This window comes from Hyperoodon ampullatus (assembly GCF_949752795.1).
Source record: "Hyperoodon ampullatus genome assembly, chromosome: 19".
Lineage (NCBI taxonomy): Eukaryota > Metazoa > Chordata > Mammalia > Artiodactyla > Ziphiidae > Hyperoodon > Hyperoodon ampullatus.
In genome coordinates this window covers 33,202,602-33,274,690 of record NC_136932.1, presented here as the reverse complement: position 1 = coordinate 33,274,690, position 72,089 = coordinate 33,202,602, and the positions used below count along the sequence as shown (strand labels likewise).

The following is a 72,089-nucleotide window of genomic DNA, read 5'->3' as shown; positions in this document are numbered from 1 at the left end:
GAAAGTGAACGGAAGGACGGTGGCAGTTGAGTCAGAGGATAAACTGGGGGGAGCCAAGCCAGGAGGAAAGAGGCCATGGGGGTGAGTCATCACTGCAGGACTAAGTGCCATCCATTTGCATAACGCTGTGCTGCTTTCCAAAGCACGTGACCCACCAGGCCTCGATCCCCACCGATCCCCACCCTCAAACCTCGCTACCCACTGCCGTCCCACAAACCGCCACTTTACTTCCTCCTCGAGATGCATGTCATCCCAGGGACGGCTGACTTGCCGAGCGGCCTGCCTCCTATCCAGGTGGCCTTGGCTGTTAAGCTTCGCTCACGGGTGGGAGCCTATACAGGGCCCCGCGTGGTCCTTGCCCAGGGCTCCAGCTTCTTCCCATCCAGTCCAGCTGGGAGCTTTGAAATCGGGCCCAGGGCTCAGGCTAACTTTGCCCGTGACCCACGCAGGATGCTTGCCAGAGGGGAAAGCTACACAGGGGCTTTCAGCTCCCTCTGGCCAGGAGCTCAGGCAGATAAGGAAGACCACGGGGGAGGCTCTTTCAACTCACAATCACGAGGGCATTTCAACTCCAGCAGAACCTCTGGCTGATGACTAGTGAATAGAAGAAGTTCAAGGCGCTCTGGCTGCACCTGACACCATCACTCAATTAACTGCCCTCCTAACCAAGAGGCTTCCTGATGGGCACAGGAACTAGTTTTCCAGAGTCTAATTTATATGTGTGGTTTGATACCACAAGTCTTATTCTCACTAGTCTTTAGACTTGAACAGGGAATATAATACAGCCATTGAGGTTCTGAGGTTACTGAAAAGATTCAGCTGTTCCAGGCTTCCTCTATTCCCTGGTTGGAAAACTCTAGTAACAAGAGGGTCAGGTTAGGCTGTGTTTCCCAAAGACTTGTTGCTGATTAAACAGAAAAACAGAGGGAGTGGCTTCCATGGTCAAGTATATTAACCTCCCTCCTCGGACACTGCAATGTACAACGACGTACTCAAGGCTCTGAGAAGTCTTACCATGAAAAAAATAGTCGGGTAACTTTTAAATGGTGTTTTCCAAATTGACTTATTGGAGAACCTTTTTTGTTGGCGTTGTTAAGAGCAGGGCACCTGGTCACGCGGGGTTTGGCCACAGACAATGACAGTGGAAAGGAGAAAGGCATTTTAACTTTCCGATCACAAGCTGTGCTGATGGAAATGTACAGGGAAGGAGGGTATGCCTGGGGGGAGGGGGCTCACGATCTTTGGCTTTAAAAGGCATTCTCCATATAAAAATAATCAGAGGTCCCCTCTCCTTTTTAATCCTAAAATATAAAAAGGAAGCCAAGCATCATGGAAATTAAGAGCCCCCAGCCCACCAGTCATAGTAAAGCACCCACTCTTCTCTCCCCCCCATGCCTAGTGAGGTTCTACTCAATTTCCAAGGCCCAGCTCAAAGGTTCCCCTCCCCACACCCGCTGTCACAACTATATCCTGAACAGAAAGAGGCTCCAGGACACATGGGATGCGATGGGTGCCTACTCAAGGTCCCACCTCCACACTCACCCTATTAGGCCACCAGGGCACCTGCCCCAGGTAACCAGCTTGTAAGAGGCAGACCCAGTGCAGAAAAGCAGGGACTCCTGGTACCCATCCCCTGGGGTGCTGAGAAGTTGAAAAGCACGTTTGAAATCTAACAAATGACAGAATCCTGCTGCGCTTCTTTAAGTTTGGCATCCACAGAACACAGGGAGGAAGGAGGAAGAATGGGACGGCAAAGGGAGAGAGTTCCCCCTTCTCTGCTCATCCACCTGCCAAGCCAAACCACGAGCCATCTGCAGAGAAGCAGCAAGAGGCCGATGCTTGCCATCCAGAGGCAACACGTTAGCCAGCTGGGACAGCCGAGGACTGTCACCAGCACCAGAAAAGCCACTGCAAGAAGAAGGCATCACAGAGAAAGGAAGACCCTGGGGAGATAAAACTGCAGCCTCCAAATATTTGAAGAGTCAGTCTGGGGACACAATGGGGGTTTAAACTCCTTGAGGACAAGCTTGCAACCTGTAAAACCCAGGTCCAGCCCCCTAGGCATGAATGAAGACAACGAGAAATGACTGGAAATGCAGGGGACAGTCGTGGCCTCGGCTATGTAATTTGTTAATGACAGCATCCCAGGGCATTTCCCCCGCATCACCGGCCCCTCCTCCCCAACCTCTCTGCCAGCTCCTTCCTGTACCCATTAGCTGCCGGAGTGTCACAAGACCCACTCTGGACCCCTCTGCCCCTCTGCCTCTCCTCTCATCAACTCCCCGGCACCAGGACGTCAAATACCCTCCGCAGACACGGATGACTCCAGATCTGAATTTCCAGCCCAGACCTCTGCCCTGAGCCACAGATTCCCAAATCCAAGTGCTTTGCTGACATTCTACATTCTCAGTGTAACGGCCAGAATGAGCTTTCAAAACACCAATCAAGTCACGCCCCTCTTCTGCTCCAAACCCTTCAGTGTGGCTGGGCTGTCCTTCTCAGCATCATGGCCCGAGCCGTCGGCCCGTCCTCTCCTGCCTGTAGCACACTCAGACACGCCAGCCTGGCACTGGTGGACACACCAAACTCTTCCCGCCTCAGGGTCCTGGCCCTTTCCATCACCTCCTGGAATTCTCTTCCTGCTGTTCTTCATACAGCTGGTCTCTCCCATCTTTTAAGCCTCCATCCACGGGACTCTGGCAGGAAGAGGCCTGCCCTGATCAGCTGCTTCCTCCCCAGTGGTGACTTGCTGTTCCATCGCTCTCTCTGTCTCCTGCAGAGCGCTGCCCACTGCCCACAATGACTCATTCATTGTCTATCCTCCATCTCCCCTGCTTAACTGTGAGCTCGATCCACCAGGGCAGGGACTGGTCTTTCTTGTTGAGCTCTGTCTGCCCAGCACCTAGGATGCACTCCATATATTTGAAGAATGGATGAATGGACCACGCTGGCAGCTCTTTGAAAATGAAAGCGGTTCTCTTGAAAGGTAGTGAGCTCCCCATCACTGGTAGGATGTGCACATGGTGGGCACATTGCAGAGAGTCTGAAGCTAGTGGGATGGGAAGGGGGATGAATCTGATGACCTCCCAGGTCCCCGCCAACGTCAGAATCTACGTGTGTGCTGATGACCACATACTCAGAAGGCTTCGTGCCAGACTTCCTCTTCTCAGGCACCAAAGACCAACATCCACACCCTCAGGCCACCCCACGGCCAATCCCTGCTCCTGAACCACAAGGGATGCTTTCTCGACTCTGGTAAAATCCTGGAAATGCAATTTAAATTTTTTAAAAAGCAAAGCCTGAGCTTCAAGGGCCATATGGTACAGACACAGGTCTGAACAAGCCTTCTGAATTAACTCATGGATGCTGGCATCTGATGAGAGACTCCAAGGGTTGAAACACCATCATTATGACACCACGTCCCACTCCCTGCACCTCCCTCGCCTGCCAGGACCTCCTCATCCCACGAGGGCCTGTAAAATCAGGAGCCATTACTGGGTCAGAGCTTGCAGGTTGGCCCAGGGAGCCACAGAGATTTTAAATTGCAAAACACGAACCCATAAGTGCAGAGGGCCTCCTGTGTTTTCTAAATTCTGACCAAAAGCTGAGCCACAGATGAGGAAATGGTATGATGTCCTTGCAGAAATGACAATGCCACCAAATGGATAAATGAGATAAATCTGGGATCACAGAAGACACAGACACAGGAGACCACCAAGGGCTCAAGTCAGGGGCTCCTGAGACTGACAAGGCTTATTTTTTTCTAATTTTCAATCCGAAGCATTGGTCTAATGCTGCCCACAACCTAAGGGCCACGAGGTCGCTGCTGCTGGAAATAGATAGGTGCATTTCTACTTTGTAAGATTTCTGATGTATTCTGCCTTATAAATGCACAAGACTGTTACTCCATCTTGGAATAAAACAGCTGAGAAATGCATGTAAGACAGAGCAGGTCTAAACGAAATCATAAAAGTTAGAAACCCATCCATCTGCACCAAACTCCTTTCTGGGGTCTAGAAGGCCCTACCGGCTGGCCGGCTGCTCCACCTCCTGTGCTGTCTGTTCCTCAGCTCCGCCAGGATCCTTCCCGCCCGAGAGATCCTGTCCTCGAGAGGTCCTGCTGTCTAGAATCTGCCCCAGATGTCCCTGTGGCTGACTCCTTCCTGGTCGTCCTCAAGCGGTCATTTCTCCAAGAGGACACCCTTCCTCACCCCAGTCCCTCATTACACATCACCCTGCTTTATGCTCTTTGTCTTTCCTATCACTGCCCCTGATTATCCACGTTTATCGACTGTTCCGCCCAGTAAAACGGAAGCTCTTGTCCACTCCTGCAGCCTTGGTGTCTGCGGTGGAATCTTCTACGGGGCAGGTGTTCAGTGAATAGTCTTGCATGAAAGAACAGAGGGAGGGGGGAAAGGAGGGCAGGGGGAGTCCTGAGGTGGGAAGTTCAGGGTCCAGGAAGTGAGAGAAGGCTGAAATTCCAAGATGAGGGGAGGAGAGATGGGAGGTGAGGCTTAATGGGAACCAGGAACAGCTCACTCAGGTATGGACCTTAGCAAAGATGCTCATCTGAAGATGCAGACCAGTAAAGGACCTCTGAGAGGTTTTAAACTGAGAGTAATAGGATGAGGTCTGTATTTTTAAACATCATCCTTGATTCAATATGCAAAACGAGTTACAAGGAAGGAAGAAAGGTCAGGAGTTAGGAGGCTGCAGCAATGGCCCTGACAGAAACCACACTCATGGTGACGGGCGTGGGGATGAAGAGTAACCAGTGGGGCCTAGGATGATCCTGAGAAGGGAGAGGAGGAAACACATGCAGGCAGACTCTGAGCATGAAGCTCACTGGATGGCGAAGCAGCATCCACTGAAACACTAGAGACCATCAAAGAGGGAGATTGGGTGGAGGGGTGGCAAAGGCTGGCTGGTTTGGAGATGCCTCTGGACATCCCAGCCAAACTGTCAGGTAGGTAGCTGTATATGCTCATCTGGAGGTCAGAAGAGAGGTCTGGACAGGAAGGAAACAAGGATTCAAGAGACATCATGAAGCAGTAAGACTTGTTAATGACTTGGGAGGTGGAAAGAAAGAGAGGGAAGTCGAAGGAATATCCAGTTTCCAATATGGGTCACTGTCTTGCTGATGGGGCCCAGGACACAGCAGAGATGGGCTATTTGGAGAATCCTAAAGTAATTGGGCTCTGCTCTGAAACTGCATAGGACACAGCAGAGCTCTTGTAAAAGAGTATGATTGGTATGGAGGGGGTGAAGGGAAGAGTTTCAAGCCAGGCTTACTATTAAATTTCTATGAATCGAGAAGCCATGCTTCCCATGAAGCCAAATGACTCCATTCTCAGCCTCCCTTGTCACTAGGTGTGGTTCTGTGATGAACTTCCAGGAAAAGATAAAAGCAGAAGTGTGTGGTCTATCCGGGGACATTTCATTAAAAGGGAGGGGGACACATTCTTCTCCTCCTCCTTTCTCTACCCTTGCTTGAAGGGTAGAGAAATGGCTGGTGCTCTAGCAGCCTTTTGGTCCATGAGACTGAGGACCAAATCTGAGAGATGGCAAAGAAATAAGCTAGAAAGTGCCCGGGGCTCTGACAATTTCATGGAACAACCATACCTATCTCAGGCTGCCTACTTCCACACTTCTTTTGAAAGAGAGAGAAATAAACTATCTTATTTAGGCCACTACCATTTAAAGATGTACTGTTTTATGCAGTCAATCTTAATCCCAATCGGAACGCTAGCCAACTGGTCTAATGTGTCCTTCCATTGCCTTCCCCTTGCTTTAGGTCATCATTGCCTCAATAGGGAATCGCCTCCTCCTTGCCTGTATTTATTTAAATCCTGCCCATCCTTTAGAGGATGGATCAAATCCCCCCTCCCACATGAGACCTGCCTTCTACTTCCTCCCCTGAACTCTGGCGCTGCCCGCCTGTCCCCACTCCTTGGGTATCTGGCCTATGCTGCCTGCACAGTGATTCATCCCCCTGCACAGAGCTCAGGACTGTCAAGGCCAACGTCCATATTCTCCAAGTCCTTATATTCCTCAGGCTGAAAGGCATTCAAAACAAGGTCATGATAAATATTCCCCCACTAAGCCTCCTCCACCTCTACCTGCAGACAGGATCAGGATGGGGCCAGAGGGTGTGTAAATACATTTAGAAAATGGAAAAGCAGACAGAGTTGAGGGCATTTAGTAAGGAATCTAAAACTACTCTAATATCAAGAAAGAGTTTGAGGGAAAAAAATCTAATCTGTTTCCTTCCAACCATGTAACATAGACGTTTGACTGCCGTGCAGTTAATGTGGCAACAAGCACCATCCATATAAGAAAAAAAAGGGAATGATGCCCTGCCGAGGTGCACTGCCCCAGCCCTGCACATGCAAAAACAAGCCCCTTCAGCAAAACTAGCAAGTCATGTAAACCAACGCGTTTTCACATAACATGCTTGCAACATATTCTTCACAAATTGGTATCTGTAACGAATTACTTTCAATTACTAAAATAAAAAGTATGTTTGAAACATTCTAAGAGCAAATACGGACCAAAGTGACTGGTTTACAACTAGCAGAGTTCATCTGTAAAGGCAGTCTAATTTTTTTAATTATGTATTTTTTTTCACCTCTTGTTTGGCACAGAAATGGTTAAACCCAATCGAAAAGGCAAAGGAGTCCCAGAGGCTTCACCCCCATCACAGCTGAGGTTGTAACACAAGCTGACCCTTCAGAAGATGAGAACAGAGATACCGACCACTGGGGAAGCTTAAGTAGAAAGTTCTGACTTAGAATCAGCCCAAGTGCAAACAAACCCAGCTTGTCCAGAGTTCCTCAGAACGCCCTTACTGGGACAGCCGAGAAAGCAGATGTGGAGGAGAAGCACGATCTGGGTCCCCCCCGGGGAAGCAACCACGCGGATTTGGATAAAGACCCGCGATGCACACCCCGAAGTCACTGTCAACGAACCCAGGAAGGTGAGCTTGTACACAAAGAACCAGCTGAGCGATAGGAATAACGCTGGTGCCTCTTTGAGAGCTGCTGCGAGGGCGGCACAGCAGCCACTCCCGACCGCAGACGATGCAGAAGGCAGGTCAGCAGCAGGCAAACATCACTGTCCAGCGGGTAGGACAACTTAGATCACTGCGCCTCTGCCGACTCATCCCTCTTGAAACCCAGCCGGGTTGGAGTATGCCTGCCAAAACCGCCCCTTCCGGGACTAAGAGTCGAGAATCCCCTGCCAACCCCACGTGGCCAAATGCCAGTTGGGCAATGTCCAGGTGGACGCCTCGGGGGTCTCAGGGAAAGCCGGCCCTTGTGGGCGGAGTCACCACTCGTGGCCACCAGGTGTCAGTAGCGAGCAGGGAGCCTCCCATCTTGAGCTTCAGGGAACTCCAGCCAAACCCTGCCCCGGAGACCGGATGCTGTGGCTTTGAGGCCAAGCAGTGCTATGGCCACATGCGCAGACACTCCTGAGTGTTTCAGTTATTTGATTGCCAGCTCACAATGCAACCTCTAGGGTGGCTTGAATTCAATATCCTTCGCAGACTCAGAGAAAAGTTTAAGGACTGCTCCCTTCAACAAAGACTCGGGTCTTTCTTTTCTTCCCCCCAGGAAAGTGGAAACATAAAAAGCAGGGTCTTCTAGTCCTTGCCTATCCTCCCCATATAAACTACAGTAGTTCGAGCAGTTTCTCTTTATACTGAGGTTGGAGATATTTCGTTGGTGATGCTTCAGGGACAGCTTGAGTACTGTTGGGTGCAGAGCCCTGAGGAGAAAAGTCCCGCAAAGAAACTGGACTGTGCAAATCCAGAACGAAGGGCCACTGCCTTTCCTGCTTTGTTGAGCTGCGTCTGAACTGCTTTCTCTCACTGAGCGTAACATCTTCAACAGAAATACTTGATCTAGGGGCAGCTGCAGCCTCATCAAAACGTGTACTTTGCTGGTCTTTAAACCCAAGATGTCAGGAAAGCTCTGTCACATCTATAGGTACTTCCCTCTCCAGGATACAGACATGTCCTTTGGAACATGAGACCATGCAGAGCCTGGCCCATCGTGTCCTCAATGCCAGGCACTGTGGCCCCCACCAGGGTCCACGCTGCCACCAGACACCTCCCAGTCACCAAAAAGAACGCATCCTATTTATTTCTGCCTCTCCACATCCAAAGACACCATGTCCCCGCTGAGCCCTCCTTCCCTCTGGGTGCTGGAAGTATCTGGTGTGTGCTTCCATGGCCAATTAACCCCTTAACCTGAACCCAAGAAAGCCTGGTTTCCAATATCTCACAGAAAAGATGCTAAGGACAGAGCAGAAATACTCCCAGGCTCAGCTTGGGGTTGTGCAAATAGCGTCAATGCCCCATCTCGCAACGAGGAATCGCTCAACAGCTATGATGCTGAATGGCACCCCTGAGGCCCAAGATGCAGAGAGGAAATCCTATAACTGGAGACCAAAAGCTGGCCCATCTACCCTTAGGACAGCCCCTCCATCACGGCACCAGGAAGACACAGGACATTCCTGGATATTCTACCACCAAACCAAAGACGCTAATTGGATTGAAACTCCCAGTGGGGTCTGCCTAAGGTTTGGCATCATCGCTGCTTATGTGTGTCCACATTTCTTGGTTCACAAGAGGCCTTACACAAGTGATGGGAAGCACGGCGTGTGGCGCTCTAGGGCTTCTCTGTAGGTAGAGAGAATGCACAAAGACTCCCCAGGATCTCAGTGTAGCCAGTTAAGCGACTGGCCCCCCCTTTTGTCTTGGGACGTCTTGGCCATGTCCCACCCCACCCTGGCAACAACTCTCTAGCTTGTGTCTTCCAAGAACAAGTGCTTCCAGGTCTGGACAGAGAAACATGCCGCGGACAGATCCGGACGGACTTGTGGAGCAAAAAACCATTCTCACCGTTTGCTGATGATGTGAAACAGTGTTGGACGTTGCCCAGTGAAGAGGTGCTACAGTTTTGCCAGAGGTCGGTCGCATGTCCATTGCCCACCATCCATTGCTGGAAAGAACCAGACGTGGTAAATCAGGGGAGTCCTTGAGGAGTGACGGAAAGGGGGAGGGAGAAGACCAAGGGTAGGCAAAGAGCAACCTCATCAACCCGTCTACGGCGCCTGCCCCTGCCCTGCCCCAGGGCTGCCTAGCCAGAGCCCAGGGTCGTGCTTGAGAAAAGGGAGAGGTGGTGGTCTGGCCCAGACATCCAGAGGGGAGGGCCGGGGCTTTGCTCGTGAAAAGCACTCTGTAAGTGGAAGAGTACCACACACACATAAGTTGCTCTGTGCCGAGGTGTGTGCTGTAGTAGAAAGAGCCGTGGACTCAACCCAGGACACCTGCATCCAAGCTCCCCCCACCCCCCATCTCCCGGGTATCATTCCCAAAGCCGCAGCCATTCTGAGCCCATTTCCTTACTTACAATTCCTATCAACCTGACAAGATCACCATAAGGCACATTTAAGATGTTGGCAGGATGCTGGTAAACGAGGGACCAACTCACCAATCCCCAACATAATTACTTCTCAACCTTTGAACCAGGCCAGAACATCACACCTGGGACTTGCTGTATATACAGAAGTTAAGGCCACGGTCGCATAACTGCCCGAGTCTGGGCTCAGCTTCAAGAAAATAAGTTTAAAAGCTAATGAGCTTGATGTCTGATGGTTTTGCAACACAAGTTATCCCAGTGACCTGTTTGTACTGGAGGAGGCTTTTCTAAGAAGGTGCCATGTCCACAGCGCAAAGCAGACCTGGGGCTGTGAACTCTTAGGGAAAAGCCAATTTGAACTTTCCAATTTCAACTCCTCAAGGCTGTTTTATGAACTAAACCGCCCATCTGATGGATGCCATTTGGAGAAAAAACAAACCTTCCTAAATACTCCAGCTCCTTCCTCAACGACCCTGCATTAAGGAAAATGCTACACAAGCTTATCAAATGAAGGGCGGGGGGGACCCCTGGATCTGTACCTAAATTCTCTGGCTTAAAGAGAGGCCTGCGCGGCTTAACCTAGCCCCACGCTCGCTTCCTTCCTCCCCCTGAATCTGCTCTGGTTTTTGCAAAACTACTTTTGGAAAGGCGCGGATTGCCAGAAACTGCAAAAGGCCCTGGGATGTCTGAGACGCTTTGTCTGCAAACTGGAGGGGGCCCAGTTGGAACCGCCATCCGGAGGCCGAGCTCGGGGTGAGCCCCGGGCGCCCCTCCCGCCCGCTGCCCGCCCGCTGCCCGCCGGAGACTCACGCTGACGATCGTGGAGACGAAGAGCAGCACGAGCACCGCGACGTGGAGGACGATGATCCCCAGCAGCAGGAGAAGCATTCTGGCGGCGAGTTCTGCTCAGCGGAGTCTCTGCCTGGCCGGAGAGAGGGCCGAACTGGACGTGAGGCCGAGCGAACTGGCCTGAGCGAGCGAGCGAGGGAGGAAAGGAAGGAGGGAGGAAAGAAGGGAGGGAGGGACGCGGAGGGAGGGTCCTGCGCTCTGAAGGCCCGGGCCTGGCGCCGCGCCCGCCCGCCCACCCCGCCCGGCGACCGCCGAGAGAGGGCAGCAGCCGACCGCGGCATCCCCGCCCCACAGTCCGTCGAGCCCGCCTGCGACCGAACTTCTTTTGCTTTTGGAACAAAACAAGTGGTACGCACGACGCACGTCGAAGTCACCCCGGGAGGCGAGGTTTTTCCAGAGTGCCAAGCAGAGGCCGCAGCGCGCCTCCACCCACCTGGGGGCTCCGGGGGCAGCCCAATGAGGAGAAAGGGGGCGGAGGGCGAGAGCTCGCGTTCCCCCGTGGGGTGGAGCTGGGGGTGAGCGGAAGGGACCCAGATTTCTGCGAGAGGCCCGGGGACACCGGCGGCGAGCTGGGAGGGAGAGCGCGCGGCGGGAAGCCGGGTTCCCAGACCCCAGGGCGCTCCGCATTCCGTTAGGCTCCCAAGTTTCCACCCAGTTCCTCCCGCGCAGGGGAGCCGTCCCGGCCCCAGCACAGCTTGGCATCGACACCAGCGGCTCCGGAGAGAAGGCGCAGAGCTGGGTAGAGCGGAGAGGAAAGAACGGCCGGAGAGAACTGCTGGGGCCGGCGCCTCCTGCCCACCGCGCGCGCGTCCCCAGGCAGCCCTGCGGGCCGGGCCGTTGCGCTCCCGGGACAGGGGCCCAGGAGCCTGGATGGAGGGGAGCCAGTGTCCGGTGGGCAGGAGAGGTGGAGGGAATGGGTTGGGTCCCAGGAGAAGCGCAGCCGGACGGAGCCGGCAGGACATCTTCTCTCCGCCACGGTGTGGTCCTAGCCACACATTTTGCAGACCTTAGGGACTGAGACCCGCCGACCTGTGGGAGGATTTGCACGTCTGCGAAGATGAGCTGCGTTTGGGGGGCTACTTCAGGACAGAATCTTGGTCCAGAGACATCGTTTCAATAACTCGGTTTTTAAAATACCCAGTCGCAAACCTCTCCGTTCCTCCCCTTAAGCAACACGTTCAGCGAAACTCTGGAATGTGCAGGAGGAAATAAGCACGATTTTCTGATGTCTCCCAGAAGGTTTAAATTAAATCCAGTGACTCCTAATGCCTAGGGCAGGGGGTGGGGTACGGGGGAGGGGGCACGGGGTCCTGTACCCCGGAGATGTCCACCGCAGGGACTGCTTTGCCAGTGAGTCCAGCGAGGCGAAAAGTGCTCCGCCCCTGCCCCATACCCGGACACCAGCACCCGCGTCCCCGGCGGTTTATAGACCACCAGGCACTCCGCAATGGGTCCGTACAAGCCCTGTAGGAAGGACGCGAGACAGGCGGTGGTCTACCCGTGATCGGGGACCGCGCCAGCCCGAGGCCCCCTGCTCCGCGCGTTCTGTCACCGTCTACGGAAGATGCCCACGTTCCTCCTCCATCTCCTCCACTTTCCCTGCCAAAAGCACTTACAGCCCAAAGGGATAGCTGTCCCCGATCCTCGGAGATCCTCAGAGTGGCCTCGGGCACAAACCGCGTGCGTCCGCTCGGCGGCTGGCGTCCGGAAAGACAGCTGCTCTGCGGGGCTGCGTGCGCCGAGCGAGGGGCCGGAGGGAGGCTCCCGGCGTTCCCCTTTAACGGGAACAACGCCCTGTCTGCGTCGCTGCAGTAGGGTGTGTCCCCGGGTCAGCGTGTGCAGGGGGGCGGGACTCGGGGAGGGGAGAGGGCAGTGAGAAGGGGGCAGGGCAGGAGCCAGTTCCTCGGCCTTCACTGCGCCCCAGGAGAAAGTCGATGACTGCAAAACAGCGGTGACTTGTCCTCGAAACTAGAAGGCAGCGAGCTTTCTCACCTCCGCTTCCCTGGCTCCGCGGAGTTCACGGAGACCAAGAGTTGACCGATATACTGGCCCCTCTGCCCACGTGGGAAAGCCCGCCAGAGGTCGCCTCCGTGGGTGACCAGCGCGGGGCTCTGGGGCGCACGCAGTCGGACCGCGCCCGCGCGGAGAGCCAGCCTGGACGCCCCTGCCACGGGTAGGGGGAGATGGCACTTAAGCGCTGGCAGACCTCCCTCCTCTCGGGTCCTGGCGTCCCTGGCCTGCACTACAGTCCTAGCGGGGCGCACCCAGGCCAAGCCCGCCTGCGCGATCAGGTCTGCGCCCAGGCTGTGCGCCGGGTGCCTCGGATTCCCGGGACCGATCTAGCGGGCCTGCTCGGGTGAGGGTTGGGGGAGGAGGGAGAGGCCTGCCCACTGCAGGACAGCGCGCCCTGGGGTCGCTGGGGAAATCCAGACCACAACCCGGAACGCTCCAGGCGACTTTGCCTGGCTTGGCGCCCGGCCTCGGCTCGCGTCCCCGGACACAGGGTGGGGAGTTGGCCATTTGAGGTGGGGGAAGAGCAGCCAGGGAAATCAGCTGATTCATAGCCGCCTGAACGGGGTCCGCCCAGCGTCACGGGGAGAGAGGATAGCCCTTCCGGGCGCACGATAGGCGCGCCCCAATAAGACGCTCTTGGGGTCCAGCCTTGAGGCAGGAACCCGGAGCCGGAAGGTGGGTATTAAACGTCTGCCGGCTAATGCAGCAGGTCCTACACAGGACACCTCCACCTGCCAGCGTTTGTGTCACAAAACATCATCGCTCTAAACGAGTCAAATACTCCCATGCTACTTATTTTACTGTATGAAAGTAGCTGCTTATTGTAGCTAATTGTACATTCTTCAAGTAAAAATAATTTGAAAAAAATCTTCCAACAATGGGCTTTCAAAAATCATTAGATCAAAAAGAAGACTCCTTGTAAAATTTTCCGCTCAGTGCCCATGACACCTCTGTGAGAGGTGGTGTGGTCCAATGGTTAGGCACGTTGACACTGGGCTTAGACGAACCCGATTACCCTGCTTACTCAGGGTTGTGGATTTGGGCAGTTAGCTGAAGTTTGGGGTGCTTCGGTTTTCTCATCTGGAAACAGGACTGAGAATGGCCATTTTAAAGGGTTATGGTGTTAATTAAAAGAGTGTGTGAAGCAATTAGCATAGCGTCTGGAAAAAAATAAAGGATCAGTACCCAGTAAATTGTCACTATTATTATTATTATTTCACATTTAATCCTCACAACAACCTTTTAAGGAAAGCCTGACCCCCTAAACTAAAATTGCTTATCAATCCCATAGATTGAAAGCACATATGTAGGTAAAAGGACTACCTTCTACCTACCAATGGGAGTGACCTCTCGCCTCCTGGGTCATGGTCTAGGCCGGGTTTGCCCTGGGAATTATTGCCCCCCTTCATATGCCATTCAGACATTTTTATTTATCTAACCAATGTTCACATGATCACCATGTACCCGGGACTATGCTAAGCACTTTATAAATATTAGCATATTTAACTCAGGAGTTTCTTTCCCTTCCTTTCTTTTTTTCCAACTAAACTTTTAAATGAAGTATATACATCTAGAAAAGTGCACACGTGGTCAGATATAGCTCATTTCTTCCTTTCTTTTGAACCCAGTGTTTTAATCAATAACCAGGTCACACCACACTGCGGGACACCTGAACCCACCCGTCCCTGGCGGTCACCTCGCTGCCCCTCGCCTGCGTCCTGCCTACTCAGCCCCGAGGGCTGGAAGACAGGATACCACCCAGTGTGGCTGGTGTCACCAGCTCGGCCACACCCAGAGCCCAGCCAGGGCTCCGCTACAGGTGGATTAGAGGTTAGGTTCCTCCCTAACCTGCTTACCAGTCCAAGGCCACCTGCCAGCTGTGTGTGCAGAGCTGTTTCCCATCAGGGAAGGAGCATCTGGTCCCCTTTCTCCCTTCCACTCTGGGTACACTGAGGTTTCTAGATGCTCCCAGAGGGTCCTTCTCGCCTCCCCAGCCAGAGTATATATCCAGCTCTTAACCAAGGATTTTAGAAATCCTCTGACTCTCCGGTGAATTCCAACACACACGTGCCATCTCCCCTGCAACCCTTTCCATTTGTGGTTGGCAGGGCGTGGGGCTGGGCAGCTCTCTGTAAAGCATACGCACACACCATCCAGAGGCATAGTTTGCCAAGACAACTCACCAGGCCAAACAGTGTAACCCCTTCCTCCCTGCAGCTTTCTTTGCAGTCAAACGTGACGGAAGCCCAGGCAAGGCCCCCCCGGAACAGGGCAGTGGAGAGACCGGCAGCTGGCAGATCTAGCCCCGCTGCTTCCAGCCAGGCTCCTCGAGACGTGCCCTGGTGGTGCTCCCTGTAACTGAAGCCAGACCAGGCGTCCATCCAGTTTATTCAGGGGCTGGTCCAATGCTGGGATATGTCACGGTGGCCTGAGAGCCTCTCAGCCTCTACTATTTAAAGAGACAGCGCCTAGCTTTGCGTATTTGAGAGTAAACACAATGATCCCAAGAGGCCCTGGGGGGTGTGGAGAGTCTGCACTCAGCCAGGAGAGGAGCTTTGGGTGTGCCCATTCTCACCGCAAGTGGCAGCCTGTGTGAGAACAAAGAGGTCCCCCAGTCCTCAGTCCCATCCCCCTCCCCTCCCAGTGGAGTCTGCAAAGATGAAATACACTGTGTGCATAACACGTGTGTGCAGGTAGGTTTCATCCCTTATCAACATCATTTTAAGGGGCTCAGACATTGCACAGGTCATCTCTTCACAGCATCTCTGCAGGGAACCAAATCAGGTCCACAGTCCCAGCCCCCAACGGCAGAAGGGCCCTGCTACCTGCCCTGTCTGTCTAGACCCCTCTGTGCCCTACCACATGGGCAGGTACTGGAACACAGCTCCAAGAAATGGGTTCTTTCAGCTCTGTCTTCCATGGGCCTTTAATCCAGTCGTGATTAAATGTTGACCTTCATGAGATAATTCAAATAAGCAAAGCTCTGTTGAGAACATTCTAACCTGCCAGGCAGGACAGGCTGGAAGGACAATTGAAGAGCTGCGGAGAGGTGGACAATTGAAGAGCTGCGGAGAGGTAGACAAATGAAAGCAGGGGTTCCTCGGGCTCTTTGCAGCTTGTCCCCCTTCAAGCTCGGAAAGCATCCTCCATCTCTAGCAAGTCCTCCTGGGTGGAAGCTTCAAGGCAAGGGGACTTGGTTTCATTGAATGAGTTTCCTGGAGTTCTGGCAGTTTCTCCCCATCTTATGTCAAGGGTCCCCCATCTGGAGCGCCCATGCATGCAGGGACGTCCCTCTCTGCCACAGATGCTTTGTGTTCTGTTGGCCTCCGCAGTCAGGAGGTGGCCTGCTGGCCTTCCCCCCTGTCCTACCCCCAGCCAGCATCTTTCCAGGCCCAGTAAAACAATTTAGCCTCTTTTCAGATCTCAGATCTCAGCCTCGGCTGTTCCTTAGAATCACCCAAGAGCCTGGGAATATCCTTGCCCGGGCCCAGAGCCGTGGACGCGGTGGCCTGGGAGGGGGCTCAGGTGTGGGTCATTTCTAATGACCCCGGATGCTCCAGCATCCAGCCAGATTGTCATATGGTGTCAGGAGGTCCCTGGCTTCCTTCCAGCTGCCTTCTCCTGTGGAACCCAAATCGAGGTAAGTCCTAGTGTGGGCTGCAGTGTTACACAAGCTGTGTTCAGTCTTGCCAGGCAAAGCAGGGGCGTGTGTGTATATTTGGTGTGTGTGTGTGTGCATGTGTGTGTGTGCGTGCGTGTGAGACAGAGGAGATTCCCACAATCCTCCGCTGACACGGTGGTGATGGGGACCGAAGAGCATGATTTCCCGGCCTCCCCAGACAGCCCCCTTCCTGGGTGCCCCCATGATCCGACTCTGAAGCCTGCATGACAGAGGCCGCTGCCCCTCAGGCCAGGACTAAGCCTGGAGATGTCTGAGAAGATCGTTCCTGCTCCAAGCCCTAAGCATTCAGAGGAAGAAGGCTCGGGTAGGGTGGGGTGTGGGGAATGGATCTTGCTTCTGGCTGGATTGAGCCAATCTCATCAGCCCTCCATCCTTGCGTGAGCTCTGCATCCGGGACCTGCTCTCCCCCAGCCCTGTGCCTCCTTCCACATGGCCCCCTGCAGGCAAGCCCTGAGGACCCGCTGGCTTTGGCTGCGACCTGTTTGACATGCTTCTGGAGGCTTCAAGGCATGGGAGCTGGTCACTGCTATGCTCTGCTGGCCCCTGCATGGGTCGCAACACGCTGTCCCACCAACCTGGGCCAGGGTCTCTGCCTCCCCACGGTCAGCTGAGGAAAATGCCTGCTGAGACCTCTCTCCCCGCTTCTAGAGGCCCCTCTTCAGCCAGATGGGACCCCACTCCAGGCATCTGTGTTGAGCAATGTATCCTGAGGACCATGGAGAGTATCCACTGGGCTACTTGCCATGACAATAAATAGAATAGTCACCAGATCACATTTATTATTATTATTATTATTATTATTAAATTATCTCCTCCCATCTTCTAGCTAGGGAAAATGAGAATTGGGCAAACTCCCTGAGGAAAGAAAGTGAAGTCACATCAGACTAGCTCATCCCAGCTGGCTGCACACAGCTACCTCAGCTCACTAGAGGAAAGTCATCCACAAGTCACTGACCAATGTAATAACAACAAGAATAGCTCATATTTGGGCTTCCGTGGTGGCACAGTGGTTGGGAGTCCACCTGCCGATGAGGGGGACACGGGTTCGGGCCCCGGTCCGGGAAGATCCCACATGCCGCGGAGCGGCTGGGCCCGTGGGCCATGGCCGCTGAGCCTGCGCGTCCGGAGCCTGTGCTCCGCAATGGGAGAGGCCACAACAGTGAGAGGCCCGCGTACCGCAAAAAAAAAAAAAAAAGAATAGCTCATATTTACTTGGTGCATCCTGTGTGTGAGGCATCATTCTGAACATTTTGTGTGAATCAGATCATTTTATCTTTACAACAGTCTTTGGAAACAGGCACCCCATCAGCCTCTTTTTTACAACGGGGAAACCAAGACACAGTAAGACACTGAGTGACTTTCTCAAGACACCCCGTGAAGAAATGGCAGAGGCCAGATTCAAACCTGGCATCTGGCTGCAGAGCCCATGCTCAGTACCCAGTGCTGTTTGGAGCCTGTTTGGTGGAGCTTGTTTGGTTGGAGCTGTTTGGGTGGCTGTTGACCACTCAGCTTGACATTTTGCTTCAGAATCCCTTGACCAAAATTTATCAGGTGGACCCAACTCAGCTACAAGGGAGACAGGGCAATGTAAGAGCTGACAGAATACCTGGTGAGTATTTTCTCTGCCACACAGGAATATGTGTTCTCTGTTTTGCTAAATATCCACAGACCCTATTACCTGCTGAACATTGACATTTATTTGCCATTTATCATCTCACACCACTCCTTTCACTCATTACATTACCTGGGTTAAAAGGAACTGTATCAAGCTGGAGAGGCTCTGGGTCCATAAGAATTCCCCAGTTACCCTTTCAGGGCAGCCCAGAGCCTCGGACAGCCCTCCCCACGGAGGAGCGAGCCCTCAAGTGCTTAGACAAGACCTTCATCCACTGACCAAAAGATGCTAACTATTCCCAGAGGCCAGACCTGTCATCCACACCTGTCCATTTCCATTTCAGCAGGTAAAAGGGCTTTTTTTTTTTTTTTTTTTGCGGTACGCGGGTTTCTCACTGCTGTGGCCTCTCCCATTGCGGAGCACAGGCTCCGGACGCGCAGGCTCAGCGGCCATGGCTCACGGGCCCAGCCGCTCCGCGGCATGTGGGATCTTCCCGGACTGGGGCCTGAACCCGTGTCCCCTGCATCAGCAGGCGGACTCTCAACCACTGCGCCACCAGGGAAGCCCCTAAAAGGACTTTTTGAATAAACATAGTTTCCTTGCTCTTGTCTCCCAAAATCTCCTCCAGGAAAACAATGTATAAAGTGGGGACTATGTCTTCAAACCAGGCCACAAAACCTTCTTAACAGAGAATGTAGTTGAAATTCCGTCATGTGGAGGAAACAAGCTTTTGTGGGTTAGCCAGGAATGAAACTACCACTTAAAAGTGATGCTGTTGGAAACGGTATTTCAAGGGCAAACAACCAGCTTATGACCTTTTCTTGCCATGATCACTTTTGTTTGTTTCTGGTCAGCGGTTAAATCCCTATCACCCTCCTTGGCCAGCAACAGAAGTCCCTTTGTTTGGTTTTTGACCAGTATTTTCCAAACAGGCGAGGGTCTTTCTCATCGTTTGATCTTAGTCACATGGTCAGTACATGACTTATCTTCCAAGAATCTGCCCCAAGATCACTCCCTTCGTGAAGCTTCACCTGACAATTTCCCTCTACCACTACACACTTTGTATAGAATAGAGCCTTTCTATTTGTGAGGAATACATTCTGAGCACTTCATGAGTTCCTGCATCGGGGCCCACCAGTAAAGCACCCGTATTCTCTCTAAATGCTCTGTTTTCTGGACAAGAACAGTCGTGTCCTTGGAGGTCTTTCATTCCTCCTCTTTTCCATCATTGTCACTAGCAACTGGATTTCTCTCAAGGTTGTTTCTCACTATACTGAGATAGTTTTTATGACACTGCGAAGGTAACTGTGCCTGTCCCCCCATCACACCCCCGGAAGCCAGCATCTGTTGGTGGGAAGTCAGCTGGTGTCCTCATTAATTTGGCGACTTGTTCTTGCCCATACACTTCACACTGTGCCCTCAGCCAACCAGGTCATACTGCACCCAGCAAAATTAAAATCACTGCATGTGTGAATAAACTATGGTTCATCCCAACAATGGAATATTATTGAACACACACAATGAGCTATCCAGCCATGAAATGATGTGGAGGAAATTTAAATGTATATGACTTAGTGAAAGAAGCCAATCTGAAAAGTCTACATACTGTTTGACTTCAACCCTATGACATTCTGGAAAATGCAAAACTATGGAGTCAGTAAAAAGATCAGTGGTTGCCAGGAATTTGGGGAGCAGTTAGGAATGAATAAGCAAAGCACAGAAGATTTTTAGGGCAGTGAAAATACTCTGTATGATATAATGGTGGGTAGACGTCATTATACATTTGTCCAAACCCATAGCATGTACAACACCAAGTGAACCCTAAGGTAAACCATGGGCTCTGGATGATGATGCTGTGTCAGTGTAGATTCATCAATTGTAAAAACTGTACCACTCTGGTGAGGTACGTTGATAATGGGGGAGGCTGTGTATGTGTGGGGCAGAGGCTCTATGGGAAATCCCTGTACCTTTCTCTCAATTTTTGCTATAAACCTAAAACTTCTCTTTAAAAATAGTCTTTTAAAAAATCAATGTATGGCATAGACCTAGGTAAGTACTCAAGAGACTGCTGACACCATGAATACCAAGTCCATTTGTTGAGAATCTAATTGTACTTCATTGCATTTATTTATCTCCTTAGTGGAGTCTTCCTTCTAGGCTATAAGGCTTGGAAGGCTGGGACTTGTCTTACCATTTTCTGATTCCTATGGCTAACTACAGTCCCTGGTATAACACAGGCACTTTATTAATATTTGTTGAATGCATGCATGAAAGGGTTGTTGGAGAAACACACAAATCTCCAAACTTCCATGTATTACTAGAAAGCCTGCACATGAACATGGGGACCCATGTTTATATATGCACCACACTTTGTTAAATATTGCTTTGCATTGTTTTACAACTCATTTATTTATGTTACTTCAAGCATTTTAAATTTCCAACCTAATGATTCATCGACTATCCATTCTGTCACTTGGACTTCAAGACAGGTTTAAGGAAAATAGAATTTGGTACAGTAGAATCATAGGATGTCACAAGAATGCCTAGGGCAGTGATAAGCGCTTCTTTGAAGGTCTTTATCATCTCACCATCATTCTCTAGGATGCTTCCTGAATGCTAACGTGTATAGGAACTTGGAGAGCTTTCCTACAATAAAGTAGGAACCCTCTTTGCTTTTTAATCTGATTAAAAACTGAGAGCATGTGGGCTTCCCTGGTGGCACAGTGGTTAAGAATCCGCCTGTCAATGCAGCGGACACGGGTTCGTGCCCCGGTCCGGGAAGATCCCACATGCCGCAGAGCAGCTAAGCCCGTGCACCACAACTACTGAGCCCGCCCGCCCTAGAGCCCGTGAGCCACAAATAAGAGAAGCCACTGCAATGAGACGCCTGCACACCACAGCCAAGAGTAGTCCCCGCTCGCCACAACCAGAGAAAGCGTTGCACAGCAACAAAGACCCAATGCAGCCAAAAATAAATAAATAAAATAAATATTTTTTTAAAACACGTTATAAAAAACAAACTTAGAGCATATATGTGAAGACACACTATTATTATTATTCCCATTTTAAACATGAGGAAAATGGGGTTCCAAGTATAAAGAAACTTCTAAGTCCATTGGAGTTGGACTCTTCTGCCACCAGCTTGATCTCAAGCTTCAACTTTCTCCGGGTTCACATTATCTCCAAGGATAAATACTTCACGGCGTTGGGTGGCTCTAATGGCGGATCTGGTAACTCTTGACGAGCCGCTGCCTGGAACAGGCTCAGGATTTTATGTGAACTATTTGGAGGCCTCTGATGAAAGGCTGTGTGGTATGAACATTCACTCATGGTCAAAACATCTGAGGGACTGAGCTATGTTTATCCAGACCTGGCAGATCTTATGTTCAGAGCTATTTTCCTGGAGCACGCTGGAGGGGTTTGTCTTTGCCAGAGAATGTTCCTATTTCGTTTCTCTCGAGTGAGAGGAGAGCATCGCCCCTGCTGTGCACGGCAGGGATGCAGCTGCCTGCTCTGCGGCCCTCTCGGGGGTGTGGGAACACAGCTTTCATCAGATGCTTATAAACACTTTGTTCATTACACAGCCCTCCCAGCGCATGCGCGCGGACACCACGGCCAGATATGCGGGACGTCCAGGCCAGCTTGTAGACAAGCCCCGGGGTTGTGACGCCAGGTTCTATTGCTCTTTTCTTGGCCACGAACTCCAGCCTCAGGCCACTTGTGGTCTGAGTCCTAACCCTGCTCTCAGCACCTGTGACCACATGGCTCCGGGACAAAATGACAGAGCTGTGCTGTTGGGGATCCCCCTCTGGAGGCAGGAGATGGCAGTAGGACCCAAAGGCATCATCAGTCCCTGGACAGATCCTTTTGTGAATGGGACGACTCGTTAGCATCTTTAAAAGCAAGCCATTTCTTAACAAGCTTGATGACCTAGTTTTACCTTAGTTTGGGAGTTTGGTTCCTTTTTGCTGTCTCCCAAACTTGACAGAAGCCTGCCTTAAATGCCTCCTCTCAGCGGGGCTCTAAGACATCAAAGGAAGTCACTTTCCACTCCCACTGTATTAGTTAGCCAGGGTGGCCCCAACAAATTGCCCAGAGAAGACTTCTCCGGGTGTCTTCACCTGGCTTTCCCTCTGTGTGGGTCTGTGTCTAAGTACCCTCCTCTTGTAAGGACCCCAGTCCTATTGGATTAAGGCCCACCCACACGACCTCATTTTAACTTACCTCTTTAAGGATCCTGTCTCTAAATATGTCACATTATGAAGTACTGAGGTTTAGAACTTGAACACAGGAATTTTAGGGGGACACACATAACACATCGCTACAGAGAACAGTGTGGTGGAGCCTTGGCGATTCATGAGGGATTCTTCAAAGGGAAGACAAATTTGAGAGGAGAGAATTGGAGCATCACGCCTGAACTCCCTTCCCCCCCAAAAAAGAGCAGACTTGGATTTTCTGGGTTTCTTCCTTTCTTTCTTCCTTCCTTTCTTTCCTTTCCTTTCTTTTTTTCTTTCTTTTTAAATTTTATTGGATTAGAGCTGATTTACAATGTTGGGTTAGTTTCAGGTGTACAGCAAAGTGGTTCAGTTACACATATACATATATCCACTCTTTTTTAGATTCTTTCCCCATATAGGTTATTACAGAGTATTGAGCAGAGTTCTCTGGTGCTAAGTAGGTCCTTATTAGTTACCTATTTTATATATAGTAGTGTGTATATGTCAATCCCAATCTTCCAATTTATCCCACTCTCCCTTGCCCCCTTGGTAACCATAAGTTTGTCCTCTACATCTGTGACTCTATTTCTGCTTTGCAAATAAGTTTCATCTGTACCATTTTTCTAGATTCCACATATAAGCGATATTATACGATATTTGTTTTTCTCTTTCTGACTTACCTCACTCTGTATGACAATCTCTAGGTCCATCCACGTCTCTGCAAATGGCACTATTTCATTCCTTTTTATGGCTGAGTAATATTCCATTGTGTACATGTACCACATCTTCTTTATCCATTCCTCCGTCAGTGGACAGTTAGGTTGCTTCCATGATGCGGCTATTGTAAATAGCGTTGCAATGAACATCAGGGTGCGTGCATCCTTTCGAATTCTGTTTTTTTCTGGATACATGCCCAGGAGTGGGATTGCTGGATCATAGGTAGCTCTATTTTTAGCTTTTAAAGGAACCTCCATACTGTTCTCCATAGTGGCTGCACCAATTTACATTCCCACCAACAGTGTAGGAGGGTTCCCTTTTCTCCACACCCTCTCCAGCATTTATTGTTTGCAGATTTTTTGATGATGGCCATTCTGACCGGTGTGAGGTGATACCTCATTGTAGTTTGGATTTGCATTTCTCTAATGATTAGTGATGCTGAGCATCTTTTCATCTGTCTCCCACTTTAAATCTCACTCCCTGTATTAAGCTTTTCCAGATCCTAAAAAGAGCCCCCACCTCCATCCTTACCTCCTTACACCACTTCTTTCATGTTTCTTGAATGGCGCTTATCCTACCTTGTCTTCCAAGAACGGCCCCCCATGACCCTGCAAGCACGAGGGCAGACCTGTCTCCTCTTCCCTTCACTGTGAAGTGCCCCCTGCATCACCTGACCTTTGAGGGTCCCACACAAGTTTAACTGGATAGAGTTACCACCCCTTCTATGTGAGCCTTGACACCACGTTCAAGTTCTTTATTGCTACCATTATCTTCTGAGTCAATGTCTTAGTCCGTTCAGGCTGGTATAACAAAATACTGCAGACTGGGGAGCTTATGTACAACAGAAATTTATTTCTCACAGTTTTAGAGGCTGGAAGTCCAAGATCAAGGTGCGAGCAGATCTGGTGTCTGGTGAGAGCCCGCTTCCTGGTTCACACACGGCCATCCTTTTGCTGTGTCCTCACATGGTGGAAGGGCAGGGGAGCCCTCTAGGGCCACTTTCATAAAGACAAGAATCCCATTCATGAGGGCTCCACCTCCCAAAGGCCCTGCCTCCTAGTACCATCACCTGGTGTGTGTGGCGGGGTAGGTTTCAACCCATGAATTTTAGGGGGACACACATTCAAACCATCGCAGCCAATGAACACTAGTGCCTGAGAGAAGGAACATCTTCTTCCACCTTTTCATATTTTGTTTCACAGAAGAATGGACTTTCTCTCCCCTCCTTATGGAACACTTTTGAAGGGAGCATGGCTGGCCTTTCTCTACCCCCTTCCAGGGCCCTTCCCCAGGAAAGACTGGGGATCACTGACTCACTGCACCGTGAAAATCATCACAGCACTGGGGCCACTAGGTTCAAGCCCCTGCTCAAGGGCCCGACACTCTTTTTGGTATTACTAGCGACGTAAAGCCAGCTAGTTATCCTCACTCTTGTGCGACAGTCAGTAGCTGAGTCAGGAATTCTCTTGGGGCCCGATCTCTCTCTCTCCATTGCCATCTGAGAATGTGGTCCCCAGATTTCAATTCTGGGGTAAGAGCCAGGAAATAAGAGACCCCCGTCTTGTCCCAAACTTGAAAACCCTCTTCTAATTTCCCGCACTTTGCACTGGGATGTTGGGCTCTGAATTGGTAGACCCAATATCCCATTAAAAAGGAAGCATGCAAATGAAAATGCCACTCTGTTGCTTAGTGAGACCTGTGTTTATAATCAAACAGCAGGAGGAGAGAATGTCCTTCTAAACCTCTATTTGCACCATGGCAATTAGTCAGAAGGTTAAAGGGGGATCAATTAAATAATTGGGGCATCTCTTGCAATAAAGGGAAAAAAATAAACCCCATAATTGGTTGAGGGTATTTAGAGGAACATTGTCTGATAGAATGGGGGGATCACATTCTCTGGGGAATCACACACTTTGAACTTTTCAGATTATTCCCATTTCCTGAAAACCAAAGACGGAAGGTTTTCTACATTACCTGTCCCTAGGGATACTGAGTTTTGCTTATACTGTTTTCACAAGCCAACTTTTACTGAATATATATCCATCCTGTACAAGGACATGTATCGAATTCATTTAAGCACTTAGTTTTATTTTCTTTTTAAATTATCCTTTTTTTAAAATTTGTCATTTTTTGGTGTTGTCACTCTGTTGTTTTAAAGCCCCAGTTCACAGAAAAGAATCAATGGCTCAAAAGTGGTTTGTTAAGAATAAGAGTGCAATGAAAATAGTAATATAAATACTAGAGCTCAAAATAACATCATAAATATAAATAGGAAAGAGGAATTCAGTCTAGTTCAAATATAGACTATGAACCTACATGTGCTAGAACAGTGATAGGCAGGTAGATTTCCCGCAAACAACTCCAACTGGAGAGTTGAATGAAAAGTCTGACAAATGAATTTTTTAATTGGATATCACGGTACATAGGAATTTCTTTCTTTCTACTCCAAATTGATTTGTCCTGTTCGGAAACTTTGTTAAATAGGAGTATGAAGATTTTGCATCATTTTCCAACAGTGGCCTTTTCTAAATAAACCCACTGAGTATTTTTTTTCTAAAACAACCTCAAAATATTGCTTTCCAGTCTTCAATGGAATATTTTTCTCTAAGGATTCTAAAACTTCAAAGCCAACATTCAAAGGCTTCTCCAAAGCATAAACAGGTTTGAGTCAAAATATTTTCCCAAAGTTTGCAAAACCAATTTCATAGCTTTTGACACATTTATGCTCAGAGAAGAAGTCGAATGAGCATGTGGAAATCATTAGGACCATTCACTACCTATTTCCAGTTCTCTGCCTTCCGTGTGCCTGACAGCACTGCATCTCTCGGCTGCCTTTGAAATCAGGCAGGGCCATGTGACCTGCGTCAGTCTGAGAAATGAGGGTGGATAAACAACTTTCAGAGCTCTCTCTCCCCCGCTGCCATGACAACTTGTCCATGTTCCAACAGTGGCTTTTCCAGAAGTCTGGATCCCAGAGTGAGGATGATGTGCAGCAGAGCCTTCAACTGTCCTGTGCTGGACATGAACTTTGCTGGGCTAGATCTGGGGGCCATTTGTTACTGCAGCATAACTTAGCCCAACCTGACTGATACAGAGTGATGGAATTTATGACGCAGAGTATTAACAGCATATAATGTGGAAGAACAACGTCATGAGGGGTGGTGGTAAGGCTTGTGTTTGTTTTTGGTTTGCGGTTGGGTCAAACCACTGATGTACCAACTTTTGAACTCACTTAGAATATGAGTGACATATATTCAAAGAAGAAGAGGCTGGCCACTTTTTTCTGTTGGAAACTTACAGTACAGAAGAAGAGGTATTTATTTTAGTGAGTAATTATTGTGTGAGTCATGGTGAGGATTGGAAAATGTGCGTAGGGAACACTAGCTAAGTAGGCACTGGGGGGAGGAGTTGCTGTGAAAATAAACATCGGTCTTCTCAGGATCACCACTGTGTGTGTTAGTTGTGATGCAATAAAGCAGGAAAGATGCTCAAATTGTAAATTACAACCGAGTGGTGTCCATTTGGCATATGTTTTTTCAACACATGGTGTGAAAGTATCTGCGGGAAGCATAAGATTTTATTCTCTACACAGATTGTATTGGGTAAAAGGCACTCAAATGAGCATTTGAATTTAAGAATGAATGAGTTTGGGGTTTTTTTAAAGCATTACTTGGTGGCACTGATAATATTACTTAAAGCCATTTCAGTGATGTCCAGTGCTTTGTGTGTGTGGAATACCTTAACTATATATTTGGCAATTTATGAAGATTCTTCAAGAGATGGACACTTGGTACAAATGACTTAATAGCAAAGAATTTGACTCTTTCCCGACACTTTATGATTTTTTTTCCATTATCAGAAGAAGAGATAGATGACATTATGGGGTAGACAGTGTTTTAAAACTAGCCAAATGATGCCACAGAATTTGAAAAATTCAAAAGCTCAATGCAAGCAAAAAGTGCGTGAGGAAATGTTCACTGCTCCTTCCCAGCTTTTAACTTTCATATACTTCTACTGTTCTTCTGGATGCTTGACTAGACACACAGAGTGTGTACTTTCATGATTTTTAAAAATCTGTAATCTGTAGAGATTACAGATAATTTTAAAATACTGCTTCTGGAACAATAAGTAAGAATGGCTGAAATATTTTTAAGGATATTGAGAGAAGTTTTACCTTACAGTAACTTTAAAATTGTTATCAAGTAATTCATCTCTTTAGAAGATAATACATGCAGTCTCATTCTTCCAATATGTTTAATTTCTCACTCTCTTCACTGGCTTCTTTCCCTATACTTGCAAACATGAACAAGTTTTTGCTATCTCGAAGAAACTTGTATTGACTGCCTTGTGTTTTTCTGGGTGTTGCATTTCTGCCCTTCCTCTCACTGCTGGTCAACTCCTGTTTCCCATGGAACATAGCCCTGTTTCCCTTAAATTCCTGTGTTATCTGGTTACACTGTTCTCCCCAAAGAGAACTATTAAAAGTTATCAGTGATCTCCTTCATGCCCTTCAAGTCTCTTTCTGATCTTCGACCTTCTGTGACCCTTTACACGATGCTACACTGGTCCCCACACTGCCTAGACCCATCTCTGTTCTCTCTCCACTACCCTATTCTGGACCTCCTCTGACTTTCCTGGAGGCAAATTCTCTGCCTGTACCCCCTACCCCCCGCCTCCTTGACTCCCAGAACAGTCTCTCTCCTTGACGTTCCAATGCCCCCATTGTTCCCAGCCCCTCTGGACATCTTCTGGGTGTGGGAGAAATGAGCCCCTAAGGGAAAAAACCTCGACACGTGGTTTTCCTTGAAGCCCTTCCATCTTTCTGCTCTGGCCACCATGAGTCTATCCTTCCTACTTCCTCGGTAGCTTCCACTGAGAAGTTCATTAAAAGCTTCTCTGGCTTCTTGCTGCCAGTAGGTCAAATCTAAGTTTCTCAGCCTGGCACTCAGGACCACCAGTGTCAGTGCACAAACTTAGTTTGCAGTATCCATACCCACTGCTACCCTAATTAACACTCGGGCCGAAAGGATCTGGATTTCAACCTGGACTCGGACTCTTAGTGGCTGTGTGGGCTTGGGCAGGTTACGTAGCCTCAGTCTCTGCAAACCCAAAGACCAGGGAGTGGCATAGGCAGTGGGGTTTACCACATGCAGCCTGTGTGTGTCAGGCACTAAAGAACCTGCAGGGTTCAGGACCCTTTGCCTTGAGCACAGACACAGAACACGGCCCATTTGTACAACAGATGGCAACACCTCTGGACTTCTGGAGGTAAACACTGGGACCCTCCCTTTCTCTTCTTTGTCCTTGGAGGTCGACCAAGTGATTCTCTTTTCTCATTGCTCACCCTTTTTTGACCCAATGGAACTATTTTATTTCTTGGCATCCCCCGCAATACTCACGACATTGAATATCTGCTCTATAAAGCTTTGCAAATAAATGGTTCTTTGAGACCTCCGATTCATAGCATAGAAAAAAGACCCCTGGGAGTCAGAAGATCTGAGTTTCTGTCTGGATTTGCCCTATTGTGATTCTGTGACACTGAACGACCAAATAGCTTTCCTGAGCTTTAGTGCCCTAAATTTTCATGTGGAACCCTGCTAATTTTCACTGTTGAATAGCCACATGTGGCAGGTTGCTACCATTTTGGACAGAGAGGATGTAGAAGAGTTCCATCATTGCAGAAAGTTCTATTGGACAGCGCCGATAGCTAAAACAGCACAAGAAGATGATGACGTGGCTGGCAATAATGTCATAAAATAGTCTTTATGGGAAATGCCTAGAACAGAAGCTTCACTGACAGCAGAAACACAGCCGCCTTAAGTGGAAGAGACAGCAAGTGTCTGTGGGATGTACTCCAGGGCATCGAAGGAATTAGATTAGCAGAGATTCAGACAGGCAACTGAAAAACCTCATCGTAACCATCTGGATGTTATCTGAGCTCGCTGCGTCATAGGGAGGAAGATGGGAAAGCAGCCCTACTTTATGTGAGTCTCCAGCATTAAGCTAAAGCTACGAGGCAATTCCCAAGAATATTGCGAAGCTTCAAATGGGAAACAGTGGTTTTCAGATCTTTAAGCTTCTTAATTGATTAAAGAGATTGAGCTTGAGTTGAAGAAGCAAAATGATGGTATTTAGCTCAGAGAAAAGAAGACTGGGAGGACCCATGTAAGAGATGATACCTTTCCCAACCTGGAAATTTCACCTGATAACCCTCTGCTCAATTCTCAGGATCTTCTTCAATATATTCCTATAATGTGTAACTTTTAAGAACACCCCTTGGCCAGGTTTTGCTGTACCTGCTGTACTATAAGGTCTTAGAGGGCGGTAGCCATATCCCTCCTTCCACGCTTCACATCACAACCAGAGCATGTTTTAGGAATTGAGAGGATGTCTCTCCTTGCATTAAGCCCTCCAATGGCTACATATCACAAGTAGGATCAAGATCAAACTTCCACAGCTAGGAACACCTACATACTCTAAGGGACTCAGTGCAAAATGAAAATGCAGGGCTCCTTGTTCAAAACTTATTAAGAATTTCAAGAGGGTAACAGCAGAGCATTGAACCAAGCATGAGCTGCCCTGAGCCCAAGGCTCTGAGTGACTGCACAGGTCTCATGTCCGCGAAGCCAGTCCTGCCTGTATGTAGCTCCTGTACGTAGCTCCTCACATGTTCAGGGTCTTTGAAAATGTGATTCTCTCTACCTAGAACACCTTTGCAGGCTCTCCCACCCCCAGCACGTTGCACATTGATTTTCTTACCATTCAGACAGTTGCTTAAGTGTCACAACTTCAAGAGAGCCTTCCAAGATGCAGTCCCTCTCACAAATTCTCATAATTAGCTTAGTTCTTTGTGTGATTATTTGTCAGTAGAATCCACTGGGCTGCAAGCTCCATGATGGCAGAGACCGTGTCGATCTTGTCCACTGTATTATCTCCAGAGTCCGACACAGCACAAACACATGGAAGGGACTCAGTAAAAATCTACTGATTGAGTCAATGAATAAAGAATGAATTGCAATTTTCCACATACTATATCTTCAAAGAATTGGCCGGTGGGGACAGGTGGAGGGTGACGCTGGAGGACAAGATATCACAGGTCCCAGTCCAGACCCCAGTTCCTAGCATGGTTTCACTCCATACACCTTGCTCTGCTCTCCTCCAGGGATTCAACCAACCAGTGAACAGGCAGATGGAGTGAAGCTGAGGTTTGGATTACTTACTACTGAACCATCCTGCCATTCCTCTGGGCCACAATATATCCTCTTGCTTGCCACTGGATTTGATCTTCTATCGTGAAACTGACCAATAGTGATGGTCGTTATTTCACCACTGGGGATAAGGTCTTTCTGCATTATCCCCAAACATCTGAGCTTTCCCCTCCCTAAGAGATAAGCATCATCATCCTCTTCTTGAAGCTTGAACAATAAACACATCTCAGAACTTCTCTATGAAGGTAATTATCCAACCAACCAGAACTCAAATGACTCTTGAAATTCTCCCTAGATAGCTCTACGTCTGTAGATGTGGGGTTTTCATTGACTCCTCATCTCTAAATTTCATAATTAGACTCCTTTCAACATTCCCTAACACTGTTACTCCACAATGCCTAGTACTCATTTTACTAATACATTCTTGTGTATCCTGAGCTCCATGAGAGCAAAGAAATGTGACTTGAGCTAAGGGTCTTAAAATCTACAAGATAAGATGAACAGAATCCAAACCAAGGTAAGAAAAGGAGGCACCTAGTTCTAAATTCCTTTTTCTCTCTAGAGGAAGTTAGCTATTTCTGTAGCTATAACTCCAGCTCAGAGGCAACCCAGAATGCACACAAACGGGAAAGAACCTATTTTAGTTAACTTGCACCAAAATGCCGGTAAGTGACACAAAACGCAATCGCTTCCCATTTGGGACTGAACGCTCTTTAGGAGAAATATGGTTCCAAAGACCCAGGCACATGGAGAGCAGTCCTACAGTCCATCAGTACCAACGGGTATTGCCAACAGGATGCCAGAAGAGGATGATTTCTAGAATTGCATACATTCTGTCAAATCAGAGATTTTTTCCTTCTATCTGACGAAACAGAGCATACATGCAGATATTATCCTTAAATGCTATTTAAAGATAGAATCAAAGACGTTGAGATCTAGGACTTGGCAATACTTTGGTAAAATTAATTCATTGTGTTGATGAGATTGATTGTTTGAAATATTATACCCTCATGGACGTCTCTTGGGAAAAGTAACACTTTAGTTTTAAAATAATTTTCTTTAAAAAACCACAAACTTGGATAGTGTCTAATTTATTTATTTATTTATTTTTGCCACGCTGCAGGGCATGTGGGATCTTAGTTCCCTGACTAGTGATCGAACCCACGCCCCCTGCATTGGGAGTGCAGAGTCTTAACCGTTGGACTGCCAGGGACATCCCATGATAATGTCTAATTTATTCTGTACAGTTAGATCTCTACCATGATGCCACCAGAGTTGCTTTTTGGTCATGGTGAGCTCTTTAGAAGCTCCTTGCTCAAAGGAAAAAGTTGGCAGCAGAAAGGGTCTCCCATTAGCTCCCAGCAAAATAAGCAAACAGCAAGGTCCCCAGGGAATGAGCCAATAATCACAAAACAGAACACTTCTGATGTTGGAAGGGAAAGATCTGGGCTGAGGGAGAATATAGAACCATTTAGAGCAGAGATCGCAATATTTGTGCTGCTTCTTCTCCATCCTGGATCCCTGCAGGTTAGATTAGCCTTCCGACGTCTAGATCCTTACCTGTGTGAACTCACACATGTCCTCAGACTCCTCAACATTCCAAATAAGCACTGCTATGGTCTAGAGCTGGTCCTCAAGGTAAACTAGATTTTCCATCCTTGGAGAAGACATTAAGTATTGTCTCTGTTCTCCATGAGTGCCTGACTATAACAGGGTTCAGAAAATATCATCATGGCACCCTGCCTAGAAGGCTGGTCTTGGCAATCTCACCAATGGTGGGTCCAGCATTGCCGGGAACAGTTGAAGGGCCAGGGATAGAAGAGTGGAGACTGACAGGGAAAATTGGGGGCACATCAATGAGAACCCATTCCCCCTCCTCCTGAACTGGGTCAGCCCTGAACACAAAAGGAAGGACTCCATTCCTGTTTCCAGTGCAAAAATTATAACCAAGAACTGGACCCCACCTCAGCTATTTATAGTATGAACTCAGGACTCAAAAGTGCCCTGCGAGGTGTTTATGACAACACTCTCCAGGGATGTAAATGGAAATTGCTAAAATTATAGGTGACTTGGTTATTTAGGGGCAGTTACACACATTTCTAAATCTGAATGATGCTTGGGTGGGTGGAAGCCTTTGACATTCCAGCAGCCCTTCTTAAAGCCACATAATATTAAAGATAGTTTGAGCCTGAATATATTAAGCCAGATCACGTGTTGATATTTGCGGACCTGTGATTCTCATGCAAGATCACACTCTGAGTCTTGGCTGCTCAAGGATCCCAGCATTTGAATATCCTCCCTTGGAAGTAGCTGTGACATTTTAGACCAGAAACCGAATGTTTATTTGTGGAGTTTCGCTTTGCCCACGGTTTACCAAAATAACAAGAAAAGTAGCCTTTTCCTATGTCTGAACTACGTCTTCTTCCCATCACATTCTTGTAATGCTGGGAACATATGTTTAAGTAAAAGGACTCCATACTCACATATTCCTCAAAAAAAATTATAATTCGTGGAAAAAGTCAGCAAGATTTTCCCTGAAACATGTAACAAATAAGAGACGTGGAATTTATGTTTATTCTAACTATTGTCTAAAAATGATGACCACCAACACTTGATTGCTCTAATTGCTAAGTGTCTTAGTGGCACTTAAATATCTTTGTTTCCATTAGAAGCAAAGGGAGAATGACGAAACCTACAATTTGATGTCTAAAATGATATACTGAGACCATAAAAATAACCCTAGTACAAGCTTATCATGTTTATGTCAACCCTACTAGCATTTTGAGATGTTTTGTGAAGTTGACTGACCAAGGTGTGCTGAAAAATAACTCTTAAGAAACAGAGAGAGAGATGGATTTGGCATTAATAGACAGTGGTTAGGACAGAGCAAAGAGAACACAGGCAGAAAAAAGATGCTTGTAAGAGAAAGAGGAGAGGAATACGAGAGAAAAGAGAGAAACCCTCCCCTCCGGTAACTCATCTTCCCATTTCAGTATTTCCAGATCAAAGGATTCAAAGCTAGCATGCTCTCTACATCATATCAAATTGAATTCCAGATGGTTAAGGGTAATTTAAGAAGTCATGAACGGAATCAGAGGAAATGGTAGGTAAATAATCTTGGAATGCAGAAGAGCTTTTCTGGTGTAACTCCAAAGAAATAAATCATCACGGAAGTATTTACACGTTTCAGCCTCTGAACATTAAAAACCATAAGCAAAACGTAAAGGCAAGTGGCATACAAAGAATATATGCTCAGTACATAGGATGAAAGTGTCACATGATTGATATACAGAGAACTCTAAAAAACAAATGAAGAAAAGATAAATACTCGGGGGGAAACAGGCAAATAACAAGGACTAGCAACTGACAGAAGAAATTCAAGGGTCCAGTGAACAATGTTTTACATCACTATTTACTAAAGATGAGCTGCTGAAGAAAGATAACAGAGGATTATCAAGATGCAGAAAGACAGGGCCCTCTTACAGGCTGGTGGTGGAGTGCTGAGTAACATAAAGTTTCAGGAGGTCAATTTGATAATACACTGTAAAAGCCTTTTTCAATGTGTGCCTGACGTCTGATGTAATGACTCCAGATCTAGGAACTTATCTTAAGCAAAATATTAAAGATGTTTGCACACATTTCACTAACAAGATTAAATCATGGCTACATTGTGATAAAGAAGAGTCAGGCACAACAAAAATATTCAATAATGGGGAATTGGTCATAGAACATTCTAAAACCTCAGGACAATAGAATATTAAAAAGCCATTAAAATGAAGTTATGGAAAGGGATTAAATGACATGGAAAGAGTATACATTTTCAAGTGCAAAAAGCGTAAATGAGTTGAGGTGAACGAGGCACTGGGAATGGTTTCAGCCCAAAGTAAGTGCTTTGTAAGGGCTGCTTTATTCGGGATACCATTTTTGAAAGGAAACTGTGCATAAAAATACAGAAATAGAATATAGGTATATCAAAGCATCTAGTTAGTTTAGAAGTATGGAAGATTTTTATTTTCCTCTTTTGCTCATCTGTATTTTCTCTTTTTTTAATCGAAGTATAGTTGACTTACAATATTATATTAGTTTCAGGCATACAACATAGCGATTCAATATTTTTATAGAATAAAATACTAACTCCATTTAAAGTTATCACAACATAATGGCTGTATTTCCCTGTGCTTATTTATTCTATACATAGTAGTTTGTACCTCTTAATCCCCTACCCCTCTCTTGCCCCTCCCACTTCCCTTTCCCCTCTTGTAACCACTAGTTTGTTCTCTGTATCTGTGAGTCCGTTTCTGTTTTGCTATATTCATTCATTTATTTTTTAGATTCCACGTATACGTAGTAACATAGTGAAATAAGTCAGACAGAGAAAGAAAAATACTCTGTTATCCCTCGCCTGTATTTTCTGAAATCTCCAAGAGTGGTTATTTATTGTTTTTAGAGACACCAAGGCAAGGTTTTAAAAAACGATGCTGTGCATTAACAGCTAATGACATGGAAACCCATTTATAGTATAATATATGAATAAGGAAAAGGAGATTACAAATCAGAAGTGTGGTCCCAAATGTTATTAATTATGTATTTAAATATAAGCATTACATATTATACATATTTGTAAATAAACACTGCATATTACCTGTATATGTAAATAAATTTTATGGACACATATACTGTCACAGAAAAAGGATTAAAAGCATATACCATAAAATGATGACCAACTTCAGTGATTATTCCTGGGCACTGTGATAACAAGTAATTTACAAGGAGTTCTGTGCGTGTCTTTTCCCTATTTTCCAAAACAGATATCAGCAAATGTTTTTCATTTGTAATAAAGAAAAAGTTATTTAAAAAAAATAAGCAACCCCTGAGATAAGACAGGACCTCCTAGAATGTAAGTGATGTCCCATTTTTCGGCCCACCCAAAGTCAGCAACTTTTTGTCACCCTGGGCCCTCAGAGCTCACTTGCGTGTGAGGTTAGCGAGTTCTGCTGATTTGTTGTAACATGCTTTGTGCTTCTCCCCTCTTGGTTTCCACGGCCATCTCTCCAATTCAAACTTTCCTTACCCGGTCATTGCTTTCACAAGGCCATGTCCCTGCACAGAGCTGTCCATCACTCCCCCTACCCTTGAACCCACCCCCCAACTTTCCAGGGGTCTCACCCATCCTGTTTCTTCATACACACCCTACGTTATGAATCACAGCCAGACTGGTCTACTTACTATTGTCCAAATGCACTCCCTATTTTTCCACCTTCGATTTTGCTCAAACTATCCCCGACTACTACCTTCCAGAGGCCTCTCCCCTTCTCTCAAAACCCACCTGCTGGGATACCTGCCTCCACGGCCTCAGAAAAAAATACATTTCTCCTTTCCAGCCCATTCATGTTACACAGAGAATAATGAGAGTAATACAAATAAGTGTTCTTACCTTGTCTATTACATCGATTGTTTTTCTCTGGCCCAGAAGCCTAGTAAACCGTCGGGAACTAAGGTTTGGAGGCAAACGAAAGGTTTTCCAAGACAGGACCGCGGCACATGTCTATAAATACGATCCTTTAATAAGTGAATATAGATCGGCTCACATGTAAGTGCGCGCGTGTGGCGCCCTGGTTCCGTCTTACCTGGGGAGCATCACACCTGGTCCAGGGGTGGGGGCCCTAGCAGAAGCCCACCAGCCGCCGGGTGCTGGGGAAGCTCCTGCGCATGCTCATGCACTTCTCCTGGTCGATGTATAGGGAGTTGGCTTTGACCGCCAGGTCGTGCTCCAGGGTGGCCTTGGTATGGACCAACGACTGCAGGGTGTCCTCCGCGTCCCTCAGGCGCTGCTGCAGGGTCTGGATGGTGTCGTCCACCTCGTACACCTCGTTAACCAGGCTGCGTGGGGAAGAGGCACCCGTTAGGTTAGCAGAAGTCACGCTGGTTATCAGCTCCACAGGCGCCGAATGTGGTTACTGAATTCCCACCGGTCACATCAACCTCAGAACTACTTCACGCTGCAAAGCTGCAATGCAAACAGGACGATCCAAAAGGCACACCAAGGATATTCGGGGCACACCAGCAAGTTTTCATACATGTATTGCGCATACACATGAATATTAAACATTATAATTTTTAAAAAGGTAAACTTTTAAACATTTGATTTTTTTTTTAATAGTAAAGATGGGGAAAATGGAAACAGCTCGATTTTCATGCATTCACTTTATCATTGAAAGTTGTTTATATAGTGAGGAAGAGGGGAACACCCAACTTTATTCAGTGGCTAGAATTCAGCCCAACCTGTTAACTACGGTGGGGGAGGGGTTAGTTAATGGGGCACTCCTCCAATTATAATGCCCCTCCCCCCAGCAATGCCCCAAGGTTCCAGAGTAAATATCGAAACGTCAAAAACCTAATGGAACATGACAATGATAATCCATGAAATCAGCTACGTAAACCATGAAACAAGTTGCAGTTCTGATTGTGCTGATGATGAAAAACATGACACATTTTTCAAGACAGAAAGGAAAAAAGGCATCATTTCATGTAAAAAATCTAGCATCTCCTTCTCAAATTATTTTAACTAATATCATTTTCATTTTCATTTCTTTGATTATTAGTGAAACTTTCCTAAATGTCTATTGGGCATTTTGCTATTTTTCCGTGAATTGCCTCTTCCTGTCTTTTGCTCATTTTTCTACTGGGGTATTACTAATTATCTTAAACTTTGGCAAAAAGCTCTTTAAGTTTTAGGCATATTACTTTTTTTTTTTTTTTTTGGTCTGTTAAGCTTGTGGCAAATGTTTTCCCTAATTTGTTTTTTACCTTTTAATTTAGCTTGTATTTCGTTATACATAAGATTTCAATTTTTGGTTAGCTAAATCTTTCTTTTTCTTTGTGATTTCTTCTATTGTGTTTATATTTAGAAACTCTTTCTCCTCCCAAAGAGCAATTAAGCAAGGACTCCTTTACCCTCTGATTTGGCCAATAATATCCAAGGGATGGGACCATGTGGTCAATCAAGAGAAAGAATACTAAACAGGTTATAAAAGACAACAATAAGAATAATAACTTATCTATTGACTACCTTACTTCATAGGTATATATATATATATATATATATATATATATATATATATATATATATATATATATATATATGTATATAGAATCAGTTGAAACCACCAACTCCAAATTCATCAAATTTTGCCCAGTGATTCAGAGCTATAGTTTTCTTTCTTGGGGATGTTCATTTATCAGCAGACTTGGGGTGTGTGTGTGTGCATGAAATTAACTAAAATGTACCATAATATAAAGAGAATAGTGACAGTGAACGAATAGGGGTGTGGACGTCACGGCAGACGGAAAAGGATTTCACGATCGTAGAAAAATATCCAGACCATGTGGAAATCATTATACCAAGACCATTTTATAGCTTCACAGACTTTGCCACTGGAAGATAAATGACAGAGGTCATCAAGCCCAGCTTCCTTGTTCTACAGACAAGGAAATTGAGCCTCAGGGATTGATGAACTGCCCTCCCCACAGGCAGACGGCCTACATGTGTTTATACGCTGCTCACAGTTATTCAGGAAACTAAGAAGGAAATCAGGAGTCTTGGTGGCCATAATAAGGAACTGGGTCCCATTTCCTGCCCCACCCACTCAGCTCCCAGAAGCAGAGACCTGGGAAGTTGGCCTCGGCACTGGACCCTTTGGGTGAGACCATCTCATTTCTATTTGTCATCCCCGCATCGCAGGCCTCCCAGATAATACACAAGAGGCCCAGTTAAATTTGAATTTCAGATAAACATGTATGTTTTTAGTACAAGTATTTTTTTCACTGCGGTGAAATATAAACAACAAAATTTACCATCTGAGCCGTTTTTAAGTGTGCGGTTTGGTGGCATCATGTGCATTCACACAGCCATCACCACCCTCCACCCACAGAACTCTTTTCATCTTGCAAAATGGCAGCTCTGTCCCCTTTCGACACTAACCCCTATTCCGCCCCGCAACCCCCATCCCCCAGCAACCACCGTTCTTCTTCCTGTCTCTATGAATCTAACCACACTAGGTACTTCATACAAGTGGAATCGTCCAGTATTTGTCCTTCTGTGACTGGTTTGTTTCACTCAGCATAATGTCCTCAAGGCTCATCCATGTGGTAGCATGTGTCAGAATTTCCTTTCTTTTTAAGGCTGGATAATATTCACTACAAGTATTTTTACTTACCATAAGTGTTTTCTGTGTAAAGATGCCTTGCGGTATTGGGGATATACTAATACTAAAAAATTATTCGTCGTTTATCTGAGATTCATATTTACCTGGCCGCTAATTTGCAAAATCTGGCAACCCTACCACAAGAACCAAAATAGTGTCAGGCCCAAAATTAGCTCTCACAGGATATTCATTTAAGATGGCACCAAAGCCACAACGTCTCTACTCAAAACCCTCCGCCCCCTGCTTTTCGTAAAGGACAAATTGTAAATGTATTTAAGGAGATGCACCAAATCAGCAGCTGCTGGTTGAGGTTGGGGGTGGGCTGGGGTGGGGGGAGAGGAGAGGGCAGAAAAGAGGCTCTTGTTTTTTACTCCATATGGATCTGTACTGTTTGAATTTGTTTTAAAATCAAAGCGTGTCTCTCTCTTACTTGTGAATTTAAACAAAGTGAAAAGTTTGACATATAAAGGAGCAATGTCTTCACTGTGTTATCCTGTACTGAGTATTATTATGAGAGAACAAGAGGAAACAACATCCTGATGAGAACGGACACCATAGCCAGACGATGGAATACCATGCAGGCAATACTTTTATCTTATTTTATTCTTTTTTGGCGGTACGCGCAGGCTCAGCGGCCATGGCTCACGGGCCCAGCCGCTCCACGGCACGTGGGATCTTCCCGGACTGGGGCACGAACCCATGTTCCCTGCATCGGCAGGCGGACTCTCAACTGCTGCGCCACCAGGGAAGCCCAGGCAATACTTTTTATTTATTTATTTATTTTTATTTTATTTATTTATTTATTTTTTTGCGGTACGCGGGCCTCTCACTGTTGTGGCCTCTCCCCGTTGCGGAGCACAGGCTCCGGATGCGCAGGCTCAACGGCCATGGCTCACGGGCCCAGCCACTCCGCGGCATGTGGGATCTTCCCAGACCGGGGCACGAACCCGTGTCCCCTGCATCGGCAGGTGGACTCTCAACCACTGCGCCACCAGGGAAGCCCCAGGCAATACTTTTTAAAAAAGAATTTGTTTTTGCCTTGGGGAAGGAAACTCAGAATACAATGTTGGTTGAAAAAGTCAGGATATAGAACCCTACATGCAGCGTGATCACAATTTTGTTAACGTGCCTGGTGGCAACCGTGGTTATCCCTCAACGGCAAGGAGAATTGATGATGATTTTTATTTTTTATTTCATTTTCTGATTTTCTATCACGAACAGATACAGCTCTTAAAGCCAGAAAGAAAACAATAAATAGTTTCCAAAAAGGAAACACAATTTTGAGGGACTTGAACTCTCTTTGGCCTTGAACTCAGAGAGGTTACCTGAAGTGCCTTGGCTGGACCGACAACCGCGACAGGGCAAACATCACATCTCCATCCGAGGTCACAGCAGACAAATGAAGGGGGTCTGGAGACTCCCCAGGCCCGCCCTGCAGGCTCACGTTCTGGACACACCCTCCCTGGTGGGTATGCCCGCCAGGGGCTCACCCACGCCGAGGTGGGGTACAGAGCAGATGAATCACCAGCACCCCAGGCCACCTGCCTGTCCCATCTCAGGCCATAGTGACGTCATCCTTGCGGATGCTGAAACCAAAGGTCTTCTGATCATCGTTGACCCCACCCTCTTCCTCACACCCCTACGTAAAAATGTAAAAATCTGTTGCACCTGTCTCCCCGTGCCCCTGCGCCCTTCCTCTCCACTGTGCAGGCAAGTCCTTGAATGTCCCTGCTCTGTGTCTGACCTCAGGGTCTCCACCCTTGCCGTCCCCCCAGCCCACGATGCTCTTACCCCACTCTTCATCCTGCTAATTTATGCCATCCTCAAAGCCCGGCTGGACAGACCCTTCTTAGGGAAGTCCCTCCCTCAGCCCTGGGACTAGTTCGCTGCCCAATGTCGTGTGTTCCAAGAGCACCAGCCCTTCTGTGGCCCTCGGGGTGCTTGTCATGGCCTGTGTGCTAAGTCTCCCTGCCGGCCATCGGATCCGGGAAAGTGACATCCACAGCCCCTCCAGTTGACAGGGGCACAGAAAATGCTTGATGGATGGGGACCAACTTCTGTGTCCTAGGAGATGCAGCCCATGATGGGAGGTAGGAAGCTTCCTGGAAGTCCAAGTCAAGGGTCTCCCAAGAACGAGGAGCAAACCCCAGGTGATGAAGAGGAAGCACAGGCCAGAGGGAGCCACCTGCAGCCAGCCCGAGGTGGGGAGCACCGCAGAGCACCCCCAAAAGGCTCATGGATGCAAGGACAAGCCGTGAAGACACACCCACACCGTGCATCTCCTTTCATCTTAGAGCCTGAACTGTCTTCTTACTTCCAGTGGGGGAGGGAAGGAATTAAACTTAAGTGTGGAAGTTTCCTCTGGCCTGAGATCTGTAAACACAGCATCTGAGAACTGAGCTAAAAGCATATTTTGTTGTTGTTTAGGTCAGGTTGGATTTAAAAAGTAAGTTTCTTTTTGGAAGATCCCAGGGTATACAATACCACTAGCAAAGAAACAGATCTTCAGAGAGGCTGTCGGACACGGCTGGTGATGGGATTTATGAGGATGAGTTGTTTATAATCACACCAGCCTGCTTCTCGTCTCCCAGCCTTCCCTGAGCTGTTTTCACCGCTTCAAAAGGAACCCTGAACCCAAAGGTAGGAACGGAGCAGGGTGACGTGTGAGTCTTCACTCCTGACAGCCAAACGTTAGTCTAGTGGAAAATTTATCTGTGAGGGCTCTTCTGAAAAAAGACACATTAAAATACCAATTTTTTTTTAAAGGAATCCCAGATACTTAGAATGCAGGCAGCTAACATCCTGGTTTTCCCATCGCTGCGTGAAGGCAGCTCAGAGATACTACACCTCCCACAACTTTCGCCGTTAGAAATATGTTTCTCCTCCTCTTTCAAGGCCACGTTCCACTCTCAGTTTCCTTATTCTTGGCAGATGACAGATAGCTGTTCTGCTGAAACCACTCATTTTGGGGGAAATTACAGAATTGAAAACCGGTTTGCATTCAAATACAAATAAAACTACCGTCGTCTGAAAAAACTATATCAAGATTAAGTAAAGCAGAGCCTGGTCTGGCCTGCCCTCAAGGATGCCAAGAATGTTTAGAATTGCTCTTGAAAGCACCCATTTAGAAAAAGTTCAAATGCAAATCAAAGTCTTGAAATGAAAACAGCACTTTTCCTCTGTCCTCACTCCCCTGAGTTTATAGTCCTTATGTTTTCTCCATCTAGACAGCCAAAGGGTTGCTTTCAGGATGATCAGTTGAATAAGAAAAATAATCCCCTCCTCCCTCAACAACAATCCTAAATTCCACTGCTGTTCCTCTAGGACCATATTTTTGGCAACGATATTTTAACAAGAAATCTTTACGGAAACAAAAGTAGGTTTTGTCCTGAAGTCAGTAAAGGAGCAGAGGAAATAGACACACTGCAGGGTCGACAGGAAGTAAAGGAAAAGCAAATTCTGTTTAGCCGTGAAGGGGGAGAAAAGAGGAAAAATCATTCAGCTTCTCAGAAGCAGCTGTGAATGCCTCATTGTCTGATAACTGCAAAGTCAAATTCGACCATGACTCAAAACCCTTCTGAAAAGCAAGCCTGTGTTGGTCTCATGGCAACCCAAACAATTTCTCTCTTCCCGTCTCTACTTTTTTTTTTCTTTTAATAAATTTATTTATTTATTTATTTTTGGCTGCGTTGAGTCTTCGTTGCTGCGCGCAGGCTTTCCCTAGTTGCTGCGGCTGAGGGCTACTCTTGGTTGCCGTGCGCGGGCTTCTCATGGCGGCGGCTTCTCTTGTTGCGGAGCATGGGCTCTAGGCGCGCAGGCTTCAGTAGTTGTGGCTCACAGGCTCAGTAGCTGTGGCTCATGGGCTCTAGAGCACAGGCTCAGTAGTTGTGGCGCATGGGCTTAGTTGCTCCGCGGCATGTGGGATCTTCCTGGACCAGGGCTCGAACCCGTGTCCCCTGCATTGGCAGGCGTATTCTTAACCACTGTGCCACCAGGGAAGTCCCCTGTCACTACTTTTGATGACTCCGCAGAAACTGTCGGAGCATGAAACTTCAGCTCAGCTTCTCCCAATAACATTTGCATAAAACCACAATTCATGATCTAATCTAACTGGCCAAATGGGTGTGATCCCACTACCAGGTTCCTGTAATAAATAGATACTTCAGACTGGTTGCCTCCAGAGTGGTGGGCCGCTTCACCTCAATGATGGGCTGTGTGTGAGTAGGGGTTCTGTGGAACCCACTTGGAGAAACATGTGGCCTGGGTGACCTCCTCCATGGTGATGGCCCAGACGACAGCTCCACTAGAAGAAATGCAGCTACTGTGGGAGATGAAGCCCATTTGAATCTATTCTAGAGCACATCTCTTAGCATCCAACACAGACAACACGCGTGCTGTCCATGGAGGGTGTTTTGCAGTAACGTCTCCTCTGTGACCCTCTGTTTTATCCTGTGTGAGAGTGAGATGAGGATACAGCACCTGTTTTGCTGACCCATCCCATGTGGGCATGGAGAAGGCCAGATGAGCTGAGGTACAGGACGCGGGGTGGCAAAGTCCCCATACAATGAGACATGGGGAAGCAGAAGCAAATTGCTGCTGTTTGAATGGAGCTCAGCAGGGAGATGGGCAAGGATTCTAACTATGTCTCTCCTTCCTCCCAGCAGTTGCCAGCTGGGTCACCGTCACTCAGCCCGCTTCTGCCTCCATTTACTTATTTGTAAATTGAAGATAATGCATAAAGTAAAGTATGCAGGACAGTGCCCGGCACAGAATAAGATCAATAAGTGGCCACAGCTATTGTGATTGTCACCATCACCACCTTTATCATCATCTTTCTCATTCTTGGCCTCACAAAGAGCACCCTTTCCTTCCCTGCAGGGAATCCACAGCCTCACCCCACCGCTTGCTCCTTGGGTAAGAGCTCCAAGTCACTTTGTCCCTAGGATATAAGGGAATTCAATCATGGACCAGGCAGACTACAAGGCTAGTGGTCTCTCCCACTGCTCCAGTTCAAGCGCTGCTGCTTCGTTCCTCCAGTTGCTATAAATTTGATTTGCTTCTGCACAAAGTGTTTCAAGACCTAAGCACAGCAATGATGAAATCCAGAAAGAGGCAGATAGGCAGGTACTGAGAAATTGGAAATGAAGCCAGAATGGGGGTGGGAGGGTGGCCAATTCCATTCAAGCCCATCCTGAAAGGAATCTTCCAAGTTAAAATAAGAAGAATAAAACACACCTAGTGTCCAGAAGATGTAGTGTCAGATCCCTCCCACCATGTACACGTGCAGGATGCTTTATGATGACCAGCTGTTTTCAATTTCTATCAAGAACAGAACAAACTGAAATGAGCTGAAATGAGCCACTGGGGTATCGGGGATCCTGAGGATGCTCTTAACGATGAGAGCAGGAATGAAGTACCCAGAGAAGCGGATGAGAGCAACGGTGAGAGCAAACAGATTGCGGGGGGGAGCTGGTACCCAAAGTCCCTTTTCCAATGAGTCAGGGGCACTCAGACACACACAGCGGCCAACCTCTGTACTATTTCCGAGACAGGGGATTTGGAAACTCCGGACACTCCAGGCAGGTGCAAAGGAGCCCAACACCACCTCCACCCCCTGAATGAGGCTACGTGTTAACACTAATCTTGTGTGTAGTGTTGATGTCATTTCCCTTTTGTTTTAGTCGTGGTAAAATAGACATAACACAAAATTTACCATCTCAGCTCTTAAGTTCCTGACATTAAGTACATTCACAAACTCGGCAACCATCACCACCTTCCACCTCGAGAACTTTTTATCATCCCAAACCGAAACTCCGGGCTGTTAAACACGAACCCCATTACTGACACTTTAAAGAAGGCTCTAGCACCGTGACCATCACTAGGCCGCTCCACATCCCCGTGGGCTGGTGGACGAGCCTTAGGAGCTCAGAGCTGCCGGCAGCCTGGGGGTTTCCCCAGAGGAGCCCGAGCTGGTCCTGAGGGCACCGCCCTCCCCATCACCGTGACCCCCACCTGGTCCTCCCCCACCCCCGCCTCTCCCTCGCTCACCGCAGCTGAGCCATGTCTCTGCAGAGCTCTATGTTGGGCCTCCGCGTACGCTCATCCAGCCTGGTCTGAGCCACCTTCAGGAAGGCAGACTTGTCCTTGATGGCCTTCTTGATGGATTCGATGGTCATCTCCGTCTGGAAAATCTCCTGCAGGGTCTGTACCAGGAGAAGCAAACGCCCGAGGCTTTGGTGCCGTGCCCTCAACAACCTGCTCCCCGACCCGTGCATTTGGGGCCGGGCCTCCCCCTCTGATGGGGAGGAGGATTGTCTGAGGGCCTCCTCCTAGCAGCTCCATCCCGGGACCCGCGCTGGGAGGTGCGGCACCTGCTCCCACCCTTTGGAGAGCATCTCCTCCCGACTCAGCCTGCGAGCACCTAGGCCACAGAAATGGGCGAATGCCGCAAATCCGAGCTCGCTTTCTCCTTTTCCCTCAGATCACCGGCTGTTAGATATTTACTGATACACATGTGCATGTGACTCCGAGAAGAGGGAGGCCAGCAGCTTTGAGGGTCCCCGCTTCCCTCCCACATCGGTGCATCCTTGCTTCTTTTTCTTCCCGCTGCCTCTCCTCACTAATCTCAGAGAGGTTTTCCTTGAAGCAAATCAAGGTCAAGCTTTGGGGTGTCTCCCTTGCAAGGGAGGAGCACACTGGTAATCTGGTAATCCCAATTTTATATTCTTCTCTCCTTAAAGAAGCTCCCCCAGTTACCTAAACCTGAATCCCTCCCTGGTTCATCTTCCTCTTCTGACAAGCAAGCCCCCTTCTTGTGCTCTGAAAACCCTGCCTTCTCCTTCGCCTACGACCTTGACCTCTGCCCCCCCCATGTCTCCACACCCCCCCATTAGTCCCCTCTTCTTCAGCCGCTTTCCTGTGGCCTGGAGATGCCCCCCAACCATCACCCAAATTCCTTTGAACCCTCATGCCTTCCCCACCACGCTCTCATCCAATCCCACTGGGTCCTCTCCGGCTGGTACCTTCCCAGCCTCTCCTCAAGTTCACAGACACATGGACTCAGCAGCAATGGCATTGCCTACTCCCTCCACGTGCCACCCACCTAACCTCCCAGCAGCCCCCGTATCTTGTCTCTGGCCCTGGTTGCTCTGGTGAGACCATGCGCTCAAAGTCAATGATGAGGCCTCTCTGGAGTATCCCTCCCCTTGAAACCCTCGCCTTGCTTACTGCTCTGGCCAACTGCTATCCTAATCCCTGATTTTTTCTCTAACTCCTTCTCCTCACTCCAGTGCAAGGTGCTGCCCTTGACCCCTTCTCTGCTACCTCCTTTCTCCTTGCAGAGACCTCCTGTAACCACACAGCTTCAGCACTTGTGAAAGCCAGGAACTCTTTTACCTGTCAGTTAAGCTTTGCCCTCTCTTCCAAGCTTTCAACCACCTGCTGAAAATGATTACACTGTTCTATCACCAAGGCCACCCTCAAGGGCTCCCTGCTCCACGAAGCCACCCCCATCTCTCACCACTGGAAATAACTGTTCCTTCTGCTAAACAAACTGAACCTTTTATCTGTAGCTCCAAAGGGTTCTGTCTGCACTTTTCTGATGGAACTTATCATTTTCTACGTACATGTCTTGTCTCACACAAGACACAAGATGGCAGGGTCAGTGAGTCGTCATGTGTGTACACCCCAAAGCCCCTGGCACAGCACCTTGAATGTAGCTGTTATGAGTTGAATTCTATCCTCCTCAACCCCCCCCAAATCCATATGTTGAAGTCCTGACCCCCAGACCTCAGAATGTGATTGTATTTGAAGGTAGAGCCTTTAAAGAGCTAATGAAGTTCTTTAATGAGGTCATTAGTGTTGGTCCTAATCCAATCTGACTGGTGTCCTTATAAAGAGAGATTAGGAGACAGACAGGCATGGAGGGAAGGAAGACCACGTGATGATGTGGGAGAAGGCGCCCGTCCACAAGCCCAGGAGAGAGGCCTCAGGAAAAACCAACCCCATGGATAACCTGATCTCAGACTTCAGCCTCCAGGACTGTGGGAAAATAAATTTCTGTTGTTTAAGCCACCCAGTCTGTAGGGCTTTGTTATGGCAGCCAGAGCAAACTAATACAGTAGTAAACAAAACTTTGTTGAACAAAGGGACTCCATCATGTCAGCCTTCTATCGATAAAAGGCCTTTAGATGGCCCCTCACTGCCCAGGGGACGCCTTCCCACCAATGACTTCCACAGTTGGCTCCACCTGCCTTTCCAAGCTTCTCTCTCTAGGGACACACACCATCTGTGCCAGCCACAGGGTCTCTTTACAGACCTGACTCAACCTCTGATTGGCTATACCTCCCGAGGCTTTGTTCATGATGTTGCTCCACCTGAACGTTTGCTTCTTCCTCCAAACTCCCAGAACAATTTCTGTATTGGCTATTTGGCAACCACGATTTGTCATTTTCTATTGTTTTTCATTGTGCATGAGCTTTTCATATTACACGCACCTTCTCCACAAATATAAGCTTCCTGGGACAAAAACTACATTTTATCCTTCTCTCTTCCCTTCACTGGATGTAGAAGCTGTCTGACCCAACAAATGTGTATCGCCCAAAGAAGACACCATGAGAAGGAAAGGTAAATTACTGCAGCCTGGGAAAACACAGTGCCCTCAATAGGATGATATCTCCTGAGAGCAACACAGCCAACATGGTAAGGTTCTTAAAAAGAGAAATGAGGGCTTCCCTGGTGGCACAGTGGTTGAGAGTCCGCCTGCCAATGCAGGGGACACGGGTTCATGCCCCGGTCCGGGAAGATCCCGCATGCCGTGGAGCGGCTGGGCCCATGAGCCATGGCCGCTGAGCCTGCGTGTCCGGAGCCTGTGCTCTACAATGGGAGGGGCCACAACAGTGAGAGGCCCGCGTACCGCAAAAAAAAAAAAAAAAAAAAAAAAGAGAAATGAAACTACTCAATATTCTGCAATAACCTATATTGGAAAAGAATCTGAAAAAGAATGAATATGTATATATGGATAACTGAACCACTACACCTGAAACTAACACAACATTATAAATCAACTATACCCCAATATAAAATAAAAATTAAATTAAGAAACAAAACCAAAAAGCTATACACAGCACAATCCACAGAAATAATAAGGACTCCAAGACCAATATTAAAAAAGCAAGAGCACCTTGTTTATCTTGAAACCCATGAATTCTGCCTAAATCTTTCATCCTATTGTCCTTATAAAACACTTATACTTAAAGCACGGTAAAAGGTTCAATATCAGAAACATTTTGAACCACTTAATAGTTTCCTGTATTTGGTTTTGTATTCCAGAAAAAAAGGCCTGAAATAATTTAACAGAAAACGTCCCTACCATATGTTCTAATAATAAATTCACTTCCTAGTTACATACGGTGATTCATTGAATGTTAATAATAATATTTTTGATTCTATTAAATACTAGGAACCTTTCATGACATAGTGCATTCTTTGTGTTCCCATTTCCAGTTCATGTTGGATTCCAATTTCATGTTGACACCTAGCTACCTGGCTAAAATAAATGGTGCACTTTGTACCAGTTTTCATTTTTCTTAGTCTGTATGGCCAGGAAGTCACGTGCCTTACGGTGGAGATTTGTGGTCCCAAGGCCCCCTGATCTCTCTGTCCAGGTCAGCTGCGGGGGCCTCCCAGCGCTTGGCTTACCTTTGCGAGGTGAATCTGAATCTTATTTTTAGCATCTGCAGTCTCAGCAATGCGGCTGGTAAAAGCCAGGTTCACTTTGTTGAACTGATTCCACATCTCGTTGGCCGTCACCACCAGGAGGTTCTGGATGTCGTCTCTTAGTTTCGCAGAGGCAGCTCGCTCGCTCCGGGAGCGAAGAATATTGTCGTCGGTAAATTTGGCCCAGGACTCGGGCACTGAGACCCTGAAGAAAAAAGAAATAGACCCAGACAATGGAAACAATGATGCATCAGCCTAGATTTTCCATAGGCAACCGTTCATCCTGAGAAAGAAAAAAAACCCAAATCGCTTGATCCTGGTTTTACTGCATGAAGTGTAAACATCAGAGCAAAGCTTCTTTTAAAATGTTCTTAATTGCTCCTTGTTTGACTGCTTTCTCTCTGTAAATCCGCAGCATAAATTAAGTCCTCTGCCGTTGTGCAGGGGCGGGGGAAGGGATTGGTGAAGGGTATGAGTATATCCATTCATTAGAAATGTGTCTCACTGGCCCCATAAGCGTTATGAAAAAATATTCAACCTCAGGACTAATCAAAGTGGTACTAACGAAAACAACAACATATTAACAACCCTTTGTCAGAATAACAAAGAATGAAGAGAATGATAATTTTCTGGTGAGCACGTTTAGAAAAAGATTCTCTCATCCTGCAGGTAGGAAAGTTGAATTGGTACGGCCATGCCGGAGAGCAAATGTGTATAACTCAGAAATTCCACTTCAGAAAGTGTTTTTATTGAAATCGAATTGACATATAACATTATATTAGTTTCAGGTGTGCAACATAATGATTTGATTTATGGATACATTGCAAAATGGTCACCACAGTAAGTCTAGCTAACAACATCCACCATCACACACAGTTACAAACCTTTTTTCTTGAATGAGAATTTTTAAGATCTACTGTCTTAGCAATTTTCAAATATGCAATAGAGTATTGTTAACCAGTCACCATGCTGTACTTTATATCCCCGGACTAAAAATACAGAATGCTTTCTGAATTGGCACATCGTCACTGTGCAGGGGTCATGCTAATCTCTGTATCAATCCACTTCAGAAATTGATCCTAAGGAAATAACCCAAAGATGTCTATGTAAGGAGATTCATTTTTAGCAATGTTCATGCCAATCCCTGCAACACTGGAAACACCCTAAAGTGTCCCAAAGTAAAGAAAAATTTGAGTAAATTATGGTACCTTTTAAAAAGTAATCCATACAGCATGCAAACTCAGGCTGTAGAAGAATATTTTCACAAACAATGTATTTGACATATCCGGAAGTGAAAAATCAGACAGGCTATACAAATAGTACATGTGTAATACCAATCTTTAAAAATATAAATCGATATCTACATGAGTGGAAGAATGCTAGAAGGACTGACAGTAAATTGTTAACATTGGGCCTCTCTGTGTGGTTTCTTTACTTGATGGTGTAATAGGATATCAAATGAGACTCTTACTGTCGATTAAGGTTTTAGTGCAGGCCATGATGACCAAAAATAACATCCTATCTGCTCCATACCCTGACACCCTAAAGAGACGGCTAAGAATTCATGCTGGAAATAGATGAGGCCCTTTATGGAGGACCAAGTGGTCAGAGTGTGTGTGGTTCGATCCCAAACCAACACCCCCCCACGTCCACCCCAGAAGGAGAAAAGGAAGATGCTTCCTGCTCTCCTCAAATTAAGTAAGAGGCACTTCATGAGGACCACTTAGGACCTAGGGTCTGAATCTGATCCACACCTGAAGAAAGTTGGTACCTGTTGCTGCTCTTATTACAGAATAGCTAAGAGGGGATCTGCTTTGGGGTGACCAGCCCTAAAGGGAGCTTTAAAGGGAGTCCCTTTAAAAGGGGGAGGGGCCATGAGTGTGGTCATGGTTACATAGGCATAGAAATTTGTTAAAACTCATCAAAATGTACACTAACACCAAATGCGTTTTAGCACAGGTGAATTTCACCTCAATCAAGTTGATTCATTTTAATGTTCTATGCCACTATTTTCCAAAGAGATGTGAAAGCGACAGGACCATTTTTATAAGATGGTAAAGAAAAATAACAGGGTTATCAAGATGCAGAAAGAAAGGCCCTCTCATAGAGAAAAGAGCATCAACCCAAGATCGTATGCAGGGGCCTGGCAAAGAAACCATGGACGGAGCAGGTCTAAGAAAGAGTGGAAATAAATTATTCAACATTCAGCTGTTTTTCAGCTTGTACTTCCCACCCCCGGCCCACGACCAGGGCATCCGATACATTGGTAACATTTTATTTTCTTTGTGCTTAACTGTGTTTTCTAGGTTTTTCTGCCTCAAGCAGGTGCTATTTTCACAGTTAGAAATATAAACAATGAATATTCTTCTACAAAAGATGACAGGATGCAAGTGTCTGCAGAACACCGTGCTTACTGACGACCTGTCCACAGCAGGTGCCTCTTACCTTTCCGCATCCTCCCAGGATCTCCGATTTACCTGTGCGCTGCATCCTTTTGAAAGGAGAGAGAATGAATTAAGCGACATAGAAATCACAGAGGCGGCACGCGCCCTACTCACGTGGCATCCACCCGCTCCACTCCGCGGAAGTAGCTGACGCCGTCGGACGTGTTTCGCAGGTGGTGGCATTTATCGTCGATGCGGCAAGCCGCCTGCTTGTCACTCAGGTCCTTCTCCAGCTCGTGCTGGGAAGCTCTGTTGGCTCTAAAACACAGAAGGGAGACGGAGCTTCAGGCTAAGGGAACAATGTCACAGGAGGAAGCATGACGGCCCTTCGGGGTGGGGACCCACCTCCACCCCCCACGCGCACCCGTGACTGCTCTCTGGGTCTCTCCTCCTTCCCACGATGCCCAACTTCTCCATTAAAAGCAGCTTCCCCTGGAGCTGTCCCTACATGTGGGCAATGAGAGCCCTGCCCACGCTGTCCCTTCCATGGGCATGAGACGTGCAGACACACAGAAATTGGTATCTGGAGCTCCCCCAGGCTGGGGCCCATCTTCCCAGTACCCAAACCGCTCCAGACAGGACGCTGGTTTGGAGCAATCTGTCCACATCTGTGCCTCCCTTTCCTTATTCCTTTTCCTCAGCTACACCCTAACCCCTGTCTCCTCCATTCCTAGAGTGCAATTCCCTAAGAAGTTAGGAGGTATTCACAGCCAGCCTCCCTCCAGCTGTAAATGACCTCACTTTGCAGTTGTTCCAGGTCTAGAGGTAGAAACCGAGGGTCAAAATGGACCTCCCCAGCAGGAGTCAGCGTGTGGAAAGAGGCCAGGAATTGGCAGCCCCCAGCCTCCCGCTCCCGCCAGAACCCTCCTGGGAAGGAAGAGGACTTGGTGAGCTCTGAGATGCCTGGCGTCCCTGCCCTGCCATGCAGAGAGAGGACCCAGCAGGCAGCTCAGTCCCAAAGAGACAGGTCAGTGGGGCAGGCGTGGGTGACAGGTGAGCCACGTCCTGATTTGTGGCATAGTCCATTCCACATATCATTACAGAATGCCTACTCTGTGCCAGGATGCATCACGGACAAAGCAAACGTCTCTTCCCTAGAGGAGCTCACATCCTACAGGGGGATGACAGGCAGTCCCCATAAGGAATAAGCAAATCCTGTGGTTTGTTAGCAGAACAATGCAGAAAACAAAGCAGGAAAAAGGGGGCCAGGAATGTGAGCGATGATTCTAAATAGGATGGTCAGGGTAGGACTCTCCTCAAGCAGGTGATACCAAGACTTGCAGAGGGAGAACCAGACCTTGCTGCCCATAGGAATGTGTCAGGTTTTCCTCTGAGTGGAATGAGAGACCACCGACTTACAATCTTAAAGGATCATTCTGGTGTGGGGTTAAGAACGGACTGCAGGGGACAGAGAGACCCCATGAGCAGACCGGTGAGGCTACCCAGGTGAGAGATGGGGGTGGCTTGGACCAACGGGGCGGCAGTGAAGGAGGTGAGAAGCGCTCAGATTCTGGAGATGCTTTAAAGATGGAACCAGGACTTATATACACTACCAAATGTAAAATAGATGGCTAGTGGGAAGCAGCCGCATAGCGCAGGGAGATCAGCTCAGTGCTTTGTGACAACCTAGAGGGGTGGGATAGGGAGGGTGGGAGGGAGACGCAAGAGGGAGGAGATATGGGGATATATGTATATGTATAGCTGATTCACTCTGTTATACAGCAGAAACTAACACACCATTGTAAAGCAATTATACTCCAATAAAGATGTTAAAAAATAAATAAATAAAGAGCACAGGCTCTGGAGCAAAAAAAAAAAAAGCCAAAGTTGAGCCATTGGAATAGCAGGATTCCATCAGCAGAGGTGGGCAAACCTATGGGTGGGTTGGAGGGCTGGGGGAGAAGACAGCAGGTCTTGCTTTATGTTGAGTGTCCAGTAAACATCCAAGCGGAGGTACCAAGTGGGTTGTTGGAATTGGGGAGAAAAGTCTGGGCTAGAAATAAAAACTGGGCAATCGCATACAGAGAGCATCTGAAAAAGCCAGAGAACTGGATGATCCTAGACATTCTCTATTCCCGGTGCCCAGAAAAGGTCTTGGCATAGAGGAGCCACCCAGGAAAGCCTGTGTGGAACTGAAGGGGCTAATTCTCTTTAACTTGGCCTGTGCCTTCAGGTAAGTCACTTGACCTGTCAAAGCTCTTTGTTTTGTTGTTTGTAAAGTGGAAATGAGGGTAGCAGCACACAGGTCATCTGCATTTTGTGAATTCTAAATCAGCGTGTGTGTGCAGAGGAGGAAAGGAGAGGAAGCTGCATCCCTGCTGCTTCAGAGTTCAGGTTACTGGGTTGAAACTCTGGGATTCTTAGGTCTTTCTCATCTGTGGTCTGGGACCAAGATGCTCCCCAGGCTTCCTCTCTTGGGCTGACACCCTTGACCTCCTCTGACCTGACCTCAGAGCCTCCTTAGGAAGGCCTTCTATCCATCCACCGTCTTAGAGCCCAAGATGGGAGAGATCTAGGCCTCCATGTTGGTTTCTAATGAGATTCCATTCTCAGCTGAGATCCAAGCCCATCTCATGTTCCTTCCTTAATTGTTCCTTCAAGACAAGTGGAGCTGAAAACCTTCCTCCCATCACCTTTGCTGGACCGAGCCCAGTAACCATGTTAGAGATCCCGGCTCCCACAGACCCTGGAGAGACCACCCCAGGAAATGAGGTGGACATTTTGCCCACTGTGGATTAAAAAGCAAAGGACATGGAAGATGGACAGCAGATTTTAGATTACGAAAAAAATGAGGATTAGGAACTGGACCAGAAGAAAACAGAACAATCATTGGAACCACCCTAAACTGTTTCTGTAATTTCCAGGGAGCAGAAACCAGAAATTAATATCGGAAGTGGCAGTCGGTCATCCTTAGCCAATCCTTAGCTATCCTCACCGATTTCTGAATTAAGGAGCCCTTCCAATCACAGCCTGAGAGAGATCTCAGCCATCTGAACCTAACCGACCTTCATAGCATCAATCCTGATGGTCAGCAGACTGAGTGAGAAGAACCACCACCTTTAGAACAACTATTCCTTTGTTTACATTACACGCTACCCCTGACAACATCAGTATAGGCAGAATCATCATTTCCTCTGTGTGACATATTCAACACTACTTCTTTCCATGGCCGTCACCAAATGAACGTTGACCTTTCTAGTCCTATAAGGCGACAGGCTCGGCCAGTATTTTTTCTATGCTGACAGTTGTTATCATTGCTTCAAACCCTCCTTTGACTAGTATTCTTTGCCGCCAACCCCCACTATAAATATTAAGTACCTACTGTCTACTATTGCCAAGAGAAGAAGAATTTGTATTCTGCTAGAGAGTAGGATGGGTGAACAATTACAATGCAATGGATGCAGTGAATGCAGTGGTGTAATCACAGCACCAAGGACCATGTACCACGGTTGCCGAGAAACCGGAGAAGGCTGAGTTTTTAAGGAGAAGTGGAAAGTAAATATAAAAGTGTGCCACAGTTCATCGCTGTTCCAGCTGTCGGGCTGCACGTGTACAAGTCTATCTCTTATCAAAGAATAAAAGTCTTTTGAGTTAAAAGTAACCTTAGCCACACTTCAAGGTAGGATAAAAATCCTTCCTGAAGCATTGCGAAAATTATTTCTTTAAATAAAAATTTAAAGTAAGCGCCCCAAGTACTCATTTTACCTTCTAAATAAAAACGTGTATGTGCATGCGGATGTGTGTCCATGTATAAGAAATCCTTACATAAGAAGCTAAGAGAAATCTGATTGGGAAGCGTGGAAGTACAGTTTCAGGATAGCGTTTCAACCATATAGAGAGGTAAAAGCTCTTACGCCAGGCGGGCAACGGCCTTGTCCAAATGCAGCTTCATCCTTTCTTGACAACACAGAATAATCTCAACCTCCTACTCAAGTGAAAAAAAAAAAAAGCCACATTAATGTTTTGATATTGAACATAACATTCAGAGTCAACAATGTAACAAAACACTGATGAAGGAAAACTCTGTTTCTGGGAAAATGGTGAAGTAAAACAAGAAAAGAATGTTATACCCACTGATTTACCTATACGCCCCCACGATATTGCTGTCTTAATATAAGACTGAGATTCACCCTTTACAGGGCTTTAGGAAAATATATTATGGAACAAGTTGGGACAGGGGTAAAATTTTAGGAGTTTTCTTTATTTTTTATCTCTGGTCTTTAATTGAATCCGTCAATCAATCAATCAAGTTCTGGTGATACACAAGGTTGAATTTAATGCATGGCTTCTTCTATACTAAGTGTTCTTCCAAGAAAAGTGAATCTGGAAGGGAAAAGGACAGCCTAAAAGGCAGTTCTCTCAGGCAGTGCATGTGACCTCCAAAAGACCCAGCTATTTGTTCCAAATGGAGGCCAACCTCCACCCTAGGAGGCCAGCTCTCCCCTTGTCCTGCCTCTGCCCTGCAGCCCAGCTGCTATACTCGTATAAAATCTGCCCTATCCATGCCACTCTGCTTGACCACGCACATGGCATTTTGATGCTGCTAGAATGTATATATTGTTACATGTATAGCAGAGATTTTGTAGATTTTGTGTGGTAGCAGAGATGTTTTAAATAAATACTTACTTCCCTCTGAAATTCATATTCACATTACAAAATTTAGGAACCCAAAATAGCACCTAGAAGACATTTTAAAAGTGCACATAACCATTGCTACCACTTTTTCAAGTGAAAAGTGATCATACTGAACACTGAACATGAAACTTGAACATTTTCCCATGACATAAAACTATACTGTGATGAACAAGCTCAAAAATATTTAGACACCACCAAAGGGGATGCCTTTTTTCAAGGTTTTGACAAGTACAACCAAATTGCCCTTCAGAAAAGTTGTACCCATTTACAACAATAAATGAGTGTGAGTTTCCTCACCTCACACACCCGGTAGACACTATGATTCCTCTCAATCTTTGCCAACATGAAAGACCACCCCCCAATAAAAGCACACTTGTTCAGATTTGCAGGTTAATATTATGACTGGGTATTTGTTCATGATTTGACTTTCTTCTCTTGTGAACCACCTGTTCATGTGTTTGCCTACCTTTTCTGTTATGTTTTTCTTATTTATAAATATGCTTATATTTAAAATTCAATCCTTTCCCATTATATGACACATATATATATTTATATTTTTTTACCAGTTTGGCTCTTGCCTTTATATTTTGTGTGTGGTGTTTTTGATATATAGACATTTATGGTTTCTATGACATCAAACTATCAAATGTTCCCTTTGGGTTTCTGCCTTTGTTCATTTGATTTTAGAGTCCTCTTTACTCCAATGTTAACTCAACTATATAGTCTTCTTATTCTTTTATTGTTTAATTGGTTAACATAAAAATACTATGCCTAGAGTTTATTTCAGTGATAACCCTCCTGCCTGATTCTTTGATACTCTGAATGATTGAAGTAAATGAAAAACTAAATTCCCAGTCCCCCTGCCCTTACAGGCAGCAAGGATTTCTCACACATTCTCACTGTACGTTGTGCGTGTCTTTGATTTTTTTTGTTGTTTGGGCTTCATCTTTCTCTATGGCTTGGTGTGTGTGTGTGTGTGTGTGTGTAGCCATTTCATGGAGGTGTTGGCAAAGGATACATGGAATACTGCTTAGAAAATACCACTTAAAACCGAAAATCCCAGTGAGCTTTTATGCTATGTGTACACAATTCACACAGAGGGAATTCCTGGAACTTTCAGTGGAAAAAATTACGTTTAATGAGACTCTTGCTATAAAAAAAACCCTTCAACACTAATTTTTATATTTGAATTTAAATAATGTCGTATGGTGAACATCGTGGTTGGAAGCAGAAGGCTTCCTTGGAATAGGGAATGCCTGAAACCAAAGACTTTTGTAACTGTCCCCAATGCTAACTTACCTACTAATCCTCACTCACACACGGGGCTGGTCTGGAAACGCCTCCATGAAGTGACTGCAGGGCAAGGGCCTTATTCCCTCAATCGCCCGTGAGAAGAAAGTTTGCCAGAAGGTGGTGGGTACAGACAGAGGGCAGAAGTGTGAGAAGAGCCCAGATGTAATCAGACCGATAGCTGCCACCTGACACCCAGGGAAGTGAAGGTCATGGCAGAAAACCCAAGAACCACACACTAGGAGCCTGGCAAGTGGTGCCACCCCTTCTGGATCCCGAACTTGGGGAGGAAAAATAGACCCCAAGAATAAAAGGGTGGCAGTGACTTCTCTGAGTTTCTCAGAGTCTCAGTGGCCAAAATGAATACATTGTGGCTTAAGATGGAAAGAGAACAAGGAATCACATCCAAGCATTTGAAGAACCTTGAATTAATCCTACTATCTGAGCAGGCGAAACCTTTGCAAAGTATCTCTTACAGTTCTCCTCTTGGGAGCTGTGGTCTTGGGATGGGGTGGCGAAGCGCGGAGGTAGAATAGAGACTTCACAGCCTTTGGTGTGCCCTCACCTCAAGCAAACCGCCCCCTGTTGCCTCACCCCCCTGGGTCTTGGGTGGAATAGTGGTTAAAGACGTGCTCTGGCAACAGATAGCCCAGGTCCAATGCTGCCTTTGCAAATGCTGGGAGCAAAGGCAAGTTATAAACGAAGGGTAATAACACCTGCCTTTCTAGGCTGTGGGGAAGATAATTATGTGCCTCGCAGATGGTAAGCTCTCACTAAAGGGTAGGACTTATAATGCGACATGGGTCATAAAGTATGATTTAGAACTTAATCCTCATGTGCGATGTGGGCTCCACCCTCTTCTTGGCTGAGGAATACTGGCCAGGTCACAAGAACCCTGAGTTCTGACCACACACATGGATGTGTGCTAACTCTCGGCTATACCCTGAACTGTGGACATACAATCATTTCTGGGACCTCATTGTTAAACCCAGACCCTGCTTCCTGTGGTTCTATGTATCCACAGATACATACAAACTTAAAGGCTTAACTGAGCCTTTTTAAGTTTGGGGTAAGTGGGTAAACTATCACACTCTTAACAGGTAGAATAGGCTACTGAAATCACACTTTAAAAATCAAACTGTAAGTCCAAATGGAATCTGGATAATGACAAATGTCACCTATAGGAGCAAGCACTCCATTTCTATAGACAGTGTGTTTTGATGACGACATTCTCAAATTCTCACTCATCCCTGAGTTTGGGAAGCAGCGGTGTTTCCTTAAAGATGTGCATTCTCAGTATTTTCTCCTGAGTCACTTGAAGTTTACCCATCACCCGGCTGGTTGTGAGGGGGCTGGGGTCCTACAAGCCATTTAGAGGTGGAAATCCCAGACGGGGAAGGTGTTTCTTGCTACTGGTGGTGAGAATCCACCCAGACATTCTTTGCCTGCTGGTATCAGGGTTCTATTCAATACTGTCTCAGAGCAGAACCGTCTTGGGATGGAGTCATAGAACCAGTAACAGTACCATCAATAGGAAGGGGAAGGCAGAAGGCATCAGGGTCAAAGAAAAGTTCACTTTTAAGCTTCATGAATGTGAACCAAAAAAACATACATATGTTTGGCACTTGGGGATGCAGAACGAATGCTTAATAGAGTATCCGGGCTAAAAAGAAAAAAGAGAGACTGGGAAGGGTCCCAGGTACCTAAGGGCCGAAATCTTAAGGAATGGCAGAGATCTTGTGGGAGAGACCCTAGGAGGTAAAGGTCAGAGAACTCAGAACAAAACCACCTTTAATTGGTGGAAGGTGGGAGAGCCTAGTGGGAGGACCAGCACCCTAGATCAGATGTAACTACAAGCTACCGGATGGCTGATCAAAAGCTGTCCAAATGCATATACCCTTGGATGCGTGGATTACAGTTTTGGAAATGTATCCTAAGGATAATAATCAGAAATACATACAGTTATCACTACGATGCATGTGTGGAGGCAGGGGCCACATGGGAAACCTCTGGACCTTCCCCTCAATTTGGCTGTGAACCTAAAAATGCTCTAAAACATTGTCTTCTAAAAAAACACAACACTGCCTTTCCACATCTACATTTAAGAATAAACATCATTGGGCATTTATCCAACAAAAAAAAGCACTATTCAAATGCATAGATACACTATCATTCTAATCTGGAAGATATGTCTGTGTGTCTTTAAGTTGGGTGGTATCTACCTAAGTATGATTATTAAAAAGACTGAAATACTCTAACATTAATAGTCATTTCTGTCTAATTGAACTTAGGTGATTTTTATCTTTATCCTTTACTGCATTTTTCAAATTCTCTCGATAAATATCTATTACTTTCATAACCCCCCAAAAATGTACCTTTTCTAAAAAATAAAATGAACAACAAAGTCCTACTGTATAGCACAGGAAACTATATTCAGTATCTTGTAATAAACCATAATGGAAAAGAATATGAAAAAGAATATACATATATATGTATAACTGAATCATTTTGCTGTACACCAGAAACTAACACAACATTGTAAATCAACTATACTTCAATAAAAAATAAAATAAAATGTATCTTTTCTAAATGCCATAAATATCTGATACTATAACTCCTTACTGTGTCTTTACATAATATCATTTTTTGTTTCTCTACATTAAACATTAAACACATGTTTGCAATGAGGTTTCTTGTTATTGAAGGGTTTGCCCCATATTTACCGTCAGCAACTCTGTTTCCACTTCATCATGAACTAGATCGATTCCCATTCTCTTCTCTCGATGAAATAGACATTCCCGGGCTACCTACAGATACACACATAATGAAAAACACTAATACAAACTGACTAAAATCAGCGACTAGCACTTCTAATAACCTGTTTCTAAAACAAGGCAATAGATGCTCCCAATACCAACTTTTCAAGCCATTTTGCTGAAAATCAAACAAGAAACTCAGTGTGACAACTAAGTGAATCCCTGCTGCTAGTGAAAAGGTAAAGAGTTTGAAAAAAATTCCTAATTTGGAAAGTTGATAAACTGAAGCAGATGGCATCTACTTAATCCCCACAAATCAGCATCTGAGAAAACTATTTGGCATGAATTCCTTCTAGAGAAATAGTTCAATAACCCAAATCATAGTCTTCAAGATCTTATTTCCAAATATTTTTCTACTGAGAAGAGTGAGGAAGAAACAAATGATTATTTAAAGACCTCAAAATATTTGTGTGGCCAAAAATCCAGGTGATTATTGTTAAAGTACCATTTATTGTTTTCCTAATTATAAAAATAATATGCTTTATCCATTAAAGAGAAGAAGTAGAGAGAAGTCAAAAATGAGTTATCCATACTCCTTTCAGTTTTGTTTGTTTTTAACAGAAGTTACAATGCCCTCATAATTTTATGCTTTTTAGGATTGATGTTAAATAGTAGACTTGAAATAGTCTTTGAGACAAAGTACATTAATGACTCCAATGGAAAACAGCTTAGATAGCCAACAACTAAATTATGCATGAAATAACATTATGTAAATGTTAAAATACTTTTTTCAAAGAGTATTTCATGACATGGGATGACTATAATGTTAAATTTTTAAAAAGCATAAAATATAATAGTATGTACACTGTTATCTGGATATGATGTCATTGAACAAAATCTTGGAGTGAATCTCTAATTTTTTAATAGTATAATGTACACTGACTAGAAGATGAATCAATGGGTTGAAGGGAACTCTGATTATTTTAATGTGTATTACGAAATTGCTTTCCAGGAAGTTGCTACTCATCCATAGTCTACTAGCAATATCCGAAATGTCCGTCTTCTGTACTTTTGCCAACCCTACACATTATCAGTTTTCATTTTTGCAAATTTGATAAGCCAAAGATGGTTACTTCATTGACTTAGTTCGCATTTTTATTACTGAGTTTTAATATTTTTGTCTTATATACAGTTGATCATCAGTATTTCCTCTTTTGAGCTGTATCTGTTCGTGGGACTAATTCTCATTTTAATTGGGATCTTCTGATACCGTGTTGATTGTAAATGTTTAAACACACAAGATATCTGGACAAAAACTGCAGAAAAGTATTTAAATTATGCCCATCTCATTGAAAGCGGTCAACACTGAAAGGAGTGTCAAGGGAAGAAACTGAATCTCCTCTGGAAATTAAGTAAAAGGGATGTGGCTGTCATTTTAAGTGTTCATTAAAGTAAGTGCTGGGTGGGGTGGGATGGGATGTATTGTAGAATAGACCAGGAATCCTCAGAATGAGCCAGAGCTCAGAGAAAGGATGGAAGGGCTTCTGATCCCAAAAAACAATTCATGGTGAGTTCTTTTAAAAGAATATCATTAGTGTCCTGTCGACCTTTCTCAGGATTTCTGTGGTCGTGTGTATTTGTGTGCACTTGTGTTTACTGGGGAGGAGGGGTGCAGTAAGAAGCTATGGTGTGCAGGGGTCTCTAGCAAACCCCCCAAACAACTAGACTTTTAGCTCTTCGATTCTCTAATCTCTTCTACTATGGATGCCATTAAAAAAAAAAAAAAAAAAGACCTGTTGAAAATGCTTATCACCAGGAAAATGAGTCACACAAACATGGAGAAAACTAGGTTCGCTTTGCCCATTCACATATACACAACTTCTAAAATAATCTGCATCATTTGGACATCTTCACATACAGAATGTCTTCTTCCAACGGTGGTGGATAGAATGGGGTCAGGGGGCCCATCGCACACTCAGAGGATTAAAGGTAATTTGATCTCCATTCAGAAGCCTAGTCAGAGGCCAGCAACCAACTGAAAGGCTGCCTCTAGGACCAAAACTGGCTTAACTTCTATCCCATTTCTCTATTTAACCAAACTCATTCCATTCCCACGGTGATCATTTCACCGTGCCTGAAGTGGAATCATAACACACATGCAGAAGGCATTTCATGACACAGACTAAAAGAACAGTTTTTTTTCCTCTCAAACAACGTTTATGTTAATCCAGGGACAGCAATAACCAAGCAGCCTATTTAAGAGATGGGAAGGTGGCATATTCACCATAAAATACTGTGTGTCTTAAGAGTGTCGCTTTAATTAGCCTCCTTTGCTTTGCATGCAGAATTCTCTCTACTTTTTTTTCTTTCTTGGCTGCACCACTGGGCTTGCGGAATCTTAGTTCCCCAACCAGGGATTGAACCTGCGCCCTCAGCAATGAAAGCACTGAGTCCTAACCGCTGGACCGCCAAGGAATTCCAGAATTCTTTCTACTTAAATGGTTGTTTGGTATAATGTGAGAAAAATGGCAATGGTTTTATCATCACTGAAACCCGGTACAGATTTATTGACAAGGGCTTGGCTTCTACAGGTGAAGCGAAATATAATTCAATAGATAAATAACCTCAAAAATTCAACGACTGGGTTATCATCATAAAAATGCACTGTCCTTTTAATAAGGTCTTATAGTTACCTGAAGAGGGGCTTCTGCCTCCATCAAAGCCCTCTCCAGTTTTTTCTTAACATCGGTTAGTTCATTTGTCTCTCCAATCATTGCATCCAACTCATGAGTGATTTCAGATTTCCAAAATCCTAGGTCGTTGACTCGTCCTCCTAGATTGTGGGTGGAGTCTGCCTGGGTTTTTCTCATTTGTTGATATTTGTCTTGAATCAAGCGAGATGTATCTACCCTTAGTCTCTCTGAATTGTGTCGGGAAGTGTTGGATTCTTGAAAGTTGGTTAAGTTGGACCTGTACCAATCATCGGGAGTATATCTGGTGAAGAGTGTGGTTCTGTTGGAAACAAAGGGATGCATGGTGCTCTCGGACACCCTCTGAGATCTGGTGCAGTATGGGTCCAAGGCTGGCGAGTTGGAGGCTGCTTTGTAGTACGTGCTTGGTCTCCAAGGCAGGCTCAGACTATGGGTCAGATTGCAGTGGGGGAAGTAGTCCCTATAGCTTGAGGCCATGGCACTGATGGCTGGTAGGAAGTTGGCTGGTGTTGGTCTAGGGTGGGCATAAGTTGCCGCTAAAGTAGAACCTAGAAGCTCCATGATGCTCAAGCACTATTTGTAAATCTCTCCTGCTTAAAAGGTGGGGGAAAGGGGGAAAGCAAAAATAGACAGTCACATAAATTAACCTTTGGTGAAAACTCACAGATAAAAGGCTACATCTGACTTACTATAAGCGGCAGTGTTGTCTAACACATTAGATATTTGTTTTAATTTGATAACCACCTTCACTTGTGATAACATATTCTGCATTTTTTTTCATCTCTGTCTCCAGATTGAATTCAAATTACATTTTTGTAGATTGGTCGTTTGAAGTTTTGAAATATTTTTTAAATCATGAGAAGTAACACTGTCTCATAACACATTCAAATGAAGAGCCTGAACTATGCTTGCTAACAGATTGGGATTCAGATCTTGGCTTTGCTATTTACTAGCTGTGAGACCTTGTGCAAATGACTTAAGCTCTCTGTCCTCATCTCTAAATTGGGAATAATAATAGTAATTGCTACTTTGGTTTGTTATAAGCAGTATTAGCCGCAAGAGGTTGCTGAGCGGCATCCACCCCCGGCCCCCTCCGAGTCTTCCTAAATAAACACACGATCAGAGTAACACCAGTGTGGCAGGTAAGCAAACATAACTCAAGGAAGTACCTAAATCCCCTTTTCCTGGCAACTTGCCACCTCTAAGCAACTCCGATACAGACAGACATGCTATGGCAGCCCCTGAGCATTAAGTAAGATGATGCTAAGTATTTGGAATACTTAGCACAGTTCTGGGCACATAGCTAATGCTCAATAAATGTTAGCTTTTAAAATTACTAGCTCAGAGGTGTATACAAAGTAAAAGATAAATATCCACTCTCCCCCCTTCAAAATAAACTCCTCAGAAGTAGACACTGTGAATAATTCATTACTAGTTGTATCTTTCCAGATTTTTCCTTTTCATATACCAACATATATATTATTTTTAAATCTATATACATCTCCCGATATACATATGCACAGAGTTTTTTAATACAAAAATTGAATTATCTTAATCATTATATGTATCATTCCAGAACATGCATTTTTGAAAATATATGTATTTTGGACCTCTCCCCCTGTTAAAACATAGAGAGCCACTTTATCCTTTTTTACCAGCTGAAAATATTCTATTGTCCAGAATTTGGGGTCTTTGTTGGTGCAGAAAGCCAAGGATGCCATAGACTATGACATACTTTTCCGCATCTGAACGTCATTCTGTTTGGGGGTTAATGTCTATAGACGCATTTACTGAAAAGGAAAAATAATATCAGATCCAATTCTGTAGCCTCCTACTCAGAAAAAACAAACAAACAAAAACAAATTCAATGATTCTTTAAATAGCTGTTTTGACGCCATTGGTACCCAAACCACAAAATAATCTATTTGTACAATTGTGGCCAAATCAAAATCCACTCGGACTACATGTGATGAAACAGCTACCCACTGCCACTGGTGGTATCCCACATGACCCTGGCTCCCTGATTTTCTCCTTATTCTTCCCTCCCTCAGCCCCAAACACTTTATACGGGCCAAGCTTAGAGTACGATGGTAAAAATGAAAGCCTTAATAACCACTTGCCATTCCATACCTAAGTCTGAAACTTAAACATTTCTTTTTTCTTTTTTTTTTTTTTTTTTTTGAGGTACGCGGGCCTCTCACTGTCGTGGCCTCTCCCGTTGCGGAGCACAGGCTCCGGACGCGCAGGCTCAGCGACCATGGCTCACGGGCCCAGCCGCTCCACGGTATGTGGGATCTTCCCAGACCGGGGCTGCATCAGCAGGCGGACTCTCAACCACTGCGCCACCAGGGAAGCCCCAAACATTGCTTTTTGAAAAAGCAAATTCCAAGTAACTTGAGCCACGAGGGTCCTCCTGGCTACTTTTATTTTTTTATTTTTTATTTTTTTAAATATTCTTTTTTTTTTATTAGTTTCTGCTTTATAACAAAGTGAATCAGTCATACATATACATCTGTTCCCACATCCCTTCCCTCATGCATCTCCCTCCCTCCCACCCTCCCCATCCCACCCCTCCAGGCGGTCACAAAGCACCGAGCTGATCTCCCTGTCTCCTGGCTACTTTTAGTTTCAACCCCTTCCCCAAGTCACATCTAGAAATAATCCCGTCAGTTTTCTTTCAGCAAGAAGCTTCAAGTGGGATTGGACCACTCTTGCTTGGCTTTTCTTAATTCCTGACAACAATGAATCTAAAAGCTAATGTCACACTTGGTCCTTCAATCATGGAATTCCAGGTGTAGAATTCCCACATGTATTTACTCGACACCTATGATGCTGAAACCTTGAGGCAGCTCAATCCATGTTTGTCAAATATCGAACCATGAGTGTTCAGGTTTAACACATGTGTGAAATGCAGGGGTCCACAAGCCAGAGGAGACATATAACTTGAGAAAATCAATATGGTTTGTAAAAGCATCCAGTGATAATTTTTATTAGAGATGGGATATAATTTAGAATCTGGAATCTGAAGCATCAAGTCAGTTGTTTAAAAAGTTCCCAGATGTAGAGCTCCTCATATATGGCAGTAAGTTTCACATGAGAGACAATATTCCATTGCCATTCCATATTCCAATATTCCATGTTCTAGCTCCAGTAGGCCACCTTCTAAGTCATTTAGGAAGACCCAATAAAAGACAACAGCCTGGCAATGTCTTTTTTTCTTTTTTTTTTCTTTTGGTCATTATTGGTCAAGAAAATTGAGAATCTCATGGCCTAAGAAATATTTAACTCAAAATAGATTTCTGCCTTCAACCAGGATAGAGTAATAAAAACTAGACTTAGCCTCTTACACCTAAAAAACTAGACAAAATACATGAAACAACTGTTTTCAGGCTGCACAGGACTCTGATCTGTGAGAGAAGAGAAACAAATAAGGTGAGCCCTCTGATCACCTGGAGGCAATTTCCAGACTATGGGGAAAACGGATGGAAACCAAACAGAGCCTGGCAGCATTTATGAGTTGAGGAGGAGGTCAGAATTTGGGGAGGCTGAGACACCTGGAAGTTGGGACACAGGATTCTGGAGTAAAATGAGTTATGCAGAAAAAGCGCTCCATAAATCTATGTAGGGGTCCACTTGGGTCTTTGCTGAGTAATAGGTTGTACATACATCAAGGAATGTTCCACAAACCTTGGCAAAGAATGATGGCAGTGTTGTTAGCTGCATGATTCCTAGAGCTCACAGAGGGCACAGAGACATTTTGAACCCAGACCAATGAGAGTGGAGAGTTGTTAGTGGTCACCTGGAGCATTTGATGCAAAGCCCAGAGAGGTCACACATTAGAATGGGGCTGACCTATCTTTAGAATGAAGGTACTAAAGACTCTGGAAAAGCTTGAATACAGGCCTCAAAGAGCTCAAACTAATCCACAAGTAAAGTGCCTGCCAACATCAGGAGCTCAAATATATAGCACCACAGTGTCCAGCATCCAATCAAAAACTTCCAGACATGCCAAGAAGCAGAAAAATGTGGCCCATAATTAGGAGAAAAATCAGTCAATAGAAACAGGCATACAAATGGCGGAGATGTGATGGCACTAGAAAACTACATACAAGTATTTAAAGGAAAACAAGAACATAATGAAGAGAGATATGGAAGACTTAAAAAAGAATAAAATGAAACTTTAGGGATAAAACATATAATATATTCTTGCACAATTTCACTAGATTGTATTAACTGCAGATTAGACACCAGAGAAGCAAAGATTAGTGAGCTCGAATCTAACCAAACCAAAGCACAGACTTTTTAATTAACTGGAAAAAAAAAAAATTAGAAGAGCCTCAGTAACTTATGGTAAAATATCAAGTGGTCTAACATCATGCACTTGGTGTGTCACATTAAGAGGAGAGGGAGACAAAATATCTGAAGAAATAATGGTTGCAAATTTCCCAAATTTGATGAAAACTACAAACCCCTATGTCTAAGAAGCTCCACATACTCCAAGAGGATAAACACACATCCATGTGTGTGTGCACACACCACGACCTCAAGGCTCATCATAATAAAATTGCTGAAAGTTCACAATAAAGAGAAAAAATTAAAATCAGAGAAAAAAGACACAATAGATAGAAAGGAACAAAGATAAGAATTAGTGAAGAATTCTTGTCAGAAACTATGCAAGCTGGAAGATAATCAAACAATATCTTTAAAGGGCTGGAAGAAAGTGTAATCCTAGAATTCTATTTCCAATGAAAATATCCTTCAAAGATGAAGGTGAAATAAAAACGTTATATATATATATATATATATATATATATATATATAAAAGAGCAAAAGCCAAGAGAATTCAGCAGCAGCAGAACTGCACTAAAAGGGCTGTGAAAGGAAATTCTTCAGGCAAAAGGACATTATACCAGATGGAAACTTGGAGCTACACAAAGAAATGAAGTCTCAGAAATGGTAAGTATGTGTGCTAATAGCAAAAAAAAAAAAACTTTTCTAACTTTTAAATTTCTTTAAAAGATGGCTGCTTAAAGTAAAAATAATAAAAATTTATTGCGAAGTTTATAATAAAAACAAAAGTAACTTATATGGTAATAATAGCACAAATGACAGGAGAGCTGAAATGGAAAAGTACTATTGTAAAGGCCCTATGACTAAAATGGAATAATGTTATTTAAGCATATACTACAGTAAGTCAAAAATGCATACTGTAAACCTTAGAGCAGCAGTTCTCAAAATGTGACCCAGGAAACCGTGGACTTGCCTAAGACCTTCTCTGGAGTGACAAGGTCAAGGTTATTTTTATAGTAAACACCCAGATGTGATCGGCCTTTTTCACTCTCATTCTCTCAGAAATGTACAATAAAGGTTTCCAGAGGTGACATGATATGCGATATCACAACAGACTGAATGCAGAAGTAGGTATGAGAACCCACCTACTGACAAAAATTTTAAAACTTTACCAAAAATGTGAAACAATGCCACTCTTCTAACTAAATTTGTTTCAGAAAACATAGTTTTTTAATGAAAAGTATTATTTATGTTACTATATAATAGGTTGTTATGGTTACTTTTAAGAGTTAATATTTTTAATTTCTCTATTTTAATTTCTGATATAATAAATATCAATAGGTGTAATCTACATAAACTAAAGCTCTACAGAGTATGCTCTCTGACCATATCAGAATTAAATTAGAAATCAATAATAGAAAGGTATTCAGAAAATCCTCAAATACTAGGAAACTAAACAACACACTTCTAAACATCCTATGGGTCAATGAAGAAATAACACGGGAAATCAGAAAATATTTTGAACTGAATGAGAATAAAAAACAGAACATATCAAATTGTGAAATTCAGCTAAGAGCGTTTAGAATGAGGTTTATAGCTTTAAGCGCTTATATAAGAAAATAAGAATGAGCTAAAATCAATGATCTATACTTTCATCTTAATGGCTAAGAAAAAAAAAAAGGCAAAGTAAACCCAAAGTAGAAAGAAGGAAATAATAAAAAGTCAATGAAGTAGAAAATGAACAAATTTTTGAAAACCATTGAAATCTTAACAATAAAATTGATAAACCTCTTGCAAGACTGATCAAGATTTAAAAAAGAGAAGACAAATGACTACTATCAGAAATGAAAGAGGGAATACTACTAAAGCCCCTGCAAATGTTAGAAAGTTAATAACGTATGATTACTAACAACCTATGCCAAGGAATTTGACAACAGAGAGGAAATGGACAAAATTCTTTAAAGATACAAACAAACAAAACTGACTAAAGAAGAAATAGGTAACCTGAACAGCTGTATAGGAATTAAAGAAATTGAATCTATAGTTTAAAATCTCTCAAAGAAAACTTCAGGTCCAGATGGGTTCACTGATAAATTCTACCAAAGTTTTAAGGAAGAAATAATATCAGTTTTTAAAAGCCTATCGCTTACTTGGGTGATGTGCCTTTCACAATGTTTAAATTGTTCTCTAAATTCTAACTCAGCCTCTTCCTAAAGAGGCCATGAGCAGCACATACTATGATCCTTAACTGATGCTATAAATAGCTCACATTTGCAAGTAAACTAAACAAATTCTTTGGGAAGATGACTGAAAATAGCTGTGGAAAAATTCATCCCCTAAATCATGCAATTGTTTTTTTATTATACTTTTAGTCATGACCAAAAAAGCATTTTAAGAAATGAGACCTGCTACAAAGTCAAATACAGTATTTGACTGTATTCATTGAAGTTGGGGTCAATAGTTATTTACATACTTGAAAAATGCTATAATAGTCTTCTATAAATATTAACATGCTAAAAATATAATTAATCACACAGAGATTTTAAGTACTGGAAAGCTCCATTTCAAACCCAAAAAGTGGCCTCAAGCTGGAGAAATATATTTTATTAGCACATTTAGGCAAGACTTTAAGATCATAAATATTTCAAGGTATAAAAACCTATAGCTCATAGTCTGCAGAAGGCATGACAAGGACAGAAAGTTTCCATGACTTGTTTCACACCTTGCCTCAGATCAGCGGCCAGCACAGGCTTGAAAGAATCACACAAAACCCCTGTTCCTTTGATCATATGTATTTAATTCCTCACAGTTTCAAATTGAAGCAGAAATAAAACACTGCCCCTGACACATTAATAAGTACCAGACTTAGGAGAAATTATATCAGATTTCAGCATTTAAGTAATTTCTCTCTATGCATATATTAAATAAGAATGCAGGAAAAGTTGAATAATCTCTTTCTTTTAAAAAACAGTTTGATAAGGAACTCTCTTCATTGATGGTGAAAGTATAAATTACTACACGTTGGAGAGCTATGGGGCAGTATCTACTAAAGTTGAAAAAGCACATTCCCTATGACTCAGAAATTATACAATTAGAATGTACAAGAATATGGTTCTAGTGATTTTTAAAAGGGAAAAGCGTAAAAGTCCATCGACAGGAGTATGCATGTTTAACTTGTGATAAATCCATGCAAGAATTATCACACAACAGTTAAAAGCAATGACCTAGAGCATGTAGAGAATGATAGCATTATATAAACGTTTAAAATGAGACTATATATTGGTTTCTGGATAAATACCTAAGTAGTAAAAGTATAAAAATGTGCAGAGTCTAAGTAAACACTAAATTCTGTTAGGTGGGGAAGGAGAAAAAGGCATGCGAATCCCAAGGGATACATAGGAGGCCTCTTCTGTGTCTGTAACAGTTTTTTTGTTTTTTGGGTTTTTTTAAACAAGGGGTGGGTACCTGCATACTTGAACACTTTGTTTTGTGAAATATTTTATTTTAAAACGAAAAAAGTTTAATATTTTATCATATACCTCAATACACTTGGCCTATGAGTCTATCTGTTTGGTTTTTTCACAATAATCAAACGAGTAATTCTACCCATTTCTAAAATGTTTATTGAGCTACGCCACCATAAGCATCCAGGGAGAAAACATACCGTTACTTGGTGCAAACTGTGAAAATACAAGTGAGCGTTTCACAGCCAGAGCTGAACAGAAAAGGCCATGGATAGTAAGGGAACCTGCTTTGACCTGAATTTCAGCAACTCTTTGAACGGCCAGATGACTGGTTGTTCAGCCCTCCCCTTGGCTGCATTTGGAAGACCGGGCTAAGTAAGCCGGGAGAACAAGGCAGAGGGTTGAGGCACACAAGAACCACAGGGACAAACACAGCACTGCCAACAGGTGTAAGGTATTATACGACCTAGGGTCTGGAGTTCTGACACACCTTTCCTGGTTCTGCATTTTAAGTAACTTCTCAATCCTCGAAAAGCATCAGAAACGTACATTAAGAAGGCTTGGGAGACTGGCTAAGTGTACCTGTGGGTTTTACGGTTTTCATTGGCAGGGGTGTGGGTAGCGAAGTGAAGATGGAGGCGGGGCTGGGTTTTTATTTATTCCAGGGTTTCCACGACCTCACCCCGAATTCTGAGGCCAGACGTTGGAGTTCTAATCGGGGCGGGGACTCTGTCGGGGTCGCCCCAGCAGCAGGCAGGAGCCCGAGGGACCACTCACCTGTCGGCGGTGCCGGGCGAGGGGCGGGGAAGCGGGCGTGGGCGGGAAGGGGTCGCAGCCCCACTAACTACAACCCGCTGGAACGCGGACTACCGGCCCCGCCCGGCCCCGCCCGGCCCCGCCCCGCCCACACTCGCCCTCCTGTGACGTCAGCGCCCGCGGACCACTCAACGACCGCCGCTGCTGGCTCGCCGGCAGCCGATTGGCCGGTGGAGGGAGAGGCGGGCGGCGGGAGCCGGAGAGAGGAGGGAAACCCTGCGTGCAGGCGGCCGTTGCCGTGGGCTCTCTCGCGCCTAGTAACCACAGCTCCGGGGGAGACAGAGAGGTGGAGGGGGTGAAGGGGTGAAGGGTCCCCCGTCTCCCCTGCGGCGCCTAAATCGGAGCTCTCTCAGCTGCGCAGACCTTGGTGACCCATTCTAAGGCTCGGGATGCTGACAAGCCCCCTCGTTTCAGCCTGGCTGGGAAGACAGACTGACCTTTCCCCACACCCTAACCTGGCCATACCCATTTGTGCTTCTCCCTGTGACATAGTGGATGCCATTCTTTTATTGAAGACACAGATAAATCAGTTGTGTCCACGTGGCTTTGGAGAATGGCAGCAGTTAACTAGAGATGGACAAGCCATTTTTCTCCAAAACCACGCGTACATAGCTGATTTATCTGTGTCTTCAATAAAAGATTCTAACTCAGTTGTGATTTGATGACAGTTGCCCTTGTATGTATCCTGTCTAGGCATTGGGGGGTGAGGGTGGAGAGGGTGTGTTAAAGGGCAGCTGGTGGGAAAATAAAGGAAGAGGAGAAAAAAGGTAAGAGAGGTGAGAGCAATATATGGGGGTATGAGTGTGTTGGGCTGAGGAGGAATGTTTAGGAAAAGGAAATAGAAAATATTGCCTTTACAGCCAACTGTCTCTAATCTGTCTGTGCCTTCTAAATTTTTTAATCCCATAATTCTATTTTTATGGCTATTTATACAGGGAAATTGGAAATATTTCACATTGTCAGAGTTGGGAGAGGTGATTAAAAACATTTTCGGTCTAAATTTTAGAACAATGTAAGTGCTTGCAATGTATTCTTTATCGTTGTTCTTGGAAATTACTCAGAAACAGATTTGGGACATTTTATTCCAATTTGTACCATCAATATCAATGGTATTCTTTTCCTTGAGTGCTGTGTTGAGAATCAGTAGTTTTGGAAACTATGACCTGTAACTGGGTATGGGATCCAAATGGCCTGCATGCACAGAATATAACACTAATATTTACAGAAAAGTGCTTTGTGGGGTGTTTCTTGGCAACTTAATTGAGTGTGTGATGTGTTCATTGAGAATTTTATCATTTACAACCACAGGAAGGTAGTATCAGTTGTCACTGTTACGTTTTGCTTATGTTACTAGGTTATTTATAGGGGTGTGAATCACCATCGGCTTTTTTCATTGAATGACTTTTTCATGACATGAAATTGCAGCGCACACCTCGTTGAGAGTATTCCCAGAGAGCCAAGGTACACAGACTCTATCAAGTTCAGATATCATATTCTAGTTCACTTATTTAGCAAGTGAGGAGCTGTGTCCTAGAGGCTAAATGACATGCCCAGGGTCGCATTACTGTGTGTGTCCTTCGGATCAAGTAGAAAACAGTAGACTCCCACAGCCTCTCTTTCCTTATGTTTCCATCAGAGCCATGATGTCACCGTCGTATGTTTTCACGTATTGTCTCCCCCATTAGACTATGTCCCTGCGAGGGCAGGGACAATGATTTTCCAGCCTTAGTCACAGGAACCATTTTTGAAGCACTTGCTCTGTGCCAGCTTCATACACATCATTGATGACCCTCATCATAACCCCATAAGGTTGAAAATATGATTCCCCTTTTACAGGGACTTACAGGTTAAGTAACTTGACCAAGGTCACATTAGCCAGGAGGTCATAGAGCTGGAGTCTAACCTAGGTCTGTCTGACCTCAAAGCCCATGGTCTTCCCCCTACATCAAATAACTATATGCCTTCTTGTATATTCTCCTTTCCATCCTCAGCACCAGCCTTCGAGCTTGGCCTCTGGTGTACTCCTAGTGCATGTT

The 72,089-nt window shown here is 45.4% G+C and overlaps 2 protein-coding genes across 4 annotated transcripts in view; both read right to left on the bottom strand.

Moving 5' to 3' along the window:
* PMP22 (peripheral myelin protein 22) overlaps nucleotides 1-10,313 on the bottom strand; it is a gene marked incomplete at both ends in the record, with an annotated part of 22,855 nt that extends 12,542 nt beyond the window's left edge. For 2 of the 3 annotated variants that reach the window (XM_079724571.1, XM_079724573.1), the window contains 2 exons: nucleotides 8,906-9,005; nucleotides 10,236-10,313. In XM_079724571.1, the coding sequence (XP_079580697.1) occupies nucleotides 8,906-9,005; nucleotides 10,236-10,313 (178 nt within the window). The remainder of the gene's footprint in view (nucleotides 1-8,905; nucleotides 9,006-10,235) is intronic. The other variant, XM_079724572.1, reaches the window with a different exon arrangement.
* Nucleotides 10,314-35,389: 25,076 nt separating this feature from the next.
* On the bottom strand, nucleotides 35,390-62,044 carry TEKT3 (tektin 3; the record flags this gene model as incomplete). Its single annotated transcript, XM_079724567.1, has 7 exons — nucleotides 35,390-35,606; nucleotides 43,979-44,133; nucleotides 47,630-47,852; nucleotides 50,206-50,349; nucleotides 53,946-54,016; nucleotides 58,740-58,823; nucleotides 61,466-62,044. 7 exons carry the CDS (start codon nucleotides 62,042-62,044, stop codon nucleotides 35,390-35,392), a joined length of 1,473 nt encoding a protein of 490 aa, XP_079580693.1.
* Between the last annotated feature and the right edge of the window lie 10,045 nt (nucleotides 62,045-72,089).